Source organism: Hoplias malabaricus, chromosome 10 (assembly GCF_029633855.1).
Source record: "Hoplias malabaricus isolate fHopMal1 chromosome 10, fHopMal1.hap1, whole genome shotgun sequence".
Taxonomy (NCBI): Eukaryota; Metazoa; Chordata; class Actinopteri; order Characiformes; family Erythrinidae; genus Hoplias; species Hoplias malabaricus.
Window position 1 is genome coordinate 10,545,764 of NC_089809.1, and position 54,466 is coordinate 10,600,229.

Genomic DNA, 54,466 nt, shown 5'->3' on the forward strand with positions numbered 1-54,466 from the left:
TCTGGAGCCTACCAGGATTCACTGGGTGCAAGTCAGAAACACACCCAGGACAGGGCACTAGTACATCACAGGACATACTCACACATATGGACACTTCTGAATAACCAATCCACTTAAAAAATGACCGCGGGAAGAAACTAGTTACAGACAGTGAGCTGAGGCAGGGATTGAACCCAGAACCCTGGAGTTTTGTGACAGTGACATTACCTATTGCACCACAATGCTGCCCACCCCTTGATTAACCTATTTTAGTTAAATCACACATAAATAAGTAGTTATCTCAGCATATCTGAGCACAGTGTGAGATTATTACTCAGAACACAATTGTATCACCCTTTTCTTGCTAAACTGTGTTATGTGTCTTTTTTAATAAACACATGCTAAGTGATAGAGTTCCAGTACGAGTATTTAATTAGCAGCCTGCTAATTTGCATATACACACAAAAAACAACAACACAGAAACATAATCATATAATGTATTTAATTAAAATATACTCTTCCAAAATAGCAGATTAACAGAATCCTAAACAGCATTCATAAGCAATACAACCAACACATCTGATGAGTTCCATGTGCAAACCGCTAATCTTCACAAAAGCATTTAAGACATGAGTTTCTGGCCCCATGATTTTACATGACAAGCTGAGGCTAGCGGAAAACTCAGTGTAACATGAATGTTCATGGGGTGTTTTTGGTGTTGTTGGATGACTACTTCATTCAGAGGTCTAGAAACTGTGCAACAAAAGTAGGAGGCATGATTTAGGAGGCTTAGGAAGTAGGAGGCCAAGTCCTCCTTCCATCAAAACAGATTCAGAAACTAAAGAATAAAATAAAATAACTTATAATATATAACTAATATATATACTATATAATATATAACTAATATATATATATATATATATATATATATATTGCATAAGGGTCCACAGCCCTTGTCTGCAATGACTGCAATTCATTTTGAGCTCTACTGCAAAAATACATCTATCTTAGCATATGAAATCAATAAATTAATACACTTTCTCATTAGGCAATTATTGTAAGAATATTTCAAAAAACTTTTATCTAGTTTGTATTTTATTCACTTGGTGGATCATGTGACCTGTCTCAAGACAAGCCAATGGAGTATCACTTACATTTATTAAATTGTCTACAATTAGGTTGAGAAGTCTTAATCTCATAACTAGAATATTCAATATATTTATTTGATTAAAATTTTTTTATATACATATATAGTTTTTTATTATTGCAGTTTAGAGGCACACGCAATAAACCTGGGACTACTGCAAATCTCTCTAGACAGAATCCATTGTGCGTATAGCATGAGTGTGTGCTTATCTGTAAGCCTGAACGTACTGTACCATGTGTTTGTCTGTGTGTGTGTATGTCAGAGGGGATTTTAGGCCAGTGAGAGACAGAGATTATGGCCTAGTACCCATCACAGATGGCCAGACATTTCACTCGTGCCAGCATCGCTGGTGCTTAAAGCATTGGCTACCTATTCCTTATTACTCGTTTTTACACTTTTAATGCATCCCTGTGTGGAACTGTTAGCTTTTCCTTGGAATCCCTTGTATCTATATGTTAGAGTTTGTGTTTGTATATGAACTTGATCTGAGTCATGTGGGAATCGGCATCAGGGTGGCTAAGGGCAACGTTGGCACTGTATGCAAGATCACTAACATTTTAAGACTGCCCCATACACACACTCTATGTCCAAAAGTATCCAGACAGTTCTACTAATTATCAACTGATCAATAATGACAGCACCGCTTGCTGACAAAATGTGGTTAGCCCTTTGACAGACTGTGGCTGTGTGAACTACAGAATTGTAAAAATAGGGATGAGATAGATGATATAGCTAGTAATCAAGTTAGTCAAATTTTCTTTTCATTTATTGCTTAGCTATTATTGCTCTTGTTTGTAGTTTAGCTTAGCACTTTATACAGTAAGTTAGACTGCAAATTAGTTAGCTCTTTTTCCATTGATTACCTAGACTTTTTATTTCAGTTTTGTCATTTGGATTACAAGAGAGTTATAGACCACAATGTTATTTACAATGTTTTTTTCCTTTTGCATAGATAACTTACTGTTAATAAGTGATAGCCTTCATTCAGAAGTGTGCAACCTTCTGTTGGTTTACTTGAAAAAAAAAATGGTGAAGATATATGAGCTGTATATATATATGTAAAGATATATGAGGCCCCTCCATAAAAAGAAGAACCAGTATAATGTTATGCTTCAAAACAGCTGCACACCTACTGTACCGCACTGTAATGTACTGTCTAAATCTGCAGTTGATGCAAATCATGTCCTTTGTGAAGTGATAAATTGGACAGATTTCCTAATCCAACAATATCATTAGCTAACTTGAATCTGAATTAATTAATGGTTTCAGATAGCAACTAACTTTCGAATCCATGTACATGCACATATTATGTCCAAGTGTAAAGCACATTTTAGTGTAAACATTACTGTAACAGCAGAGGCTAAGCTGTGATCAGCAGGTTGAATGTACTAAATGTCTGTTGCACATAAATTTTCCAATTAGGAATGTCGTTAGAAGCATAATTTTACACAGTCTCTCTTTTACTTAAGTGTTCATTGGGATGGTTGCTTCAACCAGTTTATTCTGTTGTGACTGAGGTTTATGCATTACATTTTTTTAATTCAGATTTAGTCTGATTATTTAAAGTGCTATATCAGACATTTTAAACATTAATATAGCAGAAAAATTACTTTCTATATAAAGATATAGCAAAGTAAAGGCATCCTGAGCATAGAATGAAGCCAAACACATTTTGTGCATGTTGTTATCTTTGTTTTCATAGATGGTCTTGGCCCATGTGCGTGTCTGTCCCACCCTGTGGAAATGCTAATTTTAGTTTGCCCTCCCCAAGATACAAGACAGTGACGTATGCCACTGTGCAAATACTTCTCCACTGAAAAAAACCCACGTTCTTCAGCTAAAAAGACTTTGGCAACAATTATACCTGCTATGATGTGTTTGTATGTATTCAGCAGACACTCTCGCTGGGCACCATGCTAAAAACATGAATGGCAAAAAAGCAGTTACTGCTTAGTATGTCAACTCCTAATTTCACATGGCTGGACTCTAGGGAGATTTTGGTGCCTATCACCATTTATACTGGCTAGAAACTAGCTATTGCAGGGAAAAAAATCTTCATTGGCACACAAACCAATGACAAACTTGCTATTATGTTATAATGAAAAGAAGGAAATAGTGTTAGCCACAAAAATTCCAATGCAAGACCAGTACAAAACGGCATTTGTGGCCAAGATTATTCAACTCATTACTAATACTAATGATTTTTTAAAGAGATGGGGAAAAAATTCTGTATACTTTTGGACATATCATGCACAGGGAAGGGACAAGCATTACACTAGAATTATCAAGGGCACCTCAGGACCCACACAGCCTAGTACCCCTGCTGGGTGGGTGGTTACAAATTTGGAATCAAGCTGCAAACAAGTTAGGTGTGGAGGCACACTTGCCAACCGACTGTAATGGGAGGAAAGTTTGGGGGAGCAAGTTGAGGAATCCAATGGCAGCTCAGTTGAAAGAGGCGCGGACTTTGCGATTCTTAAGAGCCTGAGGTGGGCGGTAGTTATCCACCATGCAGCATTCTGTTTCCCCCTCACCAGAGAAAAGAAGGTTACGGAATTTCCCCATCTGTTTTTCGAGAGAGAGAGAGAGAGAGAGAGAGAGAGAGAGAGAGAGAGAGAGAGAGAGAGAAAGAAGAGAGAGAGAGAGAGAGAGAGAGAGAGAGAGAGAGAGAGAGAAAGAAGAGAGAGAGAGAGAGAGAGAGAGAGAGAGAGAGAGAGAGAGAGAGAATCTTTAGCACTTGCCTTTAGCACAGCATTTTCTATTGCTGTCTCTACAGAATGCTTAGGGCTTAATATAAGACAGAATTAATGCTACATACTGCTCTCTAAACTTTTAATAAAACTGATATTGCACATCACTCCAATTCATGCCTCTTGGACTGCTGATGATTCTTTATTGTGTAGCTAGAATGATATTTAGGCTAAAATGGAAAATGGAACCACCTTTATTAAAAACTCCTACTCATCATCTGCAGTGGTGCCAAAGTTCCTAGATTTCTAATTTAAAGACAAAATGTCTTTAAACATGCTTTTTTCTTGGAAAATGTAGAAGGAAGTCAGGTGACTAATGCTACCTCTGGAAGGTTTAATATCTTATTGTAGCCATATACCTGTAGTAATTATTTTCAAATTAGCATTACAATGGAGAGAATGGGTTACTCAGGCAACAGAAATTACATATTACATAATGAGCTAAAATCTAAAGTTAGTAAGTTCTAGTGAAAAATTAATACAATGTCTATGATATCCATTTTAAGAACCCCATCCCCCACCCAAATACACACACACACACACACACACACACATTAGTTTTATAACACATGAGTTAATTAACAAATACATGTTAATTGTATGAAAAATATAGCACATTTATTACACAAATTTCAATCTAGTGTGTTAATGTTAGTGCATACTCCACCTCAAATTTTATGGACTACTAAATGCTAACACAACATTACCAAATGGTTCAACACACTTGAAGAAGAATGCTAAATGCTCATCTCTATTATGACAACTAATAACTACCTGCTCTGGCTAGAAGCATGCTAATTAATGCGATCCTACCTACCCAGAGAGAACATGACAGTGACATTACTGAGGATCAAACACGCCATCTCCCAATGACAGGACTAAAACACACTATTTTTTAAACCCATGCTATGCTAAAGACACTTCAATAGATCAAAGAACTCTGACATTGTTTACTCTGAGTTTAATGGATTAAACCATTTTACACAGGTGAACTGTTTATACTTGAGTGTACCATGGATGTGGAGGTGTATATATTTAGACACACCAGTGCAAGTGCTTAACTGGCCTGCCTATTAACCAGGGCTGGGTTTATCATTTTAGAAAAAAAAAATCCCAAGTTGTAGTGTGAGCATCACACTGTGCCCCGAGATATGTCTCCCGTTGAAAATGTTTGATGCATCATGAAGGGGAGAATCAGACAATGGTGACAGCACACTGTTGAGCACCTGAAGACTTGCATCAGCAAAAATAGGCAAAAAATTCCACTTGCAAAACTGCAACAACTAGTATTCTCAATATGATTAAAATGATCCCAAATGATTAAAATGTGTAATTTTAAGAAATCGTGATGTAACAGTGGTAAACTTGCCTCTGTCCCTCTGTTTATATTTAAAAAATAAAAGTTGTTCAGTGACAACAATGGAAATATTTTCTTTCTAATTTTGTCAGTTAAGTAACATTCCTCAACAGATTCTTTGCTTTATTGCCCTTTACAAAAAAGAAAAAGTCCAAATTTTACCAATATTGGTGTTTGTAAATACAATATGTCTCGTCAATTGGAATTTATGTAGAGCACTCTGTTGAAGCCTCAGAAAGCCAGTGTATGTCAACATAGCATTTCTCTTGTTAGTGTTAACTTTCACATAGGCACAAGAGGTCCTGTGGTCATGGAGGACAAGGAGATGACCAGAAAAACTATGCAGGCTTATTTATACCTTTAACTGTTCTAACAGCTTAAATTTATCAGTGATCTCTCTGAGAGGTAAATTTAAGCCAACAAACCTACTGTGTATAAGTATATGCTGCAAAATCTACCCAGTAACTTAACATTACTATGCTAGGTGGCCTATATTTACACAACCACATTAACTCCGACTGTTGCAGAATAGGGATATATTCTGAAACAGGAATCCAGTTATAGCACTATAATTATAGCTCTGAATTTCAAAGCATTTTTCTGCCATAATTTCTTCAGTGTAAACACCATGTGAGCACATTCCTACGCTGGTGACATTGGTCAGCATGAATCAAAGCAGTGTATGGGACAAGAGTTCATCCCTCTATAAGTAGTAGGCTAAATAAACTGTTAAATGCCTAATTATAATTCAGATATACAGCAGGCAACCTATTATTTTGAATGGGGAGAGACCAAATGTTATGTATTAAACCTACATTCAACCTAATGTTTAATGATAAACCAATAAGCCTAATAAAACATCTATTGTTTTCTCTTTTTTTCCCTTTTCTGATGGTAATATAATGGACAGGACCTGGGTAGAGCTAACGCTGATAGACTGCTTGCAGACGATCCATGTGACACTCTCCAGCAGAGGTGGTGTGGTCAATGAGCCATCATATGTCCAATAGTCCAAAGAGCTGGGCAGCAGTGTTGTGGGGTCAAATCCTATAAATGAGGTCTGTGTTTCCTGTGAGAAAGCCAATAATGGGCAATTAACAGATCAATCTTAACCTATAAATATACAAATAAAAGTCTCAAAGAACCTGCCTTTCTCTTAATGCTGTCCAGTGCATCAACAACCTTCTGAAGATGGGGATTTTCATCACCAATCTGATGCATATAAAATATAGTGACGTAAACATTAATGTCATGATAATGATGATGTTGATGGTGCAACTACCATCACATACAAATACACAAGCTCTCATAAAACAAACAAAAAAATAAAGCTACACCAACCTCCAAAAAGACACCAATGACAGCAAGACCATCAGACTTATCGACAGCTTCTCCAAAGCAGGGATATTTAGTATTCCAGTGCACTAGATGAAGCTACAGAGAAAAAAAAAACACAAAAGAATTCTCACATTTCTGTCTTTTACTGCTCTAAATCTCCAAGAGTATCTGGACACTTCTTCTATTTAATTTAATCAAATACTAAAATAAAACCAGTTTTGTTACACAAACAGCTTGTGTAAATTCTGTAAAAAACTGCCTATAGAGAAGGATATTTTGTAAGACCTACACATGTGCCTTTTAGTTTAATATGTTCACTAATAATGATAACGATATTTAAATGTGGTACATGAAAGACACTGCTTGACTGAATTTGTCTTTTGTCAGATTTTTGTTCATTCATTATCTGTAACCGCTTATCCAATTCAGGGTCGCGGTGGGTCCAGAGCCTACCTGGAATCATTGGGCGCAAGGCGGGAATACACCCTGGAGGGGGCACCAGTCCTTCACAGAGCAACACAGACACACTCACACATTCACTCACACACTCACACCTACGGACACTTTTGAGTCGCCAATTAATTATATTGTTCTCAAACTTTTATAGGAACACTGGATAATACATTTACTTGTGATGCTCTACAGACCTGTAACAGAGAGGATAGAGCTTCTGTAGTTCCTGTTCTGGGTTCAGCACTGCAGAAACTGCACTATGTAACTGTTGGAGGAAGATAGGAAACCACCCCTATCTCCCCCTCTCTCCCTCTTGATTTCACTACAGTGCTGTATATATTAATGCCAACCATAGGGGGAGTTTGGAGAAAAAATATGAAATCTTACCTAGTGTTCTTTTAATATGTAAAATGAGGTAGTGTGAATAAAAAGTGAAACACAAAACTGTTGAAATATAAGTAATAATAGGCCTAACAATGTGTAATAACCTTTTTAAAACCACTTCAATTTTCTAATGAGCTTTCCTGCCTTACATGTGACCAAACATATTGCACCAGATTTCTACAGTCTCATTTGTCACCTTCCAGCAATGGGGTTGTGTTTGTTATAACATGGAGAAATTGTTAGATTTCTCTTTTCACTTTACTTTTCACTTTAGAACACTTCAGATTGCACTGGTTGCTGATACAGGCAAGTTTGTCAAATCTAAAAAAAAGACAAAATTGCAAGTATACATGAGCTAGAGGTCACCTTCACAATGCCAAGAGTCTGCTTGAGGTGTTTAAATCCTCACAGAAAAGGGCTGATTAGCAGTTTCCAATTTCCATTCTCTGGACTGATGAGAATATCAGTATCTTTGGGATGAGTAGGAATGGTGTTTGCAATCTGGAAAAAATCATCCAACATCATGGCTTGACCTAATTGATGTTCAAATTCTCTAGCCACTACATCTACTCTATAGTGTTCCCAGAAGATTAGAGATTGTTATTACAGCCAAGGGAGGGCAACCTCCCTCCCTCCTGTATTATTACCCTTGATCAATGAAGAAACGTTGCAAAGTGTTAATGCAGAAAGTGTATACCTCAGCTGGGTATGTTTTGCCATCAACAGTGTGCTCCGAGCCTTTGTCATCGCTGGATCCCCAGTGGAAGTGGAACTGCTTTAGCCTGTAGGTGCCAGAAATAGGACCTCCTGTCAGACCTGATGGGAAAAGGGAATGCCAGGAAACATGATTAGCTCTGTGCAAAAAATGTCTCTAACCACATGTTCTACCATTTGGACAGAGTTGTGTTATGTGTAGCACAGTGGGTAACACCACATCCCTCCATATGTCAGAGGTAGGGTTTAATTCCATGCTCAGATGAGCTCACCATTGTTACGCTAATAAGAATCCTTGGGCAAGACTCCTAACACTGCTTTTGCCTTTCTCTATAACATGATAAAATTGTAAAGAGTGTCTGCCAAATGTTGCAGATGTACGTCCTCAAGTGTCTTAAGATGTCTGGCCTATCAAAGCTTGGTCTAGCAATGTGACAAAAATCTACCTCATGTTCTAGGGAATGGAGATACACCCACACACATATATATGCACACACAAATGTATAAAGACGCAGTCGTATGTCTATCCGGACAATATACTGCCCAATCCTGTTTAGCCATTCTGACTAAACATTGCATAAGAGCTTTAATTAGGAATTTACAGCCTAATCCTTAATCATGCTATTCCCATCCCTGCTTGATTAAAATTAGGTTTGCAACAAAACAGGTCAACTCCAGCACTGAGCAGATTAGATAAGTCTCTGCAGTATGTGTGTATGTGTGTGTGTCTGCTGGTGTGGGTGTGGGGAAGCGCAGTTCCTTCTGTGAGCAGATGACAGCTTTTTACTCTACAAAAAAATGTGCTGTTGTACCTCACACTCTGAGGTGTGCGAATCCTCAGTCTGCTCAGGTTTTTTTTTTTAAATCCCTTCCACTGCAGTATTTGGAGACTGCCGCATTGCATTGCATTGCAAAGTTTAATGGTTAACTAAGATGAGTCAAAAGTTCACCAAAATGTTGCTCTGCTGGTCAGAATATAAAAAGGTGACCCAAGAAAAAATACTCATACCAGCATGATCCTTTTTATTTGTGGTCATTGTTTCCATTGAGCATTGTGGAACAACAGGTCATATGGGAATTTTTTTTATTTATTCCAGGCTTATTTCATTCTGATGAAATAGCAAGTACTGTAAAGGAGGGGTATATTTTCAAGTTGAATTCTTCTGATTGACCGTTTATTCGTTTAAAGGCAGTATTATTGATTCTGGAGAACTGATGTTCTTGCAGAAAATAAACTCTCACTTGTGTTTGTTTTTGTTCATAAGCTCTGCATCTTTTGAAGTGAAAAGGTATTACTTGAGTAGGAAACTGACTGTAGTTTGTACATGGCTGACCTTTATCTTGTCTGTAAGTTTGTAAGTTTGAATTACCACAGAAACTCATTTGTAACTCAAGTTATTTACTCTTGTAGCATTTTTTCATGCAGCTAATGGTCTCCCAAATCTCCCAAAACAGCAAAAATTGTCTATAGGTGTGATTGTGTGAGTGAATGTGTGTGTGTGTCACCCTGTGAAGGACTGGCACCCTCCAGGGTGTGTTCCTGCCTTGCGCCCATTGATTCCAGGTAGGCTCTGGACCCACAGCGACCCTGAACTGGAGCAGTTACAGTGAATGAATAAATGAATGAATGAAACTCTCACTGGGAAAGGGCCTCACATCTCTGTGCATGGAGAGGAAGTAGCCACTGTACCAATCACATGAATGTAATCTCTGTAAAATACATTCTTGGTAATATCTTGCACCCAACATAGAATGCCGACAAATAAAGGGAAATCACATGTTAGCTGTGTTGCTTACAATGAAGAGGCTGCTTCATGACACATGCTGAATACATGCAAATCTGTCTTTAGCCATTCATGTCTATATTTGGCCAATATAATTTACTCCACATTTTGGTATGAAATACAAACTGAGGTGTTTCGTGAGCTTTTTTCCTTTCCATGTCATTTTTTCAGCAAGTAACAGTCATGTGTCCTTTCAGAATCAATCCATTATGTACTGTCAAATCACCCCTGTGCCTGTTGTAAAGCTAAATATTTTCTGGTACTAGATTAGAAAAGATCTGGTCATAAGAATAGAAAACGCTTTTGCTGTGTCTCCTTGTTCAGCTACTTACGTATGAGAGCAGGAACATCATGCAAAGCAATGCAAAGTACAAATATGACTCAATGTAAGTTATGTCTTTTGTGTCAGACGAGTAACCCTTAACAAGGAAAGAGAGATTTACTGTGCCGGTATTGTGTTTTATCCTGTAATCAGATGAGTGTAAGATCATACTAATCTTCAGTCTCTAGAGTATAACATGGTAGCCTTTTCTAAATCGAACATACAGATAAGAGGTTATCAAACCGCAAACCTGGCTTAGAACAACAATGGTCAGTTTGCATCATTTACATTTCCCATAAATAAGTTCTAAATTATTCCACTGCCCACACACATCCAAGGGCTTCTCATTTGATTTGTTGATTCCATTTTTCTGTGGAAGCCTGTGAACAGCCAGCATATGCAAATTGTTTTTCCAAGTCTCTGTGACAAAACAGCCATAAAACCTACATGGTTAGCATTGCTTAAACCCACAGTTAGTCCATCTGTCTTAAAGAAGGCAAGGCGTGTTCAACTCAGTGCACTTTTCGTTTTACTGAAAGTATTTTTCATACACTCTCAGAAAAAAAAGTATTGCACATTATTGCACATCAGTGGTTTTAAAGTCCAGTTTCTCTTCTCTTGAATATTTGTAACTTTTCATTATAAAACTCTGAAGTGAAATGTAGTGTATGAAATCAAGATCATTTTAAAATCTACAATTAATCTAGAATAAGGTACAATTACATTTCCTAACTTAAGGTACAAAAATTTACCCTTGGGTGTACCACCACAGGGATAGCAAAAGATACCACCACAGTGACCGTTTTTCTGGCTTTTGGTGTCAGCTGATATGCTTGTGAAATTTGAAATGAACTTCGTCAGAAAACCACACATTCCTAAGAATTACAGATGCTATAGAGCATTCTCATGTCATGGTGCTTTGCAAATGGCTTTGCTCTATGTTTTTTATTACAGTATGTAGTATATCAATCTGTCATTTGTCCTTTTTTACTGTTAAACCTCAATGTTGGAATTGCTGGAAAACTTTTGGCATCCTCTATTCCAACTCAGTTTTGCTTTCTGCATGACCACATCATCTATGTACCGGACTACACCTGGCATTCCACATAATATTACATCTACTGCCTTCTGATATGCTTCTGAAGCACAAAGGAAAGGTATCAGTATCAACAGCACCTTCTCTGTGTCGGGAAAGTGATGATTAAGGAGCTACTTCCAATTGGCCAAAATCATTTAACAAACACTTTTGAAGATTATTTGCTTGTAATACAATGCAAGAGATGTTACAGTGTTTTTGTCAAACCACAGCATCTTATATATTTGTAATGTTACTTTGGGGTTAGCAAAATGTTAGAAACCCATTCTGATCCTTCATTCACTACCTCAATGATTTCATCTCCCAATATTTTATAAGTTTAAGTTTCTATATCAAGTTTCTCAAAACTTAAAGGAACAGTATGTTATACCTGTACCTTAAAATAAAAGCTGCAAAATGATGTTTCACTGATGTATGAGCCCTGTCAATGCTACTCTGGGCTCAGCACTGCAGACATTGCACTATGTAACTTTTGGAGAAGTGTAAAAACCCCTCCTACCTTTTCCCTCCCCCATGATTTTAGTACAGTAATGTAAACTTTAATTACATTCTGCAACCGTAGGAGGAGACCCAGGAGCAAAAAGTACAAACTGTACACAAACCAATCACTGTACTGACCTACTGCTTTTACATTGTCTCCAGAATTCAGTAATTATACATCAATGCATATATTACACAATATATATTACACAATATTACACAAATCAATGCAATTTAGAAATTTCATTTGATCACATAAATCTCATTTTGTCTCATTTCTTTACCACAATAGACACTCCTCAAAGTAACCAATGTACTGAAAGTGTTCTTCTTGGACATAGGGGTAGAATTCTGTTCTTTTTTTTTTTCTTCAAATTTGTTCAAATTTTCTCCAGTGAAATCTTACCCTTTTCGAGGGCCATTTTCAGTGTTTGTACATTGACTTTGATCATGATCATCAATAGAACAGACTAATAGACTAAAAGACTAATAGAGAATAGGCTAGTTACTTAGTCTTTAATAACTCAGTCTCATTGTTTTCTCACTAATTCTGACTAAACTTTGTACCTTCTTTGTGCTTTTCTTTTCTTCTACACGTGTAATGTCCGGTTTTCTTGCAAAACTGTGACATTTTTGTTTCACATTCATGTTAAGTATGTAGCAATTCTACATGCTTGGTTATACCACTGTACTCTTGTAAATCTACTATGTTCAACTGTGAGCTTTGGCTCACAGTTTGTCTCTACAAAAGTGCATGAGTTGGTGTGTTCTCTTTGTAAATTTAGGCATCTGAATGTCATTTCAGTACCACATTCTCTCAAGGTGTGATCAACCAAAACATTATGACCACCTCCTTGTTTCTGGACTCTCGGTTCATTCTCTCAGCTTCACTGACCAGACATGAGACTTTGTAGTTCTACAGTCTCTGCTTTGCATGCTTTGTTTGCCCCCTTTCACCATGTTCTTTAGTGATCAGGAACCCCACCCAGAGCAGGTATGATTTTGGTGGTGGATCATTCTCAGTGTGGTCATGCATCAGTTTGTGCATTAAGAGAGATCACTGTTTGTGCATAAGTACTTTTCTCTCCTCCATTCACAGCTTGTGTTCCGCGCACAAATCCCAAGCATTGAGGTTCAATGGTGTGAGTCAGGAGAGCTGTGCGTTATATGTACCTCTGGCAACTGGATGCAGTGTGGCTTGAGCAGTCTTGATTCTAATAACCCGGCACAACACATACTAGTCAGTTCCATTTATGCAGGTAAAAGCTAAGCTTAATATCCTCTCAGCTCTCAATAAACTAGTGATCCCATCTTCATCAACATTAATGTAGTGCTGTTAGACACATAAGTAGTCTGTTTTGTTTCTTTTACTTGATATATTAAGAGCTTGTTTGGACTCTTAGCTTGTACACTGTTCTGTCTAGGTCCACTCCTAGTGAATTGCTGGACCTCTACTCACTGAAAATTAAAAATCAATATATTTTAAAGAAATTGATCAAAGGCATTATGACATACATGACACATATCACAGTTTAACACAAAGGCCCACAGTACCTGGTCTTCCACAATACCTGAATTACACACACACACACATAAAGATTAATTATGCATACATATTCTAGGACACCTTATATAAGAGCTAAAGTATAACTCACAGCCATTGCTTGTATATACTGCATCACTGTACAGTCTCCAGCTGCACAGAAATAAACACAAATATAATATTAATTTAAAGGCACACTCCAGTGAAAATTAAAAAGTGAATAATGGACACACCTGTGAAATTTTCCATTTAAAGACTAGAAAATAAAACATCTTCAAAGGATTTATCTTGAAGGTGGATAATCAAGAGGGATTTTTTTTAAGTAGGCTGAAATGTGTTTTCCCCCCCTAGTTGTATCCCACTAACACAGAGAAATACTGAATAATAAAACTGTTAAATCATTTCAGTAGCTAGGCCAGTTAGTAATTATAGGTAATTATCAGGGAAACTGCAGTAGACTAAAGCTCTGTAACACACATTTCATAACTACATTTGGATTGTAATGATAATGTTCATTGCAATAATTCTGCAGACAATTGTTTTAGACAATGATAATGTGCAATTATTTGTCATTGTACAATGTACAACGAAATGTCTCTTCCGCATTTAACCCATCTGTGGCAGTAAGCACACACACACACACACACAGCAGTTGTGGGTTCAGTGCCTTGCTGGCAACCTTCCCGTACCAAGCTCAGTCATCTAACCATTAGGCCACAGCTGCCCACAGCAGTAAACCACCCAAGTACATTGGAAAAATGCAGACTTAAACAAAATTTAAACAAAAGTTGTCATTCTTTCAGTGTAAAATGCATTGTAAGGTGAAAATAGTTGCCCAATATATTAATCTAACAATTACTATTTTACCACTAACATTTTACACATCACTGCTGGAGAAAAACATCGTAACTTTCAACTGAAGTCAATGTAAAAAGATTTTATTCTGAGCATTTCCATTGGTTAATTCATCATGATGGATTCATTATGAAGAACACTGAACGGAGGTGAAAAGGGGTGTATGGAATCAACACAATTTTAAAATCTACAATTATTATAGAATAGAGTACAATTATATTCCCTTATTGGAGTTTCTGAATATATATACACCACAGTGACAGCAAAATGTACCACCACAGTGACAGTTTTCCTGAGTGTGTAGGTTTCTCAACAGTTTTATTTATTGCCATTTACACCCACTTAGGTCTTTTGCAATCACGTGATGCTACAAGGTAGGGAGGGTTTTCTCTAAGACATCTGTAACTCAGCATGCTTTCCAGAGAACACTAAATGCCCACGGGGAGAGGGAGGGTCAAATCACCTCCCTTTGGCTATTGCCCACAGAGATATGATGTCACTTACATCTCCAAAACTGAATTATGTGGAGATTTTGAAAAACCAAAAAAACAGTGGAATTCAGTACTTTGTTTACAGATTCACAGATTTGAATAAAGACCTTGTGGACTAATTCTACACTAGATCCAAATGAAACTGTAGGCTTTCATATGTGATTATTCACATTAAAAGTGTTCATTTAAAAGGGCCACCTATTCTTTTCACCAAATATTTTTCTTCACACTATGACACCTAGGGCTCTGGATCTAGCAGAGTACTAAACCTATTTTAATAATGTGTGGGATTCATTCTGTGCAACATAGACTGGTTCATTCCACCAGTCTAAGCAATTTAATTTTTCATCTGTGGCAGTTACCCTTTATAGTCAGTTTTAATAATAATGAATATTTATGTAGAAAACCACTTAAATATTGCTTATTACATTAAGGTTGTAAAAAAAACACTTATTGCTCCTTTACCATTAAAGCTAGTGCTACAATTTGGTAAAATGTTACACTCACTAGAGCTGTCTGCATCATCAGCAAAGGTCACTTGCACGGAATGGCCATTGTTGAGGATATCCAGTGAGGTGGAAGGGTCATAGCTGGGGGCAAGGGCCACCAAATCAGGGTCATATTCCACCTCCCCTGTCACAATGTCTATGGGGGACTGGCGGGGACCGGCAGCCACTGGGAAGTTCTCCACCCATGTGTCAGGTCCTACAAAGAAGAGAGTGAACACAATTTGAGAAGGTCTTTGAGTCGATGATACAAACACAAACCTTGGTGCAAAAGTAGTCAATAACATTATAGAACAGCATCCCTTTACCATCCAATGTTCCTGTTTATATGAGATCGGTAGATTATACAATGCAACCAAACCTTTGTGGATTTTGAACTCTATTTTTACATTTGGGTGAGGATCTGATTACATTCGCCCATGAGAAAATTCATGAAATCAGGTGCTGATGTTGGATGAGTAGTTCTGAATCAGAAACACCACTCCAGCTCATCCACAATGTACCAGACAGTGCTCATCACTTCCCACTTCCCAAGCACCCAATGCTGGGACTGATTAATAACCTTCTGGTAGACACTAGACATTGAGCATCGTGTCCTCAGTGGGATTATTGAAACATAAGTTGCCAGTTAGAGATGTCTGAATCATTTTGGAAATATAGTGTAGTTTGTGGGACACTTCGTACCTAAGGACCACAAATAAATAAATAAATAAATACATTTTTTAAATAATTACAACCTCGTTGGAAGAAAATGGCAAGTAAAATTTGGACCATTTCTAGGTTTCTGTTGGCATATCGTAAAACGGGGAGAAGATACTGGCATATTTTTAGATTCTGTCAAAAATGAAAAACTATAAAAATGAACGAAGTGCAAGAATAGGTGGAGGTGAAAGGAACAAATGGAAGGGAATACATGCGTAAAAATGATTACCTGAACTGAACTGACCTGAAAGAACTGAACTGAACTGAACTGAATTGGACTGAAATGAATCGGTCAGAAACGCGAAGGTCACAGACTGGCCGTTGACGTTTATATACCCAGTTCAAATCACTTTTCTGCCAAATGAACGAGCGCGAGGACAGTATGTACAGGTTCATTCATGCAAGCCAAGATAGATACCGTACGCAAGCTCGCGCTATAATGCAAAAGACACCGCTTAATCTCACCGTTGTCCGCCGCGTATCCCCATCCGTGAGACATTGTAACAGTGCTCGAGCTGCAGTGCGCTGAAGAGAAGCCTGTGCGTGCGCGCGTGTGTGAAGGAGCCCCGCATCACAAACACACTTGCGCGCGGGTTTATATACGAACCTTGTAAGGTTTGACCATATGATCACACACACATGGGAGGGCGAGCAAGCGCAATCGATCCATGCCTCTCTCTCTCTCTCTCTCTCTCTCTCTCTCTCTCTCTCTCTCTCTGTCTCTCTCTGGAGGGATGTCAGTATCTTCCTTCTTCCTTCTGCCGGTTTATTACAGTATTCTGACTGACACCCATAAGCCCCTGAAAACTAATATCTGAAATAAGAATGACTACAATACAAGACTCCTACACAGTGAAGTGGCAAACATGCTGTAATGCTTTAGTAATGAATAACACAGTGCCTAAAAAAAGTGATTATGAAGAGAAGAGGTGCACTGCTGCCATATGGTGGTGGAAGAGGAGTTGCAGTTTTAAAGATGCAATCAATGCTTTTTCGCTTTATAATCAGCTTAAAAGGAACCTAGACGATTCTGGGGGGCTACTGTTTGTTTTACTGCATCTTTTAAGGTGGAGCGGTATGATTTGAGTATGAAACGGGGCTGTAGCCTGTACTTTTTCTGTACTTTTTCTTTCACTGTTTGGTTTACCAACAAGCTGTTTAACTGTGTAGCACATTCATCATATAAACATAGCACAAAAAGTAAGGACATTTGTATTTGATAAATTATTTATTTGGGGTAACAATGCTTCTTGGCAATAAATCTTATATCGTTGGAAAGCCTGTTCATTTTCCTTTTAAATGGTGCCACATTTGTAAGGAACATGCATTTGTGGGACAAACATTAGAGCAGAGTATGTGGGTTTGCGACCATGAAAAATTTGCCAAATCCTCTCTGCCAATGCCAAACCGCTTATGTTGTGTGATGGTGTGGGGTGGCATCTCCCTCACTGGAACAATGAGGCTTGTCATCATTGGAGGCAATCTCAATGCAGAGAGATAGAGACAAAATTCTGCTACTAGTGGCAATCCCATATCTGCACAGTCTGGGGCCGATCTCTATCCTGCAAAATAACAACACTCGCCCCCACAGAGCGGGGTTTATCAGAGATTACCTCCAGAATTTGGGAGTAGAGAGGATGGAATGGCCTGCCAGCAGTCCTGACCTCATCCCTATCGAACACTTGTGGGATCAGCTTGGACGTGCTGTTTGTGCCAGAGTGACCAACCCAACCACGATGGCTGACATGAGATGGATGCTGGTTGAAGAATTGGATGCCATCCCACAGCAGTGTGTGACCAGCATGAGGAGGAGGTGCCAGGCTGTTGTGGCTGTGTATGGTTCTTCCACACACTACTGAGTCTCCTGTTTGTTAAATTAATATATTGTTAAATTGCCAATACGTCTTGTTTCTTCAAACTTCAATCACCCAGTCACCAAACACCAAACGAGTCAATGGCAGAATAAGCTGTTTGGCATTGGCAGAGAGGATTGGGCAAATTTTTCATGGTCGCAACCCACATACTCAGCTCTACTGCTCATCCCACAAATGCGTGTTCCTTACAAATGGGGCACTGTTTAAAAGAGAAATTAACAGGTTTTCCAATGGTATAAGAGTTATTGCTAAGAAGCATTGTTACAACAAAGAAATAATCTACCAAACACAAATTTCCTTACTTTTTGTGCTATGTTTATATCTGCTCTGGGAAATGGAACATGGCACAACACACATTACAAAAGATCCATCCACATGTTTTGTGCATTTACACTGTAAAAAGAAAATAGTTGATCCAACTTAATTGAATTGCTTCAATTGGTAAAAAGTAATTCAATTAAGTTTATCCAACTTAGTTTTTTAAGGTTAACCTTAAAAACCTTAAAAAATTAAGTTGGATAAACTTAATTGAATTACTTGTTATCAATTGAAGCAATTCAATTACGTTGGTCAACTATTTTCTTTTTATAGTGTACGTATTTCCACAACAAAGGGTGCCAGTTTCCTAATATCACCTAATTTATTCATCCATTCATTCATTCATTATCTGTAACCGCCAGAGCCTACCTGGAATCATTGGGCGCAAGGCTGGAATACACCTTGGAGGTGGCGCCAGTCCTTTTCTCTCTCACTTACTCTCAGACACACACACACACACACACACACACTTTTGAGTCGCCAATCCACCTAACAACGTGTGCTTTTGGACTGTGGGAGGAAACCGGAGCACCTGGAGGAAACCCACGCAGACACGAGGAGAACACACCTCACAGACAGTCACCCAGAGCGGGAGTCGAACCCACAACCTCCAGGTCCCTGTAGCTGTGTGACACTACCTGCTGCGCCACCGTGCCGCCCCCTAATTTATTCAGTGCTGCTTTAAGAAATATAATGTATAAAAACTGTAGTTAGTAATAACACGTTATTATTATTATTATTATTATTATTATTAGGAGTAGTAGTAGCTAGAAGAGTAGGTGGTACTTATTTTTTCATTCATTCATTCCCTCATTTAAGATCAAGGACTTTTGAACTCCCTGGGGTTATGTATTTGAAACCCCACCTTTTACAGTGTTCAGTGATCAGTGGTCTTGGACTGGTATTAAATGGAAAACGCTAAGTGCAATAAATAATTTGGTGACTACATAGGCGACAGAACGTGAAAAATTATGAGGAGAAATGGAGGTGCACTGTTGCCACCTGGTGGACAATTTAATACTTCCACGTACATATGAATTCCTGCTGGAATCTCTTTTTAGTAAAATATTCTGTGGGCAGAATTATCAGAATTGTCATAGCATGAATTCACTGCTAAGTAAGTTATTTACATATATAAAAAACATAATATAATTGGATATGACTTACTAACGTGGGAACAACTTCATGAACTCACTTCCATGTCTTATTAAGTTGCAGCCACAAAGAAACTTCACAAATATGCTTTACAAAGTCAAAACCACATACTGGAACTCTGTTAGAAAGTTGAACAAGGGTCTTGTGAGCCTCTGAGATCAGTGTATGAACAGATGGGAGGTCATTGGTCAGTGTATATGCTGAGGGGAGTTCAGTCAGTGTACAAAATGAAGAGTTCAGTGGTGCGTGAGCTTAAGGAAAGACAGCGATTTGTGTATAATTTGAGAGTTCAGTGGACAATTTATGAACTGGAGGAGTTCACTGGGCAGTGTATTACTTGGGGGAAAGGTACTGTTCTGCAAGGTAACCTGTATAAAAAGCAAACTGTTTAATGTTGATTAATCACCTACTTTGTTTCCTTCTTCATATTTTAGATTATTAAAAAATATTTTATTAGTAAAATGTAAAAAAAAACAAAAAACACTATGGACATTGCTACATGATAGACCTACATTGATATCCATCTCATTCCAATTCTACAATCACAGATCTTAGTACAGCTGTTGCTCTGCATAATTTGTTCGCCATCTTTGTCAATGATCAGGACCCACAAAGGACCACTACAGAGCAGATAGTGGATCATTTTCAGTGCTGCAGTGACAATGATAATGGATCAAACACGACAGTGCTGCTGTAGTATATAAACAACTCAAAGGACTGAGAACAATCCACCCTACCAAAAATATCCAGCTAACAGAATCCCATGGGCAGTGTCCAGTGACAACTGATGAAGGACTAGAGCTGGGCTGCTCATTCCTAGTCCTTGGGATCTACCACACTGGGGGTTTCAGATCCAACACACCACACTCTGATATTCAAATGCCCCTGAAGGCCTTCGTTACCTGGATCAGGTGTGTTTGAGTAGGGTTCAAGCTAAACTCTGCATGGTGGTAGATCTCTAGGAACATAACCGGTACTAGAGCATAAACAACACAATTTGTACAGCTCACAATTACACACCGCTACAAAGTCATTGTCAATGTAGTGCTAAGAATGTTCCAACACCCAAATCGGGCAAACCTGCTCTGAGGTAGTCTCGTATGCATCCTGACCATTGATCAACAGGATTAAAGGCGGCTATCAAAGTATACAAAGCCTCATACAGACTACTGACGTTAATTGTAAATCTACAGGTGGAGCTGATAAAATGGACAATGAGAGTGTATTATTGGAGTGTGCGACTCTTAAGGCAGTATATAAAGTTATGCCTCTTATTTGGCCTGTGTTTGTAGGTGGCAGCAAAGAGTCAGAGTCGTCAATCTGCCAAAAAAAAATCCGTAAAAGAAGACATTAGCACATGGGTTTGGAGCAGTAGCCAAACAGACGTTTTCGAGCAGTAAGTATTGTGCTTTATTATTTTTTTTCCTCTGTTTTTAACGTCGTCCTAAGTAGCTAGCTTAGCATAACTGAGCAGTTTGAAACCACCACAGTAAGCAAGCTTCCTTAGTACCATACAAACTAGTAAGAGTAAACAAAGCCAGTTAAATAACTCTCCTCTTTTAAGTTTGTTCCTCACAGAACCCCCATTGGAACGTCTTATCCACTACCTGTCAGCATAGGAATTTAGCGTACTGTAGCCACTCCCGTATTTTGGTTAATTGATGACCTTTTTAAAATAGTTTTTGTTCATACACGCAGTTTGTTTTATCTCCCTAAACATAGCCAACAGAATATGACTCTCAGCAGAAGCTACCCGTAAGTATATCTTCAAAATGCCTAATGCCAAAGAAGCAACAACAACAACCCAGCACTAATGTGGAACAGTGGACGTTTTCTGGAGAGATTCAACATCAATTATCAGTTTCATTCTACTCTTAGTATTTGAATAAAAAAAAACCCTCGTCCCAGAAAAGTAATGCGATAAGAACAAGCTGATTTTGTATTTTGTAAATATAAACATTTTAAAATTGGGTGCCTGCAACACTTACAAATGATGGGACTGGGCAAAATAAGAGTTAAAAGGTTATAAAAAATATTCAAATTAAGCCAGTTTGGAAAATTCCACTATAGGCAGTAGGACATAAAATAAAACGATGCAGTCTTTGAGAGATGAGATGGGTTGGGCTCAATACTTTATGCCAAACGTCTTGAGGATTGTCAAACACAAAAAGAACATTTCTCAGATATCTCAGTATGTTGAAGGCATGGCTAGAAACCACTGACTGTGTGTAATATTTGATCCCTCAGTGTGGAGAGGAAGTAATTCCACAGGGAGATGCATTTGTAAGTGTAAATTAACAGTAGAATGTGCTAGAATGCAAAGGATTATATTGTGTTCAAATAACGTAATTAATTAACAGAAGAACAAATGTGAATTTGTATTTAATGAATTAAAATGAATGTCAGGCTACACAAATTCTTTTGGCTCACAACTTGCCATCAAGCCAGTGTCTTGATGTCAAGACAGTTCCAGACCTCATTCTGCATGTGCTACAATGTAGCCAAAAAAAAAAACACTGGCCTGTGTGAAATATTGGTAAATCATTCCAGTTTAACAAAGGACAATCACAATCATCCCTCCAGCTCAGTCCAAACTTGGTCTCTTTATTTTTTATCAAAAGCTAAACCAAGTGGTGTGACAAATCAAAAGCGGTGCATCTACAAAATGAGTGAAATTAAAGACAAATTAGTAATTAAATATTAAGGCTTTTAATCAACTTCAAAATACTCAGGAAGCTACAAATTCAGTTGTCTTGAATAATATGTAGTTGAGCAAAAGTACAAGTATAATTCTGACTTTACAAGGTTTTGTCAGTCATTATTGCACCCAGTTGTAATGTTCTCTTTGGTTTATCCCCTACATTTTAGGGAAAGATGGCTAAAAATAAACCGAAGGATAAAAAAAAGCTGAACGTGTTTCAGGTGGCCAACAAACAGGTCAAGCCCAAGACCAAAACAAAGCCTGTAAAGACTTGTTTAAAACATGTAAGTTTCTTTTTGATTCAATTTTGGTTATTTTGCTGTCAGTTTTCTTTGTATCTGATAAAATTATTCTAAATAGTCAGAGTAGATGCAGAACTCGTACGTCATTACCATCTCTTTATTAGATAAAAGCCCTGAAGAATGAAAAAGTGGAGAACCTCAATCAGATCTTCTCAGATGTTCAGAGGGATATGAAAAGTGTTTCCAAATCTACAGCTCCAGAACCAAAAGGAAAAACTATGGTAATGTGACAAGTTCTTGCGTTTGATTTTGTGAGAAGTATTGTGTATGCGTGCTAAGTAATTGATGGAATGCAGATTTACCCATGGGGTAATTATCCTGTACATTTTGTGGTTTATTCTAAATCTGGGATTTATGGAATGTTGCTTATTAGATATGGCAACATGGTTCTTAAAATATATGGATGGATACTTTCGAATCAGTCATCCTATAGCTGGATATATCCTATAATGTGTATGACTGTAATATTAATGACCCATTGAAAATGTAAGACAGTGCTTTTGATAACGTTGGCTGTAAATAAAATTGCAGGTTTTGTGATTTGAAAATGTAACGCTTAAACTTTTTGATAAAACACATTTAAATCTCATGTCATATCCCATCAAATGGGGGGGGGGGCTTCCTGTTAACAATCTTTATTTAAGATGAAACATTGACAAGGAAAATAATGGAAAATTCTATTTATTGTAACATATGGAACATGGACTTGATATCAAGACCTCAGTGTTATCTCCTCATTCAAATGCAAATTTTGCATGAGCAAAAGAGGGAGGAAAGTGCCAGTTCCAAAATCTGTATCCATATCATAGGTTTGTAAATAAGCATGTGAAACCACATCTGGGCAAAAAATTGTAAAGGGTGTAAAGGCTTGCTGAATCTATAACTCTGTGTATTTCAGGTTGTCAAGCAGAAACCACAGGAAGCTGTGAACGTGGATAGTGCCGCCCAGCTTTTCTCTCAGTTGTAGATGTGAACCGTTCAAGATTCACTCTCAGTAAGCAGGCAGTGGATACACAAAGTGAGGACTGGTTATCTAATTGTGATAACATGGATCTCGAGAGAGTACACCCAAACACCGTTTTGAAATAACTGCTCACATTTATAAGAAAAATGATCTATACACAAGCAACAAAGTATAGTTTAATCACAGCCATATGAAGAGTTCTGTGTAAGGAAATTGCTGCTGCTGATCTTGTTTAAATGACAATGAGGGGGAAAAGCTGGTCAGGGATACAACTTGTACAGTTTTTAAGTTTGATTTCTGTGGATATGTGTATATAAACCTGGATTTTATTCTATTAATAAAGTGTTTGGTGGAGATGAAATTAATTTGTATTTAATTTGGCCATTTTTATTGGTCTTGCGCACAAACATTACTGTGAGTAAAATGAATGCCAAAATGCCTGTAATACTCCTAACTCATACAGAATACCACCCTAGATAAACGGGTGGTACTTGCATTAAAAATGGCATGTCCCAATTCTTGCTAGGAGTAATATCTTTGAAGTTTAAAACTAGTCTCAATACTGCCTTTAAGCATCTGGTTCTTCTGTTTACAATTTGAAAATGCCAGAAAGTATGTCTTGGAGGCCTTTGTGAAATATGGTAAGTTTGACAGTAACTTATGGCATTTAAGAGCACCCTGCATGTGCCCACTTGGATGTGCCAGGCTGCAGGTTTGAGTATTGGGACAAGGCTACGGTAAGTTGTCCATTCTTAGCCAAAATGTTGGATTTATATGGAGTTAAATGTCTGAAATTACTTTACAGCTGTTAGGCTACTCTCTGAAAGACGGGGCAGCTGAGTAAAAGGCCTTTTCATGGGAAAGTGGGCGACAGTTCAATTATAACATGTGGTGCTACTTATTGGTGTAAAAGTCCAATTATGGGCAGATCCTTGATAGCGAATTGAAATATAGATAATGGTGTGAAAGCAACGCTGTACAACGCAAGCTTTCTTGTATTTATGAGCTCTTTTTTGTGTTTGAGAGAATATAAAGAGCCACGTTAAACATGCTAAGAGTAGTTTAGTGTACTCCCAGTTTTGGGCCCCACCTGTAGGTAAAATGCCCCAAAAAAGAGCTATGTGATTGGCAGGTCTTTTAGAGGGAAAGTGATGTAAATAATTTTGCGGCCTTGTAAAAATTGCACGTTGTGTAACGAACGTTGGAATATATTGCATTATTATAAAGGCGAATAATTATAATAAATATAATATAATGCCAACGCGTCATTCATTATTTGTGAATAATGTGTACTGCATTTATTAAACATAACAAATCTACCAGGACTTTCATAGAATAGCCCAGCTTTTGGCGCCACCTCACGATAAAATGACTAAATAACACAGACGTAATTGTTAAGCAAGGTCCTTGAAGGTGAAAGAAGATGTAAATAATGGTGGGAACAGGGTAAATAAGACATGCTACGAAATTATTTCGAGAGCACACATTGCTTTTGTATGCGAATTAATGTATTCGAGGAATACATGAATTTCAACGCCCGGTTGTATTTTGTGGGTAGCGCTTTTTTTTTCAAACCAATACAATCAGTGTTAAAGCGCCCTGCCGGGACCTTTACAATAGTCCCAGATTTTGGTCGTCTGCCTACAACCGAATCACGGAATGAGCTCGGTTCATTCTTAGAAGAAAATGATCGTTTATAACTATTCTTCTTCTTTAATCAAGCCCTGAGCGCCATTAAAGTGTTAGCCATCTGTGTCCAGCGCGATGTCCTGCGCTGTGGCCGTGTCCGGCGCCACGGCGGTGGCTGCTCAGGGCTGCGGTGCACTCGGGTTCGGTTCCGGTGGTTCTGGAATTGCGGCCAGGCTGCCAAGCCGCGTTCTGGAGCATATATTCTCCTATCTGGACCTGGCGGATCTTAGCACGTGTTCGCTAGTCTGTTGGCATTGGAACAACTGCCTGTCGGACGAGAACAGCGAGGTGTGGCGGAGCCTGTGCGCCCGGCAGCTCAGCGAAGAGGCTCTGCGCTCAGACATCCTCTGTAACATACCCTCGTACAAGGGAAAGGTGAGTCGTGGAGAATAACGGAGCCGCTTTCTGTAGAGCAGCCTTAAATCTCTGCAGAGCCATAAACAAACTAGGGGTAACGTTCGAGGTTACCCTCGAAGCCGGCCAGTAGACGTTAGCTATCTGGCTAGCTGTTCTGTGTAGCCTTCCTCTAGTCAATACAAGGCTTGCCCTTCTTTCAAATGTAGTTAAGTACTTCATCTTCTCTTGTCGACATTCTTTGTTTTCCAGTTTAAGTGAGCTAGCTATGGCAAAGAACATTAGCCAGTGAAGGTGCTTGGTGGTGGGGCTATTTCACAAAGTTAGCCAGATACCCCTGAAGAGACATATCCCAAAGAGACACTGGAACAGCCTTCAACTTTGGGCTTAACTTTTCCAAACAACTGAAGTATCTCCTTCTGAGGTATTGCACAGAGCAGCATTCTCAGTTTAGCCAGATAACCTAAGCCCTAAATCAAGCCTGTCCAATAGTAAAAGTGATATGGGACATTCCTATTGGGCAATCCAAAATTCTGGGCTGCTTGAGAAACCCTGCTTTGTGGAATACCCGCCTGGTATTGGGATATTGGACCAATCAGGCCAAGGCATCTGACCAATATATTGGTATAATTGGTCAAAAATGTAGGTAGATGCCTCAAAAATCATACCTGTCTAAAAAAAAAACTGGGACATTCCCTAAATTCAGCTTAAGTTATGTCTAAATGTGAAATATGCCACTGGTGCACTAAATAAGGTTGCTAAATTTAGAAATTTAGTCTAATAATATTTTTTTCTGAAATACAAACTAATGTAAAAACATCCCAATTATTTCTATGCAGTGTTACTAGGAGTTCCAAATGTTGACAGAAACAAAGCTTTGGTTGTGAAATTTGTCTAAAGTGACACTTGAACATGCATCTGTGTGCAGAGTGTTTATATGTGTTTTTAAAATGGTAAAACAGTGGTAAATGTGACACTTTGCCTGTTAGCTAGAAAAAAAGAAGGAAAAAAATCCCTTCATGTACACTTCTGCAATGAATGGATTTTTTAAAAAACACCTTCATGGCCTGAATGCTTTCTCAGAAGAATATCCCAGGCATCAAACTGTATATTCATAAACACTTGGTGTAATAAATTTCTTTAGGGGGGCATTTAGAGATGTTTGGATGATTCATTTCTGTCAGTGGCATTATTAAAAATAAAATTCCTGGTTTTTAAAGGAGTGGGAGGGAAGCCGTCCTTCACAATGTGAATGGACCAGTGGAAATGCTCCAAAATGTCATCCAATGAAATTTAAGGTTTTTACTTCTTCTATAAAGTTACTATTTTGGAGATCTTTTTTTTTTCTTGTGACAGCTAAAATATTGATGGCATATCATAAAAGATCTTTAAACGGTAACATCTCTGGGTCCAGTACAGGCATTTAGATGTGGGAAAAACATATCAAAACTGTTCTGAATGTGCTCTGTTAATAAGACTGCAGGGTTACTGTCTGTTGCTATTTTAAACCACCACCTACACGGTCTCTAAAAGAGAATGTTAATGTCCACGGCTGTACTTGGCTGGAAATGTGAGAACTAAATTCTTCTCTTGTGCTTTTTCCTCTTTCCACAGCTAAAGGCTTTCCAGCATGCTCTAAGCTCCCATGACTGCTCGAGGAATGTGTATGTGAAGAAAAACGGTTTCACCCTCCACCGTAACCCTATTGCCCAAAGCACAGATGGAGCTCGTGGTAAAATCGGTTTCATGGAGGGAAGGCATGCTTGGGAGATCTGGTGGGAGGGCCCTCTTGGCACTGTGGCAGTGATTGGCATTGCCACCAAGAGGGCACCTATGCAGTGTCAAGGTTATGTAGCTCTTCTGGGCAGCGATGACCAGAGCTGGGGTTGGAATCTGGTAGATAATAACCTGCTGCACAATGGTGAGGTCAATGGCAACTTCCCACAATGCAACAATGCACCCAAATACCAGGTAAGTTGGCTTAGGACTTTGTACACCCTGTAAGAATATATCTTATGTTTCTTCATTATAATATTTGGACCAAGTCTACACATAGTTATGACAGAGGTCCTTAGAGCAGGAATGAGAAAATTGAAAAAGATTTGAGCTGTCATGTACAACCAAACTGTTGTATCCATCTGATATTGATAAATATTCAGTGCCATGGCTGAGCACAGGGTTGTTTTTTTTTAAAAATTAGTCGGCCCTAAGCGACATTCTCTTTGGCAGGGTGGGGGCAACCTCAATTATAAAGTAATGCAAAAATAGTAAATTAATACGACTTTAAATACTTTTTTTAAAATAACTGCTTACATTTTGAGAAATAGTTTGCTTGAGAATGTGCTAGCTAAGTAGATTGTCGGGGGAAGAAGTAATCTGTAAATATTTCATATTGTATTCAAATATAGCCTTAAAAATACAGGCCAGTACATTCATTAACATAGCTGTTGTTTACTTCAGTATTTTAAGATATTGTACAGGGTTTATGTTTTTATTAGGTGTACAAATAGATTTTAAACCCTTTTTATGTAACATATAATTGTAATATAAAATTCAAAATTTCTCTTGCTTTTTTTTTGTCATTTTATTGTAACTGATAGGTCATATTAAAAAACAAACAAACAAAAAATCCCTTTAAATGAACTATTATAAAACTAAAAATGAACACTGAAGTCATCATTTTTACTTTGTCTAAACCAAAACTTTTACATACTTTTGCATACAATATTATAAACAGGAACTTAAATAGACGCAAATATTTTTTACCGCACTTAATGAATGAAGTTGCAAAGAAATTCTTCTTGCTTGCCATTTTCAAACTGCTCATGTTTCAACAGTTACCATAAAATGACAGAATAGGAGTATGTTTGAATTTTGGATTACAGTTATGTTACACAAAGAATAGAAAACTCTTCTTACTCAGATGTTAACTCAGACGTTAAAGCCGTTTGGCTGTTCATAATAGAGTGTACATTCTTTTTGACTTGATACCTCAAAATATTTCCTTATTGCAACAGAAAAATTAAGTGGAAAATTGAACCAATTATGATTTTTATATCGATGACTATTTTGCTGACTAGTAAGCAATTTTATGTTAGTTAGGATTAACTACCAATAGCTAGTTATTCAAATCATTTCATTGCATCTACAAGGCTGTAGCTGGTTATGCAATAACTTTCACTGAACCTACTAGAGTTTTCTTATTAGCAGTTGGGTGCCCATTTTTTGCTCTTCAGCCTTTTTATCTGTTTAGACTTAGCTTCATCTGACATTGCCATGGCAATTTTTGCACAAATGCATGTCTCTTAGTCCCCACTAGGGGGTCCTAGTAAAAGCCTAATCTATGGTAACAGCTATTGCCATGAGCTCATCATCACTTTCTGGCTAGCATTTTACCACCAAATGAAACAAAAAACGTCTTGGTTTTTCCTACAGAGACCCACTACTCTGTGGTACTTAGAGGCTGCTTATAACACTTATAGCTGAAAATGGCCCTGGCCATTTGCATAGAATTATGCACGCAGTATTCATAACAAAGTAGTTTCTTTCTGAAATGTCTGCATAAAGAAATACAGCCAACCATTTAGACAATTTGATGATAGTTGGCTGCCTAGCTTTAGTGGGGAAAAACAGCTGGCTCTGTTCAAGAGTATGCCGTAAACAAATTTTTGAATTTCAGATGTGCGCCAAAAAGGGCATTAAGCACTTAAGGTATCAGTTATCGGTATTGACGATTAAATTTTTTTTATTATTATTTTGCTTTAACTGTTTAGATTGTTTCAAATTAAATTTATCAAATTCACAATCAAACCTTTGGAACACTCCATTGAGGAAAAAAAAAAGACTATTTCTATGACATATTCACATCAAACAGTAAAACAGGATGTCAAGCTAGAAAGATACTTAGTCTAATATACTAATAATAGTCTAAAATACATAGAAATAGAATGAAACAGTAGAACAGTTGGAATTTAAAGGATTTTAATTCAAATGTGGTGAAATGTAATATTTAATTATGTATTGAACCATTTCTAAGTTTAATACATTTTCCCAGTGCAACATAACATGCCACCCCGTATTAAATATATAGAAATAAAATGATGTATTCCTAACTCGTTTATCTGCATCATGTTTGTAAACAGAGTCTGTTTTTCTGCATCAGTCAGTAAAGAGGATCTCGGGTTGCATCCCAAAATAGCGTCATACTTCCTACATAGTGCACATTACAGATAATAAAACTAATACTGATCCAAGACAGTAATTAGACACTAATTTGACAAGGAATGAACTCACCTAGTGAAAGGAACCAGCTTTATGATCTATACTGCCCTATGGAGGGTGTAGGGAGACATTTGGGTTCCAGCCTTGGCTTCGGTGAGGAGTGGAACCATCTGAGCACTCACATTTTCTTATAAGTAGTACTAGTTTAAAAAAATTGAAGACAAACCAGAGAAATAATTTAGGCGATAAACCTTTATCCTCCAAAAATCTGTTACACTCTCAGAGTGCAGTGACAGAGGGGTCAGATTATTTACCCCATAAATGGGGAAAAGGATGAGACAAAAGAATGTGTCTTGTTTCTGTAGCCTCTTACATGCCAAATAAAACATGAGTGAAATAACCAGATTCCTGAAGTGTGTATATGATCTTTGTATGAATAACTCACCCAGATTCGGTCAGAATAGCAGAGAAACGTGCTAAATGTTTTCCATTAGATCCTATGATGAAAATGCTAATGTGGCTAACATTGGATAATGCCCTTTTGATGCTTCATTGTTGGACCTGATACAAAGAGTTGGAGGGCTTCTGTGTTTCTGAATGTTGTGAGACTCTATCCAGTGCAGGGAGAAGAGCTTTGCATACGATAAATCTCTCCATCTTTCCCCAATTATTTACATTAGTGTTACAATCCAACACCAGAATGTTGGTCCCCAATATGGCACCCATTATTAAAAAAAAAATCATGTGACTGCAAACAATGATATTAATAACTGTAGCCTTTTGCACCAGCCAAGGGTGTCACACCAGTGCAGCGATGCATGCATGAATCACAACAATATGCTCTGTTTTTGATGCGTGCCATGCATTGCTTTTTAGCATTTTCTATGCAGAAAACTTACAGGATCCAGTACTCTTGCTGAATGTACACTCTGATCCAGTAAACATATCAACAAACAGCTGTATTTGAAATTTTAGCAGCAGCATTACAAGAGAAACACCAAGAGCGTCAATATAGAACAAACATGGTTTTTATTGTTTTTTTTAACTGTTAATAAAAAAGATATGCTTACATTTAATCTACATAAAGTTTATTTAAGCCTTATACAAATAATAAAGACTTCTATCGATGGTATTAACTTACCCATCACCGGAAAAATGCAGGGCAAAGAGAAACCGCTTTTGCCTCACAATGTGTGTGTGGTGCACCTGGTGTGAAATAAAAAGCATCACTGAATGGTTCTGATGCAGCACCCGTGCCATGCAACTTCTTGTGTGAAATTGGCTTAAGACCTCTAACAACTACATTCTTAGATGTTCAGAATAAACCACATGAAAAGTTGTCATAGAATATTGAGATCCTCAAAGGCCACAAAAGAAATTACTACAAATTAATTGGTAACTCCTTTTGTCCAGACACTGTTTTAAGAATTCCTGCAGTCTGACCTCACAGCAAGGAATTTTGCTTGGAATTGTCTTTTCATAATGCAGAAAGAATCCTTGAGGGTTGTGGTTGTGAGCTGCTGTTTTTTTTCCAGATAGGGGAGAGAATACGTGTGATTCTGGACATGGATGACAAGACACTGGCGTTTGAGCGAGGGTTCGAGTTTCTGGGTGTGGCGTTCAGGGGGCTTCCCAAGACTTGCCTCTTCCCAGCGGTTTCAGCTGTTTACGGCAACACTGAAGTTACTATGGTCTACCTGGGAAAACCTTTGGATGGCTGAGGAGCACCTCAGTGCCACATAGACATCAGGAGTGCCAAGGAGACGTCTACATGGCATGTAAATGACTCTGAGCCGTTTGGGGGAAAAACCTGCGGTGTACAAAATGGGCGATGAGGAGGCTATATACCGCACACTTCCATGGATTCTAAGTCTCTGAATGCTTCTAGACTCTGAGGACTATTGTTTTTAAAGCTGATTTTAACCTAATTTATAAAAAAGACACTGGGCTAACTCATAATCTTTGTTAATCAAGCCAACCAGATTAGATGGCAGGTGGTAAGTTTTAAACCTAATCTTAACTCTAACCATAATCCACAGTCACTGAATACTTACAGTGGTTAGGGACTAGAAGTACTCCATAGATACACTATATATCCAAATGTTTGTGGACATGTCCTCTAATTCATGGATTTAACTACTTTACGGCACAGCTATTGCTGACATAGGCATTCAGTTGCAACAAATTTGTATCTCCGTTAAAAATAAAGGGGCAATAAAGGGACACTCAGGAGCAGCATGCCCAGTGCCAAGCATCAGCTAGAGTGGTATAAAGTCGTCAGACACTGAGCTTTTGCACAGCAATATTATCTAAAGCTTTCCCAGCAGAGTAAAGGCTGCAACTTAAGCAACTTAGGCAGGGAACATTCCCTATTAATCCCCTTGGCTTCAGGAAAAAAAAACAGATGAGCAAGAGTCCATAAATATTTAGACATATAGTGTACAGTGACAGGATGGTTTTATCTCTCTGCACCACAAACCCAACCGACAAATGACATGCCAAAACCAAGTTCCTATTACCTCTACAAGGCTTGACCATTTGGAACCTAAACGCAAGGCTGCTTCACTAGAGGAGTTAGTACTTTGCATGCAGTATAGTCAAAGCTGTTTTTTTTTTTTTTTTTGTGTAGGAAATCCAAAAGATATCTATTGTAACATTGTTATTGTACTGCTCAATTGTGATGTACTGGTGTATGATATTTATTTATTAGGTTTTATTCTTCATATCATAGAGGTCATTGACCTGTAAATAAACTCTATATGGTGCCAGTCTGTAAAAGTGTACTAGCCAGTGGTAGTGGTTTGGTAACTCATTATTTGAGGGCTACCTATTACCTGTCAGGATTTTATATAAAATGCAATAAAAAACACAATCTGTGATTTGTTTATTCTCTTGAACCTTTATTTAACTGATAAAAATACAAAGAAAAGATATGTTCTTACTGACCAACTTGATTGTATTTTGTAAATAAAAATAGATTTGGAATTTTATGACTGCACCACAGTCAAACATTTTGGGATAAAGGCATGTTTTACGACTATTACATCACCTTAATGCTGTGGGAAATTTCAGCTTTGAAATTGGCATTTTTTACCTTTCTTGCTTGATACAACTTCTCAGCCTCTGAATAGTTTGTGGTCTTTCGTTTCTGATTTCGTTCTGATGCATTCTGTCTATGAAGCCATGCAGTTGTAGCCTATGCTGAATGAGGCCTTTTTTTTTGTCTTTGCTGAAATAACCATGGACTTCCCAGGAAAAGATGTAGTTTTGATGGCAACATTAAAAAAATAAATTATACACCTCCAATAAAAATTTGTCCCAATTCCAAGTTATAAATGCTGTGGCCACAGATGCACCACCAAATATCATGAAAGATGTTTGGTTTTGCACCTATTGCTGATGACAAACTGGATTGTCCCTTTTATCTTTAGCACAGAGAACTCAATGTCCGTTTAAAAAAACTACTTTTCCGACCATCAGAGATGAGCTTGGGCTCAGAGGGTACTCTGCAGTGTTTTTGCATAGAATTGAAGAATGGCATTCGCTTTACTGCTTTCAGGTTATACTTCTTGATGCTATAGTCGACTGTGTTAAGTGACAACATTTCCTGAAGCAGTGGCCATATATATAAGAGAAGAATATCAGTTTTATGCAAAGCCATCTGAGGGTTTTGAAGCTCGCGCACATTCACCAGTAGTTTCCGGCCTTACAGTTTATGGTGAAAGACTGCAGTCTTGCATTGAGAAACATTTTTAATTCTACTAAAAAACAATCAAGGTCGGTCAATGGAAACCTTTTCTTTGTTTTCATCAGTTAAATAAACAGCAAATAACAGATTATTTTTGTTTCATTGCATTTTACAAAAAATCTCAACTTTTCTGCTTGCAGGGTTTGTATATTACCACTAAACAGGGTGAGTCAAAAGTCTCAGGACACCCTTTTATTTCAGAAAGGAAAGAGAAAATGATATACCTGAATACCACAGCAAGTAATAGGTGAGGGGCCTGTCATTTAGGCCATGTCCAGAACATGGCTACTTTTGAACCACAACTCTTGAACCACAGGAGATCCACGCAAATCTTATTGCGGCCATTGATTTCTGAGAAAAGTCTGGTCTTCATTGGAAAAACTGCAATATTGCGGTGTTCAAGGTGGCTGCCATGTTCTGGACATAGCCTAAAAGATAGGCCCCTCACTCATTACTCCCTGTGATATTCAGATATGTAATTTTCCATTTAGTTTCTGAAATAATAGGGTGTCCTGAGACTTTTGCCTCACCCTGTACACTGATCAGCCAGAACATTATGATCCCCTCTGTTCTCCACTGAACATACAAGCCATCATGTATTTTCTACAATTACAAGAAGTAGTCCATCAGTTGCTCTGCATATTTTGTTTGCCATTTTCACCTTGTTCCTCAGTGGTCAGGGCCACAACAGAGCAGGTATGATTTGGGTGGTGAATTATTCTCAATGCTGCAGTGACACTGATGTGGTAGTGGTGTGCTAGTGGGTGTTGCGTTGGTACAAGTGGATCAGACACAGCAGTGCTTCTTGGATTTTTAAACACTGCCCAATGTCCTCTCTATTGGACTCACCTACGTTGTTGTTCCAGCTTGTAGATTTAAATTCAGAGACAGTAGGTGTTTGTTGCTGCACTGTTTGTTTGGTCGTACTCTAGTCCTTCATCAGTGGTCACAAGGCACTGCTCACAGGATGATGCTAGCTGGACATGTTTGATTCGTGGACAGCATTGCTATAGCTGGTCAACTCGTACCAGCACAACACACACTAACACACCACCATCATGTCAGTGTCTCTACAGCGCTGAGAATGATCCACCACCCAAACTATAACTGCTCTGTGATGGTCCTAACTATTTAAGAGCAGGGTAAAAATATATTATATATATGTATCTGCATATATATATATAATATATGCAGAGCAACAGATGAAGTATATGTAATTGTAATATGTAATTCTGTTGGTGGAGCTGAGAGAATGGACAGTGAATGTAGAAAAAATGAGGTAGTCATTATGTTATTCCTGCTCAGTGTATACATAAAATTTGAATGGGCAGTAGATTGATAGCTTAGCTGATGAGCCATTTTTTAAAAGACAAAAGGAATTGAAGACAGAATATAATATTATTCTTATTTCAAGGCTACAGGTACAGTTGTCTGTCTTCACCACAAGGGGGTACCTACTGCCAATTTATTTAACATATTTTCTGCTCTCTAGCAGTGTACTTAGACCACACAGTCTTCATACACGCATATTTGCTCATTCATTGCGCTGCATCATACTGTTCATGCTTTTGAAGAGAGCTGGAATTAATGATATTTAAAAAAAAATAATAAAACAAGGAAAACACAATTTTATCAGTTAAATCTATAGGTAAGTGAATACATTCTATTGGGTTACTATGAGGACTCATGCACTAGCACAATGAAAGGTAACGTATTGTCCATTAGCTTTTTTTGTCTTTTGCATTTTTATTTGGTAAACTATTAAATTAGTCATTAGACCTCAAATCTCTTTCTACATGGCAGAACAAAAGAGAGAAGCTAATAATGGACAGTCCTGACTTATATCCAGTTAACTTTCAAGGTCACCCAAATCTTTTATATTTACAACTTCGTATCCAGAAAGTTAAAGACATTTAAGGATTTCAAAACAGCAAAGCAGCAGCACCAGAGCTGAGCATTTATATATTCTAAAGGAAGAGGAGGTTGTCATGTTTAGGAGCTTATAAACAGCGTGAAAGTACAAGAACCGCAAGAAGAACCACAGCTAAAAGTCTTGCTTTGTTTGTAAACAGTGCAACTAGAGAATACTGAAAATACTGTAAATATAATTTCTAAATGTGAATTAAAATTAGTCTTTAAAAAGAATTCAAATCTCTCCTAAAAAAATGTTACAGTATTTTATTGGGAAAATATTTTTTAAAAATTTCTTAAAACATTTCTTAAACATTATTTAATTTTATATGAATATAAATACTAATTGTTAACTAAAAGTAAAAAATAAAGCAGTTTAAATATTTCAAAAGCATTTTGAAGAGATTTATTAAATATGAAAATCCTAAATAGTAGCTGATAGCTACTAAAGCTGCATTTCAGATCAAGCCGACAAAGAATTAGCAAAACACAATGGCTTCTATAAAGTGTGCTAGCCCAAAAATTTTAACTAATTACATTTTATTTGTTGTATTTGTCTTTTTAGTTATTTCCCTTATTTTATCATTTGTGTGTTTCTAACATTCTAATCCTGATTTTGATTAGAACCCATATTGATATTTTAATCCCATCTAAAGAAATTTAGAGGACATTTTAGAGGAATTCCACTGCTGGGATTGTGTTCTTAAATCTAAGCTCACTTTATGACATCAAGTCGAATTGCCAATAGTAATTTTGAGTGAGATTTGCTTTAGATTTGTCCATATTTAAACCCAGTATTTTGTTAGAATTAAACATATAAGTGCATTATTGATCACTAAAGGTACAACAAAATCCAGGTTTTAGAATCCAGGTTTGAACCGTAATGGTACATTACATTCTCTTCTCCAGAAGGAAAGGGGAATATTTGTAATATTTTTATATAACTATATGTAAAATAAAATAACATATGTATTTGAGATTAAATGGGCTGTATGTAATCAACAAAATTTCAAAATCTACAATTATAATAGTATAAGGTGCAATTATGTTCCCTAACTAAATGTTCTGAATATATAACCTTGAGGGTGCTGCCACAGTGACTACCACAGTGAGTTTTTCTAACAGTGTATGGGTTGTGAGGTTATTAAAATGGTAAACAAATTTTCTGTGGCTGGTTACATGCTGCCACATAAGTGTCACTGCAGCTCTTAGAATGATATACCACACAAATCATCCCCGCACTGTGGTGGTCTTGTGAGGGTACAGACCACTGAAGAACAGGGTGAATGAAACAAAGTATGCAGAGCAACATGTGGATTATAGTATGTAACTGTACAGAATGCACCTGTATGGTCAGTGGAGCTGAGAGAATAGAATGAGTATGTAGAATTTACATATAATACATGTTTTCTGGATTGATGAATCGTACTTCTTCGCCTGGCAGTCTGATGGAGGAGTCTGGGTTTAGCAGTTACCAGGAGACAGAGAGTTGTCTGACTTCATTGTGTCAAGTGTAAAGTTTATGGTGTGAGGTTGGACTTTGCCTCTGTGTTTCAGTGTTTCAAAATAACTGTTTAATGCCTGAGCATGTCAAGACATTTTGAACTATTTCATTCTCCTAAAATTGTGGGAAAAGTTTGGAGATGGTCAATGCCTGTTCCAACATGCCTGTGCACCAGTGCACAAAGCAAGGTCCATAAAAACATGGATGAGCAAGTTTGGCGAGGAAGAACTTGACTGGCCTGATCTCATCCTGATAGGGCACTTTTGTTGGAATGAATTAGAGCAGAGACTGCAAGATGCGCTTCTGGAAGAATGTTCAAAAGCTCTCATAAACACAATCCTAAACTTTGTAGAACACCTTCCCAGAAGCGTTGAGCTGCAAAGGGTTGGCTGACTTCATATTAAACCACAGGATGCTGTCGACTGGATATTTTTGGTTGGTGGACTCTTCTCAGCCCAGCAGTAATACTGAGGGATTAAAAAACTCCATCTGCCCTGCTGTGTCTGATCCACTCGTATCAGCACAACATACACTAACACACTGCCACTACATCAATCACTGCAGCCTTGAGAAATGTCCACCATGAAAATCATACCTGCTCTGTGGTGATCCTGACTATTGAAGAACACTGTCATAGGAGGCCAACAATTTATGCAGAGTAATAGAATGTCTACATCTTGTAATTGTAGAACTACAAGGTGCTCCTGTCTGGTCAGTGGAACTGAGAGAATGAGAGAGTAGAAATAAGCAGGTGGTTATAATGTTATGTCTGATCAGTGTATATAAAACATGGCCTTCATGGCTTTTTGTAAATTAATAACGAATTATGCTTTTGATACCTAAAGCTACACAAACATAAAGGTGTCAGTAAAATTTAAAGGCATTTAGTCATTTTCTCCCATGGTTCTACCTCAAATTACAAAACACCACATTGGCCTTAATGCATCAGAAACTCTGTATTATTAAACATATTGTAAACGTGGCCCCATGTTGGAGACCCACTGTGGCAAAAAAATATAGATTTGTGGTTAAAAATGGCGTGCTGCTTTTTAATCTACAGAGCTAGGGAGGGACGACAAGGCAGAAGTTTTTGCACAGGCCTGAAAAGTGATGCATGAAAGTGGCATATAAAGCAGCTTCTTGTGAGCAAAGTGAGTGCAGCTTTTCACAGGAAGGGTGTGAGCACTCAGCGGTTTCCTCTTCAGTAGTATCTGATGTGCGAAACCAGTAGTGGGTGGCATGGGTGTGTTCCTTACACAGGTTCTTGTGGTCTGACTGCAAATAATGCAGAAAACAAAAATAAGGATCAATGCTTGGCTATTACCCCTTGATTTTTTAAAGAACAGCTGATGTTCTAAGTGAAAATGAGCACAGACCCTCAAAATCATCTGCACACATCTACACATTTTAGGTCCAGCTGGGGTTTATTTTGGGGAGGGGAGGAACATACAAGTTCCCTGTGCAAAAATATCTACAGTATGTTAAACTCAGCACTTGTTAATCTTATGCAGATATAAAGTGTTCCTACTTATTTTCATTTGGTGTCACTTCGGCCCATTTTTGAAGATGCATCAGTTTCTCTCTCTCCACACACCCAACTACAGATAACACATCTATTTTACAATATATACCGCTCTCTCTTCCTGCTCTCTCTCTCTCTCTCTCTCTCTCTCTCTCTGACCGTGAAGTTGTGAAGCCTCTATCTCTGCAGGCCACATGTGACTCGGCTTCCGTTGCTCTCTTGCTTCCGCAAAATTACTAAAAGACGCTTGCAAGAGCAAGAGGTGCAAATGTCAGTGTGCTCGGTTGGTCCGAGGGAGCCGGTCGCAGGCGCTGTTCGGCGGCGAGCGCGTGGAAATGGTGTGCGGGACACGGTGCAGCGGCGCGGAGGACGCAAAGCAGCCCAGCGGGGTAAGAGCGCACGGCTTCACTCTTCATTCACCTCCACTCGACCCCAGCAGGGTGGGCAGCGGCGGTGCGCTTGAGTGACGCCTGTAAGGCTACAACAGGGGCTCACGGGCTCCTAGGGCACTTAAAGGCTACTACATGTAACCGACAAAAACTCGCGTAAGAGCCACAATGACTGCTTTCGGCACGCTCTGTGCAAAACGATTAACAGTTTACTTCGGGATAATTAAAAGCAACCTGTTAATTTGTTGCACGACACTTTGTTGAACATTTAGGCGTGATTAACCAATGGAGTTGCAAAGAAATTCTTGGAGAGTGACCAGAATTGTTTAGGTTACTTGTGTTGCTGATTTGAAATCATGAAAATGTGCATGCCTTTGAATAGCTTTAGGAATAGATGATATATTTTATGCTGGTTTTGCGTCTAATACAGGCATTCTTTCTACAGGTAAATGCAGGGCGTTTTGAGGCAGCATAGTCCCATCAGTGTTAAGGATAATATCTCAGAAGAATTTTCACTGGTCATCATTTTTTCCCCCTAATCACTAATTTATATATGGGTTAGTTATTCTACAGTTAACAATATCATAAGCCTATATATATATATATATATATATATATATATATATATATATATATATATATATATATATATATATATCAACAGCTAAATTCTGCAGAAATCTTACAATTCAGTTGCATTTCCAAGGTAGCTTTTCATAATCTCTACAAATAAAAAAAACTCGTTTGCTGTTGCAGAGGGATAAAATGCATTTCTTAACTCATTTGTTCTGCCCAGTGGTACAACTTCCTTTGAGCTTTTTTGAGTGTAGCCAGAATAACTAATGCTATTAATAATAATTAGCATACCCATACCAGTGAAATATATTTTTAATGGATTAACAGATAGGAGATATTTTCAATCAAGTAAAATTTCCACATTTCTACCTGGTTCAAAGGTTGAGTTCTTAACAACTTAGTGTCAGTGCTCCAAAAAGACATTTAATCTTATTTGTTCACAGTGGTGGTGTAGCCAGGAGTTGCAACCAAATTATGGATTCTTTATCCAAAATGACCACTTCAATACATATGTGCAATATGTTCCCTCTGGGGTTTTGCCTTATACCATCCTTCATTCACCTCACAACTGACATTATAAAAAACATTTTAGGCCAAAAATGTATCTTAAATCTATCCTTACATAATATCTAAACAGTACATTTGCAACTATTTAGACTAATCAACGTTTGTGAGGTAATGTATTTAATGAATTACAACTATAGAATTACAACTGCTGACACCAAATCTGTCTGTGCATTTCATATAAAACCACAGTAAATCACGTTGTTTACTTCTTAATGATTTATTTATCCAAAATTGCAATTGTCCCATGTTTGTGAGGAAATAATCTAGTTTTATTTTCAATAATTTCCTAATTCTAGGGTTTTATTTCATTCATTTCTGTTGGTCCAGCACTTGCTTTGCCATTATTTATACCCATCTGTTTTATTATATCATTTTATACAACAACATCCAAAATAGAAGAAAAGAGCCTAGTAAATGCAAAATCCTAGTTCATAGAAATGGGAATATAATGTTATCTTGCAGTTTTTTATATTTAATTTGGTATAGGGAGATTACCCCTGAGTGGTCCAATATGTGTGCACCAATAAAACCACATCTGAAAGGTGACAGTGGTCCTGGAGCACCCACTCCTTGCTAGCCATTCAGATTACTCCTCCCTAGACCAAAAATCTTCCTCACAATGAAACCAAACTCAAGATCCAGTTAACAGATTACAGACAGCAACAATTGCTTCTGAAGTTCGGCTTTTTTACTTTTTTCCAAGGCCATTCTGATTTAGCCACACATCATGGCGAGCTAGATCATGGTTTGGTGAACTACCCCCTGCTAGCTAACATGTTACAACAGGCTAATCCCATGCTAACACATCTCTGTGAGCTACCTCTCATTAGTAGACATGTTATAGCAAGGTAACTACCATAGCTAGAGCAATTAGGTAAGCTAACTCTTGCTCAGGTAAGGGGTTACAGTAAGCTGTGGAAAAAGTAGCTTACCATAACCCGATATATATGCAATAGTAAACTCACCTAATTACTTTAGCCTATTGGTAGGCCCCTCGATGTTGGTTATCTTTCAGGGGCCTACCAGTGGGGATTCACCACTAAATCTGCATGCCATTATCAACATGGCTTATACACCCCATGTCTGGCAGCAAGAGGTTCAATGATTTGATCCAGAGACCCCCACTCTTTGTGCTTTGCTAGCCTGGGCAGCTGTGCTCACTAATGTTGGCTGTTCTGGGGAGACAGCACAGAGTCGTGCCCTCTTCTCCAGACAAAGTATTATGGATTATTACATCTTCATGCTACTAGTTGTGCTCTTACAGTTGCATTTGTGCAGTATACGCGGTCCAGGCATTGTAGACTGGAGCAAATTTTTAGAAAAACTATTCTCACATGATGATTTTGGTGCTTCCATGGACAGTAACACAGAGGGTGAATCCCATAATGGGATACCACATTTCTGATTCAGAGAACTTTTTTATGTCATTAACATTGTATGCTATAGGGGATACTTCAAGAGTTTTCACTATTTCACATGCTATTTTATTCTTGTGTTTTGGTCTTTAGATAGCATCTGTTCGGTTTTACATTTAGTAATCAATGCATTATGTCATGGAAGTAACATTCACAGAAATTCTCCCAATACTTGTTAATTAACGAATCTCTCAAGTCCATACTTTTAATAAAGGTCTAATGCCAGTGCTAAGCTCCTTTGTTTTTCATGGTTTAAGAGTAGGCACTAAAGTATATTCAAGGATATCTTGTTCTATTTTTTTACTCAATAGTTCAGCTTTATTGTTGTTGTATACTGCTATTATTCTTGCTGTAGTTCTAGAAATACTGAACACAAAAGTTTGACTTTTAATAGATCTAAAAGTCAGGATTTAAGTGAAATAATTTAGTACAACCAAGCTATCATCCTGATATCCAAAATATATTAATAAATCATAGACTGAATCCCATTTCTTACATCAATAAGATCTAGCTGCACCATCACTTCAACTGTATCCTTGCAAAATATGTTAATTTGATCATGAGAAATTATAAAGTAAGGGGGGTTGCTATCATTGTTTCATTATTTCAAAGTGAATATTGCGCTAATACACTGTGTTCTTTTTTTTAGCGAGTATGGTAAAATGCCGGTCTTCAGCGTACTCTCCACACTGCTGTTCTTTATTTTAATGCCTGTGCCACGAGCCCTTGGCTATCCAACGATCTCCCCCTGCAGACTGGTAAGAAATGAAAGTTTTGCATCCATTAAAAAAATCAGACAGTCACACAATTGTGTTGTTAGGTATAATATATTTAGGATGAGACATGTACTACTACTAATACATTTAAAAATAATTATAATAATAACCATAATATTGAAATGTATTAATATGGTTAATTTTATACATAAAAGAAATCTAAAAACACACACAAATAACATAATATTACAGATAATATGAGAAGTGGCATTAAAATAAAAACATGAATCAAAACCAGTTAATAGCTTACTTAATGTTGAAGCTTAGGCAAGTAACAGTAATAAAACTAATTCAAACAAATATAATAATATGACGTAAATTGAACTATTAGCTAACTACTGACCTTCGATTGTGTGGCATAATTTAAAAATAAAAATTAAATGTGTGTTTTTTAATGATAAATTATAATAAGAATTTCTGAATATATTGTGGGTAAAGTCATTACATCTAGAACACAGAATTGCACTTAATATGACATTAAAAAAGACAGATGCAGACCAATTATAGAGAACTTGTAAAGAAGAATGTATTAATTTTTATTATTACTGTTTACAAATAATTAATGAAAAATTCAGACCATTTTCAATCTTCTTTTCACAAAAAATATACTTAAGTGGGCAGAATAATGATTATTGTGCATAAAATGTTGCATACTTAATGTTTCGGCCCTCAAATGACACTGGCTTTGTCTTTATTCATACATTCTGTGTTGTGATGTTATGTGACCTCAAGTATTATTAGTGCTTTATTCTTGCCAAATATACTAAAATAAAACATGTAAGCTTATTTAGGTTCTCAGGGGTTTACACATAAATATCAGATGAAAAAAAGGAATTCAGTTAATAGCTTAATTTATTGTAAGTTTTGTGACTTCAGTCATTGATAAATATCATTAAATGACAAATTATAAAGTTAAACCACATATGACATGGCAACACTTGTGAATTCACAAGTGTTGCCACATTTACAAGTATTCAGATTAAGACCAGTGACACATTGACTGTGTAATTTAAACTGTGTAATGAAACACTGTTAAGCGGAGGTCTAATTTCCATTCATATCAACATTGTTCATATTCTCTATTTCTTTGTGTTCCCACAGAATCAAGGCACAGCTCTGTGTAACAGCTATGGCTTCTCTTCAGTTCCAAGTGACTTGCCACAACAAATAGAAGAGCTATTCTTAAATCAGAACTTCGTCTTAATGCTACAGAATGGTTGTCTCTCAAAGTATCCTTCCCTTCGCTTATTTAGCTGTGCAAGCAACAGTTTAAGGCAAGTCGAAGAGGGGGCCTTCTCCAAGTCACCACTGATAGAGAGACTCTATCTGGCTGACAACGAGCTTCACAATGGGCACAAGCAATTTGCCCAGTCTCTGAGATCTTTGACCAATCTAAGAACTCTGGATCTATCTAGAAATGGGCTTACAGAGGACATGGTTTCTGATATGCTACAGAACCTCACGACTCTCGAGTTCCTGTATCTCTCTGGGAACATTCTGCTCAGGATAGACGAGACTACGTTTAGAGATGTTCATCAGCTGAAGGAACTAAACCTAGAGAGAAATCTGCTGTTTGAAATAGATGGGGCGTTTGATCACCTAAAGAAACTCCAACGGATTAACTTGGCCTTCAACTCTTTGCCGTGTTTGGTAAAGTTTGAAATGACTCAGCTGACTGTACTGAATGCCAGCCACAATCTCATAGAGTGGTTCATAACCAACTCTGACCTTGCAGAGACCTTTCAGCTGGAGACGCTGGATCTATCCAATAACAAGCTCTTGTTTTTCCCGTTCCTTCCCACCCACAATCGCATTAAGTCACTGCTTCTGGCAAATAACCAGATTGGCTTTTACAGTCATCTCGCAGTTTACAATTCTTCAAACTGGACCACCAGTATAGATTACTACAATGTGGGCAAAAACGCCAGCAACATTACAGCAGACCTCTGGGATGAGAGACTCCACGGAAATATGTCTTCTGTGGAATTGTTGGATCTCAGTGGGAACCAGCTGAGATACTTCCCTGAGGGTTTCCTCCAGAAAATGCCTAACCTCTACTGGCTGAGGATTAGGAGCAACTGCTTAGAATCCTTCAATCTGACAGCTGACATGCCTACCACCCTTTACGAACTGGACGTGAGCAACAATAGACTTACGGACCTGTATGCACAGGCAAGCTCAGCCAGTGAACTTAGCAACCTTACACATCTCAACTTGAGCTTAAATGATATCCAAAATCTTCCCCCTAGAGTTTTTACTACCCTTCCTAGTCTCAGCACTGTGGACGTTAGCTATAACACAATAGGGGTTTGCCATCCAAGTGAGGTCAATAATTCAGACTCTGAAGTTTGTGCTGTTTGGACAAATCTTTCTTCCTTAAAACAACTCTACATTGCTGGATGTAGCATACAGAATCTGCCGCCTTTGGCTTTTAAAGGTACACCACTAACGCACCTTGATTTGAGCAACAACCCAGACTTGCTTAAGTATAGGCTTGACAAAGATTCCTTATCAGGTCTCAGTGAGACCTTGCAGCACCTGGGACTGAGCAACACAGGCCTGGAACACTTTGATTTCTCACCGTATAAACACTTGACTTTTTTGAACGTCTCCAGGAACTTGATATGGGAGATTCCAAAATCTCTAACAACTCTTAATTTGAAGCTTTTGGACTTGAGGCATAACCTGCTCTCAACCATCCAACCGGAGTATGCGACTGCACTTGCGAAAAGGGTTCAGGTTGTCTATATGTACGGAAATGCTTTCAATTGCTGCCAGTTAGAGTGGTACAGGACATTTAAGGAATCTAAAGCCATCCAAGTTATGGATTTTGCAGAGGTTACATGTATAGACCTAGGCAATCAGAGACAAAAAGCAGGCCTTTTTGACTCTGCTCATTGTGGGGGCAGCAGCTCAGTGGAATCTTTTTTCTGGTACATTCTGCTCTTTTTGACCGTTTGCCTGTCCCTGGTGGGCATTGCTTTCATTTATTTCCTCACCTTCAGGCCCACAGTGTTGCCTCGCGCAATTAAAAAGAAATGTTGGAGGCACACCCCATACTAAACAAAAAGTGCCATTGTAAAACTGGCCTCAGTAAAGCTATAGATGTTGAAATAGTGTTACTTATTTACTCTGAAGGCACCCTGACTATTTGTAATAAAGTAGTCACAAGTTCCTCCTTTTAACACGAGGTTGCACATGATTTTTAGCCTTGGTTGAGAAATGTGAACAGAATTAATTTCTTTGTGAACCTTCAGTATGCACATATTGTATGTATTTTTCCTTCATTAAATTTCATTTTTAACATTAATATTTTGATATTAATAATTTCATTACATTTTTAATTCAGGGTTAGATTATTATTTAGGATTTTGTTCTATCTACAAACGGTTAAATGTATTTCAAATCTTCTGAAAAGGATTTTGACAAGATGTTGGATAATTTCTGTAAGCATTTGATTGTTTCAACCATAACAATTATAGGTATTAATATTAGATGATATGGTGTGGACCACAAACATCACCCAAATTACACAAAGTAATTAAATAGAGTTCTATCACTGCAGAGAACACACCTCCACTGCCCAATGCTAAGTGGCTTTTCCATCCCATGCTAGTATGTCCATATTCAAGTCTACTGCCGTTTGGTTATATAGCATATGTCAATGCCAGAACTAAATGGGGAAAATATAACACATTTTCCTTTCATACCATGACGTATTTCAACGTGGGAAGGTTTCACTCACTGATAAGTGGAGTTGGTGGGAGAGATATATAAACCATGATATTTTTAAGACAAAAAAAAAAATTACATTTTGTATTTTACATGGCATATGAGTTTGATTCATGGCCATGAACTAACAAACTAAATAGGTCATTTATTGGTTTCCTGCATGGAGAATGGCATATGTTAAGACCTTGGTGGGTTTCATTTGCCAAAATTAAATATACCTACTCTGTACCAGTTTAACTACATATATGCGTAATGCATAAGACACTAAGCTAATTTGAAAGTAGAGGTTCTGTGGCTGATATATTACTAAAAGTGGTTAAAAATTCCCTGCTGTTATTTTTCATTTAGATACTTGGCGATATGCCCATAAATCAATATCACATTTGATGGAATATTTTACCAAGTTTGTGATTAATTAACAAATATTTTGTTTTTTGATCACATAGTTCACAGACAAGGATTCTACTGTACCTGTGTACTAAAGCTGGGATTTTTTTCCCAGTGTTGCTTGGAGATTGTAAGTCTCTTTTGAGCCATGACTGTTCACATTTGTTGATGTGACATGTTAGAACAGACTAGTAACAAACTATTGGTCTTTGGTCATTGGAACTGTTTTTTGCCAGTGTTTACATTTGACTTCTTTATGTTCAGTGTTGTCTTCACTAAAGTCAATACTTTGTGCAAATGACAGAAACATCATTTTTCAATAGTACAAGATGATGGAGTTGGACTGTGGCAGATTGTATGGGGCAGAATCACATGACTACATGCCTGGTAGTATGGTTTTAAGTGAACAGTACATTAACTCACAGTGAGGGACACAACAGAGTTAACGAAAAAAAGGATAAACGGAATTAAAAGAAAAATATTATTAGACGTTCTGAATATCAATATAGACTATTTTCATATTGCCTAGCCCTACTACACTGACTAGTGTTCATAATATACAACTCCTCACAGATCCGTAACCTCCAGGTCCCTGGAGCTGTGTGACTGCAACACTACCTGCTGCGCCACCATATTGCCCTGTTTATAATATAATTAATTTAATTTAATTAAGAATGGCTCCTCAGTGGTGCAGATTTCTAAGGATTGGCCCTATCACTAGTTGGTTGGATTCGATCCCTGCTGCTGTTATCTGTGGCTGGGAGTCCAAGAGAACCTTTCTTTGAGTGGGTAGGATATTCCTCTGACTTCACCACCACTCAGCATTATGCTTGCCAGTGCCATGCTTGCTAATACAACAGCTGATGCAATTGTTGTTCTTATTCAAGTGTGGCTGAGGAGAAAAGATAAGATACCGTTTCTGGTTTCACATGTCTGAGATAAAGGATGGCAATACATCCATCCAATCTATTACCATTGTGTGATTTGGAAAAGCTCTAGCTAGTAGGTAGAATTAGAAATAGCTATGAAATTGGGTAAAGATAAAAAAAATGTAAAAATTTAAATAAGATTTAGATACAACCTGAGAAGATTTTAATATGTAAACACTCAACATTCGACCCACTCAGAGGGAGCAAGACCAGTTTTTTGTACCTAGACCGAAAGGGCAGTGGCTCCTATTTTAGCGTACTGGTGTAACCGTAGACCTCTAACCCAAATCCTTATAATTATGATACATCCATTACATTTGCATTTACATACTTCTTCCTAGTCAGTTTATTTTTTTCTTTTTTATGGTGTCAGGTAAACCAAAGCCCAAGTCAGAATGAGTCAGAAACGGCCTGGGAGTTTAGGTTATGTGAAACCATACACTGCGGTTTGATTCTTAACCAGTTTCACAAATTTGTCACATTCAGTGTGACACTTGCACTACTCCAGTTTTGCAAACTACAGCAAACACAGTGAGAATATAAACATACTGTAGGTATATCTGTTGGTATATCTATCTATATATATATATATATATATATATATATATGTGTGTGTGTGTGTGTGTGTGTGTGAACCTGTTTAACCGTATGCACAGAAGTCATGTGTCGCAAAACAGTTGCCGAAAGCAGCAGAGGAAACATGAAATTTCCTGTTTTGCTAAGATCTGTAGCAACTGCCCAGTTGTAGGTCTCAGAGAAAAAAGGGTGGGGAAGGTTGAGGTTTTGCTCCCTACTGACTTTTTTTTGAGAGGCAAGCTGCAGAGTTATAGGCTAGTGCTCTTTTTTCTATCTCTATTATCTCTATCTTTTTTTTTATCTTGTCGTTGTAAGCATATCTCCAGTAGCTCTGCAACTTGCAAATTTTATGACTTACTAACACAGCAGAAACAGGCAGAGTATCTTTTGGGAGAGAGTCCAAAAATCTGCTGATAACTTGACAGTACGTTTAGGATGCATAAATTGTGCCTTTCATTTATACACACACAGCTTTTATGACCTCCATGGAGTGTAAAAGAAATATACATGATCCTAAGGCCACCATGCTCCGTGCCAACAGTTAGCTAAGGTTTGTAAAGCCTGTGAAGCTGTCGACTGCTTAGAGCTCAGTTAATAAATTTGAGATGAGGTAGATTGCTTGAAGTAATCATCTAACTTTTTAACATGACCTCATGAATATCAAGTCCACCCAGCAACATTACAGAATCTTGTGTAAAACCTTCCCAGAATATTAGCAGCTGTTACAGCAACAGAGTTAAAAACCTTTTTCAGAAAAAACCCTGGATGAGCAATGAATCCGTACACATTTGGAAATATACACTGAGAATAGTTCATTTTATCAGCTCCACTGACTACAAAAGCACTTCGTAGTTCTACAATTACATATTCCATCTATTAATCTGCATAGTTATTAGCCCCCATTCACACTGATTTTCAATGGTCAGGACTACCAGGAGCAGATATAATTTGTCTGGTGGATCATTCTCAGAGCTGCAGTGATAATGATGTGGTGGCATGTTAATGTGTGTTGTGCTCATACAAATGGATCAGATACAGCAGTGTGCCTTGAGTTTTTGAGCAACATCAGCAATCATATACAAGACGGGAAACAAAGTATACATAAAATATTGGGTCCTAGTGTGTATCTTACCAATATTTGCATCTGTGATCCTGAACTATCCTTCAAAGTTAGTACCTCACCTCACAAATGCTCTGGTGGCTGCCATCAAATCCTTACAGCAACGTTTCAGTATTGTGAAGTACCCCTAGAGGAGCAGAATAGAGGCTGTTAATGCAGCAAAAGTCATTCCCTAGAGTCCCCAAGAGTCATTCCCTATTGATACCTTTGATTTCAGAAGACACATGTGTCTACAAATTTTCCATTATGTTGTTACCAAAAAGATGAACTAGAGATTCAAGCCATGAAAAACTTGCTAAAAATAAAAAGGGATGTGATCTAGTCACATAGTGGTGTGCCACACTAGTTTAAAGGCAGTCCAGTGTGGCCATGGTGAGCATCCACAGAGACCAAAGACCAAAGCGAGGCTTGCACTGTCAACAAATCATCAAGGCCTGAAGGGCGTCAAAAGGTAAGACCACTGAGCCCTAACCCAAGACTCCTCCCTACAACTCCCTTATCACATCCTCATCTTTCCATGCTGCATTCAAGGCTAATGTCTGGCAAAAAGGAAAGGAAATGAGTCAGAAACAAGGCCAAACTAGGCATACGTAACAGTCATGAAGCTTGGGAACACTCCGGGGTTGTGTGTGTGTGCGTACACACGCAGAGGTTGTTGAAAGCGGAGTATGCAGACTAAACCAGAGCTTAACCAGAATACCACTGTGGTAATACTCTGGGTCATGGCGGTTTGAGCAAAGACAGAAAGAGAAACTGGAGAGAGAGAAAAGCTCAGGCAGAGGCCACAGTCTAATATTCAGAGTTTATACTGGATTGCTAATAAAAAACAAATTAACAAAAACTGTTTGTCTAACACTGTTTATAAAGATCAATAATACACCAAGAATACTAACAGAGAAGTTGTTCCACTTTTACTGCTGTACTTGGAACACTGCTGACGATTCAATTGTAGCTACATAAACATTAGTGAGGTCAGGCCCTTATCCAGCTCATGCTATTATAAAATTATACACTGAATGATCACTGGATTAAGAACATGTACCTCCATTTTGTCAGATCCGCTGACCATACAGGAGCACTTTACAGTTCTACAATTACAGAGTGTAGTCCATCTATTCCTCTGCATACATTATTATCCCCATTTTACTCTGCTCTTCAGTGGTCAGGATCCCCACAGTAACACTGACATAGTGGTGATGTGTTAAGGTGTGTTGGCTGGTACGAATAAACCAGACACAGCAGTGCTGCTCGGGTTTCTGAACACTGTCCACTCTGTTTTAACCTTGTACCTTGTAGATGTAAAGTCAGAGACAGTAGCTCATCTGTCACTGAACAATTTGTGCTGGTCATCCACTAATCCTTCATCATTGGACTTGAGGGGTTTAAAAACATGAGTAGCCCTGCTGTGTCTGATACACTCAAACCAGCACAACACAAAACTTATACATCACCACCACATCAATGTCACAGTGGCACTGAGAAACATTCATTGTCTGTAAACGCTTATCCAGTTCAGGGTCATGGTCCAGAGCCTACTGAGAATACTGAGAAACATCCACTACCCAAATCATATCTGCTCTGTGTCTGTCCTCTGGGGATCCTGACCACTGAAGAGCAGGGTGAAATGGGGATATGAAAGTATGCAGAGAAACAGATGCACTTCATTGTAAAAACTGTACAACTACAAAGTGCTCCTGTAAGGTAGGCGTTCCTAACCCAGTGATCGTTCAGTGTACAAACTGAGTGAACAACTGAAGGTTGGTGACCAAACCATGAATCATAGACTGTGGAAAAGCAAAAACGGGGTTTGGTATCAGAAGGTTTGCATAATCTCCACTGAGCTTAGACATGATCTTAAGGTCACCATGCTGAATGTCAAGGGCCTTCCCAGGCATACGATTTAGGTGCAGTTGATTCAGAATTATTTCAGAAGGTGCGACATGTGTAGATGTTCATGTGTCTGAAATACACTTAGATAAGTGCATGTTATTTCCTCACAGTAATATGATCAGATATTTACTCCCCTCACTAACAGCACTAATATCACAGCTCTCACAACACAGTCACATGAAGTCATGAGATGTTGGTGGGGAGCACAAAGAGTTCATTAGATGCTAAAAAAAAACCTGCAGAAATGCAAACAAGTGGAAATGTAATTCCATTACTGAAACTAATACCAGTGTTTGTTCTGATTTGACGTTTCTGTGAAAAGACAAACAAAGCGTGAAGGTTTTCAGTTGCCCGGTTACCAGGCCAATGTGTAATCATTACCATACCATACCATAAATTGACAAGAGTGAGAGAAGGTGTGAAATTTACACATTGTTTCAGTTGGAACCAAACCTCACACTTGCAAATTCACTCAAAAAAATGGAAAAACAAAATGTCAATACGATTTCCTCAGCATTTACTAGCTCTCCACTCTGTTTTTTGTGTTTGAAACTGGTCTAATGTGTTTATGAAGCCCTGGTGTCAGTAAATGAGTAGAAATACAGACTCCATCCGGTATGATAAGTTTTCTCTCATTCTCTTCATGCTTTATTGCTAGTGCTCCATTCCTGTTCCATAGGTGGGTAATATTCATGTATTTATGGTGTTTCTGTTTACTTAAGGTGGAAATGTCTCTAATTTCGAGCGACTGCATTACTGAGTAAGTTATATGTGAGTTAAACAAGTTACAAGTGACTTTCTGTGGTAATGCAGTGAATAAACTTTAGCCACATAAAGTAGTCATTTTTTTCCCCTCAGAAATACCATTCCACCTTAAAAGATGCTGAGATTCTGAACATATACAACTTGGAAACAACAGCGTATCCCCACATTCGTAGACGTCCCCAAACATAATTTTACAGTTAAATTAGAAATTAAATATGAAAACTTGCTAGTTTGTGTCATTAATGTTCTTGAGTGTGGTGCATGTTATGCAAGCCTGATAACTCTTCCAATGTTTTCTCTGAAATCAAAGGTATTAATTAAACTATTTGACCCAGTCTGGCTGCAGTAACAGCATCTGCTGTTTTGGAAAGGCTTAATAATAGATTCTGCAACATTGATGACAGAATTTGATTGTATAAAGAGCTAAAAACATAAGAGAGCTTCAAGTGAGATTTGATGATTAGTTGAAAATTGTAAACACCACACCAACTCAACCCATATGTACCAAATAGCATGCCATCATTCATCACCCTGTTCCACTGCTCCACTGTTTATACCCTTCTGACTGAGAGTATAAAGTAGATTTTTAGTTGGATGGGGCGTGAATTGAGGGATGTTGTGAACGGAAGCTGACCCAGGCCTGCGCTCACATTAATATTTTCGGAAAGGAACTGAACGTGGCCCCCCATGTGAGGCTGAGTAACGGACACCAGGGACGGACAGCTTGCAGAACCACAGCACAGGAAGTCAACAGCCTGTGCAGCTCTACTTCCACTTAACCCTTTCTTTATCAAGCAGCCACAGATATGGGCAAATTGAAAAGTCAGAATGATACAGGGTTTTGAGTCAAAACACATTTTTTACATGTGGTTTCAGCCTCCATTCTGATCAGTAAACTTTCAGGTTCATCTTGACAGCATTCATAATATTTCTGAAATTCTGAAAGAGACAAGCAACATAAGATTATCATGGAATGCCCACAAGTTTGCAGAAACATTTTATAATCAGTAAATTCAGCTATGTTAGGTTTCACCCACTGTCACAGACATTCAGTAGTGTCCACGCAGCATGTCAAATATTTTAGAGAAGTAGGCCAGTGTGGGGGTTTACAGCCACCCACCACTGGGCTGCTGAGCATTGTTCTGAAATGTGTTGGAGTTGCATTTGTGACCCATAACTAATAATGGTGAATCAGTATCCGACCTCACTAGTGCCCTGGTGGCTGAATACAATCCAATCCTCACAGTAATGATTAGAATTGGTTACTGAAATAAGGAGAATACAACCTCCTGGTAGCATTGCCTTGACTTCAGAAATGTTAGATGATACCAAACAATTTTCGCCATACAATTATATTAAATAACATTATTACACATTTGTGTGTTTGTATATTAAAATGTATGCAGAGAACAAGGGAACCCCAATGGAAGGTCTGACCTCTACTGGTCTATAGCAAGAAAGGGTTTTCTGGTTTGATTTTTTTAAACTAGTAAGTAAGTCTCATAGACAGAACTGAAAAGGCTAAATAATGTCTTTAATTCATAATGAAAGTGATTTTTACATTTGAAAGTTTTATAATAGTTCAAAATAAATGTGATAAAACAAGCAAAATGCATGTAGACAACCAACGTATCATGTTCATGCATGTACAGGTGCTGGTCATAAAATTAGAATATAATGAAAAAGTTGATTTATTTCAGTAATTCCATTCAAAAAGTGAAACTTGTATATTATGCTCATTCATTACACACAGACTGATATATTTCAAGTGTTTATTTGTTTTCATTTGATGATTATAACTGACAACAAATGAAAAATTCAGTATTTCAGAGAATTAGAATATTACTTAAGACCAATACAAAACAAAAGGATTTTTAGAAATGCTGACCAACTGCATGAAAGTATGAACATGAAAAGTATAAGCATGTACACTCAAAACTTAGTTGGGGTTCCTTTTGCCTGAATTACTGCAGCAATGCGGCGTGGCATGAGTCGATCAGTCTGTGGCACGGCTCAGTTGTTATGAGAGACCAGGTTTTTCTGATAGTGGCCTTCAGCTCTTCTGCATTGTTGGGTCTGGCGTATTGCACCTTTCTCTTCACAACACCCCATAGATTTTCAGGCAATGGTCAGGCGAAGGACATGTGAGTTTGCTGGCCAATTAAGAACAGGGATACCATGGTCCTTAAACCAGGTACTGGTAGATTTGTCACTGTGTGCAGGTGCCAAGTCCTGTTGGAAAATGAAATCTGCATCTCCATAAAGTTGATCAGCAGCAGGAAGCATGTAGTGCTCTAAAAATTCCTGGTAGATGACTGTGTTGACCTTTGACCTCAGAAAACATAAGTGGACCAACACCAGCAGATGACATGGCACCCCAAACCATCACTGACTGTGGAAACTTTACACTCAACTTCAAGAAATGTGGATTCTGTGCCTCTCCTCTCTTCCCCCAGATTCTTTTGATTTCCAAAGGAAATGCAAAATTTACTTTCATCAGAGAACAGAGGCTTTGAACCACTCAGCAGCAGTCCAGTCCTTTTTGTCTTAAGCCCAGGTGACACGCTTCTGACACTGTTTCTTGTTCAAGAGTGGCTTTACACAAGGAATGCGATGCTGAAACCCATGTCTTGCATACGTCTGTATGGTGGTTCTTGAAGCATTGACTCAGGCTGCAGTCCAGTCTTTGTGAATCTCCCCCACATTTTTGAATGGGTTTTGTTTCCCAATCCTCTCCAGGGTGCAGTTATCCCTATTGGTTGTACACTTTTTTTCTACCACATCTTTTCCTTCCCTTCACCTCTCTATGAATGTGCTTGAGCACAGAGCTCTGTGAACAGCCAGCCTCTTTAGCAGTGACCTTTTGTCTTGCCCTGCTTGTGTAAGGTGTCAATGGTCATCTTTTGGGCAACTGTCAAGTGAGCAGTCTTCCCCATGATTGTGGAGCCTACAGAACTAGACCAAGAGACAATTTAAAGGCCTTTACAGGTGTTTTGAGTTAATTAGCTTATTAGAGTGTGGCACCAGGTGTCTTCAATATTGAACCTTCACAATATTCTAATTTTCTGAGATACTGAATTTGGGGGGTTTTCCTTAGTTGTCAGTTATAATCGTCAAATTAAAAGAAATAAACACTTGAAATATATCATTCTGTGTGAAACAAATGAGTATAATTAACAA

At 38.0% G+C, this 54,466-nt stretch overlaps 4 protein-coding genes across 6 annotated transcripts; 3 read left to right on the plus strand and 1 right to left on the minus strand.

Annotated features, from left to right (window-relative positions):
• Positions 1-371: 371 nt before the first annotated feature.
• Positions 372-16,542, minus strand: LOC136708520 (carbonic anhydrase 2-like). The gene is made up of 7 exons (XM_066683133.1): positions 16,367-16,542; positions 15,201-15,398; positions 8,106-8,224; positions 6,575-6,667; positions 6,383-6,445; positions 6,147-6,302; positions 372-3,691 (listed from the first exon to the last, which is right to left on the minus strand). Exons 1-7 carry the CDS (start codon positions 16,398-16,400, stop codon positions 3,572-3,574), a joined length of 783 nt encoding a protein of 260 aa, XP_066539230.1. The 5' UTR covers positions 16,401-16,542; the 3' UTR covers positions 372-3,571.
• A 3,944-nt stretch (positions 16,543-20,486) lies between these two features.
• Positions 20,487-23,583, plus strand: rbis (ribosomal biogenesis factor). 2 transcript variants are annotated; one of them, XM_066683792.1, is made up of 4 exons: positions 20,487-20,644; positions 22,117-22,233; positions 22,356-22,472; positions 23,150-23,580. In XM_066683792.1, exons 2-4 carry the CDS (start codon positions 22,123-22,125, stop codon positions 23,216-23,218), a joined length of 297 nt encoding a protein of 98 aa, XP_066539889.1. In that variant the 5' UTR covers positions 20,487-20,644; positions 22,117-22,122; the 3' UTR covers positions 23,219-23,580. The 2 variants fall into 2 exon arrangements, with proteins under 2 accessions (XP_066539889.1, XP_066539890.1); XM_066683793.1 differs by having other exon boundaries at positions 20,527-20,644; positions 22,112-22,233; positions 23,150-23,583.
• Positions 23,584-24,730: 1,147 nt separating this feature from the next.
• fbxo45 (F-box protein 45) lies at positions 24,731-33,400 on the plus strand. Its single transcript, XM_066683139.1, has 3 exons — positions 24,731-25,279; positions 26,873-27,229; positions 31,015-33,400. Exons 1-3 carry the CDS (start codon positions 24,980-24,982, stop codon positions 31,198-31,200), a joined length of 843 nt encoding a protein of 280 aa, XP_066539236.1. The 5' UTR covers positions 24,731-24,979; the 3' UTR covers positions 31,201-33,400.
• A 1,040-nt stretch (positions 33,401-34,440) lies between these two features.
• On the plus strand, positions 34,441-45,167 carry nrros (negative regulator of reactive oxygen species). Of its 2 annotated transcripts, none has more exons than XM_066683170.1 (3): positions 34,441-34,875; positions 41,761-41,869; positions 42,989-45,167. In XM_066683170.1, the coding sequence occupies exons 2-3, from the start codon at positions 41,774-41,776 to the stop codon at positions 44,948-44,950; spliced, it is 2,058 nt and encodes a 685-aa protein (XP_066539267.1). In that variant the 5' UTR covers positions 34,441-34,875; positions 41,761-41,773; the 3' UTR covers positions 44,951-45,167. The 2 variants fall into 2 exon arrangements, with proteins under 2 accessions (XP_066539267.1, XP_066539266.1); XM_066683169.1 differs by lacking the exon at positions 34,441-34,875 and adding an exon at positions 38,400-38,553.
• Positions 45,168-54,466: the final 9,299 nt, after the last annotated feature.

Excerpts from the sequence above, each read along its gene's own strand:
- fbxo45 (XM_066683139.1), top strand. The coding sequence starts at position 24,980 with ATGTCCTGCGCTGTGGCCGTGTCCGGCGCCACGGCGGTGGCTGCTCAG. Across the intron at positions 25,280-26,872 it reads TACCCTCGTACAAGGGAAAG|CTAAAGGCTTTCCAGCATGC; the intron begins GTGAGTCGTGGA and ends CTCTTTCCACAG. Across the intron at positions 27,230-31,014 it reads ACAATGCACCCAAATACCAG|ATAGGGGAGAGAATACGTGT; the intron begins GTAAGTTGGCTT and ends TTTTTTTTCCAG.
- LOC136708520 (XM_066683133.1), bottom strand. The coding sequence starts at position 16,400 with ATGTCTCACGGATGGGGATACGCGGCGGACAACG. Across the intron at positions 8,225-15,200 it reads TGATGATGCAGACAGCTCTA|GTCTGACAGGAGGTCCTATT; the intron begins GTGAGTGTAACA and ends TTTTCCCATCAG. Across the intron at positions 6,668-8,105 it reads GCAAAACATACCCAGCTGAG|CTTCATCTAGTGCACTGGAA; the intron begins GTATACACTTTC and ends TTTTCTCTGTAG.
- rbis (XM_066683792.1), top strand. The coding sequence starts at position 22,123 with ATGGCTAAAAATAAACCGAAGGATAAAAAAAAGCTGAACGTGTTTCAG. Across the intron at positions 22,234-22,355 it reads TAAAGACTTGTTTAAAACAT|ATAAAAGCCCTGAAGAATGA; the intron begins GTAAGTTTCTTT and ends TCTCTTTATTAG. Across the intron at positions 22,473-23,149 it reads AACCAAAAGGAAAAACTATG|GTTGTCAAGCAGAAACCACA; the intron begins GTAATGTGACAA and ends TGTGTATTTCAG.
- nrros (XM_066683170.1), top strand. The coding sequence starts at position 41,774 with ATGCCGGTCTTCAGCGTACTCTCCACACTGCTGTTCTTTATTTTAATG. Across the intron at positions 41,870-42,988 it reads CGATCTCCCCCTGCAGACTG|AATCAAGGCACAGCTCTGTG; the intron begins GTAAGAAATGAA and ends GTGTTCCCACAG.